Raw genomic sequence first — 71,908 nt, 5'->3', positions numbered from 1 at the left:
GTGGAGTGTCATAGTAGTGAACGAATGTTGGTAAACAAGGTTAATGAGTTTAGCCGGTTAATCTAGGATCGTTGGAGCCCATGATCTGTAGGTCCATTAAGTCCCTCTAGTAGCTCATATCGAACTAAACCTTAGAACAGTGTGACGAGTGAGTTCGAAGTGTTTGAATTCAAATTAAAGAATACACGCTAAATATATACAATGTATTTTAATCGCATTTTGTTTTAATTATGAATTGAACAAAAAAAAAAAAAAAGAATTGGAAATATTTAAATAAGATTTAAATATTTTAATTATGAATAGTGATTCATAATGTGTGCCAATTGGGATTGACCTCTATTTAATGTTAAATATTAATTATTAATTAATCATTTAACATTATTTTGATTTGAAATTAATTATTTAAATTAATTGTTGAATTAAAATAAAGAAAGTCAAAATGTTCACTCCACCTAATGAAAAAATCTAGGTTTGAGTGAGTGGAATATTGAGTGTCAATATATGGTTTAACCAAACTTGCATGTTTGCCACATAATCCCACAAATTCGAGTGAAATTTTAAGTGTCAAAATTTGGTAATCTCAGATTTGCATTAACATGCAAATATGACTCTGTAAATAGAGTGATCAAGGTACATTGAAATTCTTCTCGAAAAACTTTGAGAAAATCTCTCAAAACTCTCTCTTTACATATACTAAATTTCTATCAAGTTTAGTCACTCATCGATTCCACAATTCCGTTCTAAGACCGGAAAATAGTAGGGAGGACACTAGTGGTGGTTCGAAACCAGTTCGTGAGGAAAAAAGAATTTGAACTACAAAAGGTTAGTATTCAAATTCATTGAGTTTTAATGCTTTTAAATATGCTAGCTAATTTACTATAATTGATGTACTTAGAGTTCCAAAGATCCAAATTGCTTCCACACGTGTTATAATAACATCATCACCTTTGGCATTCAAATATCACTCTTGTTGAATCAAAACTTATTTGACCAAACACACCGCCTATACATTCATGTTCAATCATGTGCGACACAACAACGTTGAATCTCATCGTCATCTTGATTCCCAAAAACAGGACCCTTGCTTCGTGATGCAATCTCATGTCTCGAGATAGCTCGCCTATCTGTGTATGTTTAATTACATTTGTTGGGATAGTTTGGCCGAGTGGTCTAAGGCGCCAGATTTAGGCTCTGGTTCAAAAGGGTGTGGGTTCAAATCCCACAGCTACCATTTTAGTTTAATCTTTTGTAAAGCCTCAAGACAGATAGTTACGTTTTGTCATCTCAATTTTAAAACGCGTCTACTATCGAGAGAGTCTAGCCCTACGCCGCCTATGCATGCATGTTTAATCGTGTGCGACACAACAACGTTGAATCTCATCGTCATCTCGGTTCCCAACATCAAGACCCTTGCATCTTGATTTAATCTCATGTCTCGAGATAGCTCGACCTGTTCAAACACATTTGTTGGGATAGTTTGGCTGAGTGGTCTATGGTGCTAGATTTTGCCTTTGTTGTTCCTAGACCACAACCTACATTCTCAAAGTGAGGTTGTGAAGTTCACCCCCACTTAACTTAGTAATCGTCCTCAATGACTTTCTCAAGGACACATAACCTTCTGTACATTAGGCAGCGGTCAATCTCGCTTCTTAAGAGCGAAGACTATCCCCAGACTAACACGAGTTCTTCCAGCATGTTTTGTCCTAACTCACATGCATCCTACAAATATTTTTAGGAGGTCATCCAACATAGAATTGTTTCAATTCCTAGAGTACGTGAGGATGCTGTTTACCCATAAGATCTCCCGGAGTACGTGGCTAGGGCATCTCATCTAGGTGAAGGAAACATAAGGTTCGAATGAGACATTCTACTAAAAACATGGTGTAGGGCATCCCACCTAGAAGAGGAAAATGTGAGTCTCAAGAAGCACAACGTGGTTGAAGATCTCGGGTCACTTTAGGAATGAATAGAGTATTACACTTAAAAAATATTCCTTTGCGATATGGTCACGTTATCAAAAGAAAATCAGTGTTGGACTTTGTAAGACACAAGTCCATATCAATGGTACACTCTGTTGACACCAAAGGATATATCAGGACGTGTCAGAGACAAATATTGGAGAGCACCAACGACACTCTGATAGCGAGTAGTATCCTCACGCGAGAGCTTTTCACCACAATCCAATCTGTCGAATAGCCCAACCACGAGAAATAGCAAGAGATAATAAGAGATGAGGAACTAAGTGTCATGTCTTATTTTTTAGAAGTGCCTAAAATTCATCATTCAGTGTCTGACGCCAGAGGGGATGCTCCATAGCAGTAATATGTGAAGTAGGTTCAGAGGCAGAAGACCGAACCACAGAATATGTTACTGTTCCATTTGTATGCACCTTGGGTTGATTGATATTGTGCTTTAATCGAGTACTATACGAATGAGTAGTAGGTGCAGGATCCACAACTGAGGGGAAAGTCGTACCAGCCGCTGCGAGGGGAGCAACCGGTGCCACAGAAGTCGGTCGACCAGCGGCCGAGGATCCGACTAGGCATTGTGCAATATCATCTGCTGGCGGAGGATTCGAGGCCCCAATCATTGGCGAAACAACCAATGTCGACTCGCGCGGCAGCGACGCAGAGAATTGCGCGGCACTCTCGAAGCTGATGTGGGCACTAGATTTTTGCATCCAAAGAGTTCGTAGGTACAGATATATGCATATGATCATTCTCCAAATTAGTACTATTGTTACCCAAATGCAAGTTGTACAAACCAAGGGCATTATGCGTCGACTGCAAGGTTGAGGAATTACTGGGTGGGGCTCTCTTGAACGGAAAAACATTCTCATCAAATATGACGTCTCTAGAAATATAGACATGACGAGAATCGGTGTCAAGACACTTATACCTTATGTAAAGAACACTAGCCTAGAAAGACACATTCCTTGGATCGAAAAGAGGGCTTTTGTTTGTTATATGTCTCTCGAGCCTTGTTCTCCGCGGTCATTCTCGCAGCCCTTGCCTTTCTCACTATCAAATCTACACCTGACTTGTTGAACCAAGCTAAGGTCACTAATGAATCTACATATCCTAGGGACGAGAAATTCTTCGTTGGTGGTAAGTTAACCGTGAATGGACTCTAACTCTAATGGCTGAGCTAGGTATGTATGCTTACCAATCTTGTCCCGAGCGCGCGGGAGACTGCCTCCTGTACCGATGTTAATTGAATGAATGGACACCAGAACAAGTTCGTGCTCCGAATCTATAAAGAGCTGCGTGCCTGAGTCCTTCCCCAAAAAGGATTGTTCCTTGTTGGTACGAGCTTTTCTTGTTCTCTTCTACCCTGGGATTGAATTGTTTTCCTAATGTTGTAAGGGACTCCCAAGCACATTCATTCTCTACCCTGTCTACTAAGAAAGAGAAGTTAGTGAGAAGATTCGCTTAATTGAATTGATCGTAGATGTATTGGGAATCTTCCTTGAATTGAGAGGAAGTAGGAGCATCGTGTTAAGACAAGGGCGGTGGGTAGGTAAAGACAGGGTGGGTTTACAATCAAAGCTCCAACTGTCTGTCATGCCGGGTAAACCACTAGGGTATGAATTTGGATCTAGGACCGGTAGCGGGCNCGCTCAACATGAGCATGGAACTGCAAAAGTATACTAGAAACTTCTATACAATCATGCATCAAATAGATCCACAAAAAATTACTAAAATCATCAACGAAATTGATAATATTTAAAGCCTCCAACAAATGGAGGTGTAGGACCCCAAACATCCGAAAAAATCAGTTCCAAAGGTGACGAAGACCTATGAAAAGAACTAGTGTATGGTAACTATTGACTTTTTGCTAACTGACACGCATTACAAACTGGACAAGGTGACTCACTAGCACATGAAATATTATTGAGACGCAAAATTAACTTTAGTAATTGAGATGAAGGATGTCCAAGACGTGCATGCCATTGGGCGTGAGTAGTAGATCTGCTCACTAAGGCGTGCTTGAGATCATCGACATCAGATGACTTAATAGGATAGAGACCAGACTCACACCTTCGGTCTAGAAGAGGAGGCCTCCAATGACCCGTTGACCTTGATCATACCATCGATCATAGGTCGGATTAGAGACCAGGTCAGTAGCAGCAGCGGTTGAGGAAGGGACCAGTTTGGCAGGTGCGGCAATGGTGCCATCGAGGTAGCCCATAAGCTTCGTACTCCGTAGGTAGGGGAGGAGCTGGGCGCGCCATATGATGAAGTTGTTTTTTGGTGAGATTGATTGTGACAACGGGGTGGAGAGGGATTGGACCAACGGTCGACGCCATGGTAGATGAGATCATGTTGGAGATGGTGGATGGGGAGGAAGAAGAAGATATGATAAACATTGTTAATGAATAAACCTTTGCTCTGATACCATGTTAGGCTGAATGATACTGTGACCTATATGGGTCACGTCCTCGTGTATAATGAGGATTACATGGTGGGCCTTGATCTATGATAACAAACTAGGAAATTCTCTTTGATTCATGGTAAGAAACGAGTAAATCATTAGATTCTCCTTGTTCATGTTAACAAACCAGAAAATCATTAGATTCTCTTACTAGATAGATATGACCTATTCTGCTTTTTAAAACGTTACAAATTTGTTTTTTTTTTTTTTTTTAAATTTTTTTTTAGTATCTTCAAATTTTTGCACTCTAATCTCTAATTCCAGAAATTCTATAAAAATTTCATAAATTCTATAAAAATTGGAAAGGCTATTTTCCCCTTTTATCATTAATATTTTTGCTTATACACATCATTTTAACTACTTTATATAGATATTATGTGATACCTTAAAACTATCGGGTATTATAACTCTTGTTGCCCATTCATGTTTCGAGTATGCTTAGAAGTCAGGTCATGAACTAGGTCTTGTTAGTTGACCAGTACAATAGGTTGTGAGAATATTTTGTTGTCGATAGCTCTCAATTTTCTCTCGATTGTTGGATTAAGCTTCTTAAGGTCAGTGAACATACTATTTACTATTGGATACCTAAAAATTTTATAGGATGAATTACTGATAATTAAAAATAAAATAGACTATTTAATTGTGTATATTTTAAAATTTCATAACCAAAAAACTAAGAGATGTAATTAGAAAAGATTAGACATGAAGGACTCAAAGGATGTCGTGTTTTGTGGTGTTTTAAAACAACATATGGGTAATTCTAAATTTAAAATATTTATTTGTACAAATTTGATCATAAATCCTTTACTCAGCAGCCTCTAATGTATTATTATTATTTTTATTTTATTATAAAAATTTGAAAAGGGGTTGTTTTCGTATTTATTTAAATATGTGGGGCCAAATTGTAAATAGCCATCCAACTTGGGTAACTTCTCCATCACCCAAGATTTGTTCAACAAATACAAACCCTATGTTTCCAACTTCAATTATATTATAAGTATTTCTAAATTTGATGCTTATAAATACAAACCATGCCCATCCCATTTCTCTCCACACCCATTTCCTTATATTTTTCAACTTTTACGATCCAATCCAAATGGGTCTCGTAAAGATTTCCTTCTCTCTCTTTTGTGTCTTCTGTATCACTATCCTTCCTTCGTCTCTCGCTCAAGACTCCCCTCAAGACTATGTTGATGCTCACAATATTGCTCGTTCTCAAGTGAGCGCTGTCCAAGTTGGCATCAAACCCATCCAGTGGGATGAAGAACTTGCAAACTACGCTACCCAATATGCCAATGAACGTAGCAACGACTGTCAATTGTTGCACTCTAATGGGCCTTATGGCGAGAATCTTGCAATGCATTCTAGTGGAATGACAGGCATTGAAGCAGTTCAAATGTGGGTGGATGAGCAACAATTCTACGATTATGCCTCCAACACCTGCACGGAAGGAAAAATGTGCGGCCACTACACTCAAGTGGTGTGGCAAAACACAACAAAAGTTGGATGTGCAAAAGTGAGGTGCAACAATGGCGGTACATTCATCACCTGCAACTATGACCCACCAGGCAATGTCATTGGCGAGTGGCCATATTAAACGACCCTTCAATTTAAAGAATAAACTATAAAGCGTGCAAGTTTTATATTATGTTTATGACATCATGTTCACAATTTTAAATGAGTTAAGGGATTTTATGAAGAAAAGATACCTAAAATATTTTTATAATATGAAAAAGTGAATATGCTAAAAACATAATAAAGAGATAAGAAATAAGATTTATCTTAGGGACACGATTTCATATGTAATTTAAATTTTATTTTATGTTTTTAAATTCATTCTTAGGAAACCTACAACAACAAAGTATTTAATAAATCTAAAACTCAAACCTAGACCTACACCTAGACCCAGTTCGTTTATTTGGTTATTTTAACCTTATTTAACTTTTGAGGAAATTGATCGGTTCAAGAATCTTAACTTACTGTGTGTGTTTTTCTTTTTTTCATATTTTCTTAATTCATATTGAGCTTAATGTTCATATTAAAATACAAACGATTCCTAAAATATTTCTTAAAAAAAAATCTAAGCTAGCTACTTACCTCGTCGTCGATGTTTGAGACCTCTGGTCTCAAGATTTCGATATCGGAATTATTTCAAATTTTCTCTAATAGTGTAACAACTCAAGTCCACCACTAGCCAATATTGTCATGTAATAACCCTAAAAAAGTTAGATAAAAAAGAAGGGAAACTTTGTCCCACATTGCTAAAGCCGGGGGGGGNGGTCCTCCACTTCATTTTATCATTTCAATTGAACGGTTTGAGCCAGTCAGAGGGCACACTTTCCGAAGGCTCAAGACCAACATTTTGGTTGATTCGGTTTGGGTCTGATACCCTCAGACCCTTTACTACTAGTTTCAATTCTTCATAAGCATTTAAGGTTAGTACGACTATTTTTTAGCTAGTTTAAATTTTTGAAGTAAATTTAAATTATTTATGCAAAACTAGGTGAGCCAATTCCCATATGACCCTAAAGTAAATGTAAGTATTTTCTTAAATATAATCATGTCATAAGTACTAGGAGTACAATACAAGGAAGTTTTATTGATAGCATGACCATAGGGAGTACTTAAATTCTTAAAATTCTTCGTCTTACGGGGAATATACTACTTTTTCACTGATAACTGTCTAAATGTAGAGTTATATCAAGTCTTTTTGTAGTTAATATTGCACTCTTATTCACCATTTTCTCATTTATTCCCCATTTATTCTACTTAGTGAGCATGAAATCGTTTATTGCAGTCCAACATGAAAAAAATATGATTTTGTATAAATCGATCTTAATTGTATATTTAATTGAGTTATGTGGTAAAATTTCAGACATTTATGCTAAACCATGTGGGAGTAGCAAATTTGGAAACAAATGGGAGAGGACATGGAAATTTTAAATCCATGTCAGCAGTCCAAGTGGGCCATTGACTACCAATGAGGAACGTCTTATGTGGACAACTTATTCCTTTTCAGCCCTAAAGAGGAACTCATGCTCAATATGAAAGGAAAAGGAAGACCAAGAGAAGGAGCCACATTTTTTGGGGAGAAAATCGAATTACACAGCAGCTTCTGCTGCAGTGAACTGCTGTGAAACCAGAGAAGAAGAAGAAAACCCTAATCCAGCAGCTGTTGACAGCAGAAGGAAAAGAAGACCAACAAGGATTGATTAGGGCAAAGAGGTGGACGTGAGAGCTCAAGAGAAGGGAACTTCCATTGACAAACGGCAACAAACCGGGATAACTCTTTATTTCCTTATTCTCTTTCCTTATTCCATCAATTTTATATGATGAAGATGCAGATTTCTCTGTTTAATTCAGTTTGTATGGAGAGCTAAACTTAATAGGGGAGGCAAGAGAGTTTTATATAGTTTAAGTATGTTGACGGTATAATTTTAGTTTATTAAAGAGTTGTTGTTAATGATTTACATGTATGTTTAATTAGCTACTTTACATACATAGTTGTTCTCTTATTCGGGAGAAGAGAGGGAGCAATGAAATCCTCTTTAATACTTTAGTTCCATAGCAAAGAGACTTGAAGGGTAATAGAAGGGTTAGGAATAATTCTTCTCATAGAGCCTTGTTAATAGAAATTACAACGATTATGGAAATAATCACCATTCATGACCCTCGGAAGTGGGCTTGAGAATCTATTAAAAGGAACTAAAATCTACCACAAAACTCAACAACTTATCTATTTAATCTCTCTTAGCCGAACCTTCCTCATTATAGTTGATTTTCTCATCATTTTCTGTTTTTGACAGCAGTGGCACTCTGTTTTAGTTTTGTTTAAATAGTTAAAATCTCCAACACCCATTTGAATGTTACCCAAAAACTCACTTAAATTTCCAGCGATAAAATTAACCGAAAAGATAGGTTCCCTGTGGATTCGATAATTTACTTATTACTTGCTACTTGTGATAGTGTATACTTGCACTTATTCTTGTGAATTTTACGTCATTTTATTATATACATCCACAAGCGATCATTCACTAAACAATGGTTCAAGCCCCTAGCATGGTCCAATGGTCATGAAGTTTACTAGTCCATTGAAAGTCAGGATTTAGGTTCATCTATAAAATTTCATGTCATTCAAGGTTATTAAGGTCGTGAACCCTAGATAGTATGCCTTAGGGGTATTATAGTCATTTTACACCTTTACTTGGTTTACCTATTTAACCTTATCCGATTACCACCAAATTTCATATATAACCTTAATATGTTATAACATACTTGACATTAAAATTTCGTGAGTAGTGGAGTTCATTTAGTGGATTATTTTTATGCTACTTAATTCTGAAGTGAATTGCTCGTTCATGTTCGTAACTCACGGTTCTTGTAATACTGAAAGTAAGGTCAAATTAACTCAAGTAAGTTTAAGTTGCCCACGTAAGGTCTAAAGAATCCAAGAAAAAGAATTATGGGATTCAAGCAAACAAGAGCCCTATGCAAGTACTTTCGATGCCATAACAAATAATATAGGGATATAAAACCTTTGGAAAAGAATCAGAAAGGAAAAATAAGCATAAAGGGTAAAAATGTAATTTTCTCTAATTTTTAAGGAATTTCCTTTTTTTTTTTTCTTATCTTATTTGAGAAGGAATTTCAAGGGGTTTAATAAGGAAAAATGGCACCAAAAAAAAAATTAAAAAAAACAATAATAAAATATTCAGAAAATGACAATCAACCGAAACACCCTTGATCTTCAACGAAATTACGAAAATGCCATGAATCAGAAAATGAGATTCGTGGTCGGGTACTTACATCTCGCATAAAATCTATCGTATCTTCCGTATCTTCGTTCTCCACCGTTGATTCTTTGCCAAATCTAAGTATGTTCTAAAGGAGACACATCTCATCATATCCAACGGTGAGAATTCAAAATAGAGGCCAAATGTCTGCTGATTCGAGAAGATATTTCTAACAAAAATTCTAGAAAACTCAAACTCAGTGCACTATGTTTCTAGAGGTTTTAACATTGGTTTAAGCCCCCTTTAGAAAGTCTAAAGTTCGGGATTTCATTTGGAGCAAGAATCGAACTTAGTCGAGCCTTCAATCACGAGTTATAGCCTCTAAGATTTTTGGTTTCTTACTCTTAGGTTTCTTTCGAATTCGAGAGCCATAGTCCATTGTTTCCTTTCAAACTTGTTCTTACACCTTCTAAATAAAATTACCCACAAGTTTGATAAAGAAATTGTGTGTTGAGTGAGCCTCAAACACCGAGCTCAAATTCAGACCACCATTGAAGGTTAGAGGTTGAAACATGAAAATCCAATTCTAGTCCACACGTAAATTCGTCAAGAGAAACCTATCTCATTCGATTTCTACACCTCCAAGGAAAATTTTCAATGAAGACCACAAAGTTTAACAAGTCTTGGAGCGTGCCCAAGTGAAGAAAATCGTTTTCGGGCAAGATTTGGGGAAAGGATCGAATTCTTACTAACAATCCATTTTCTTTAAAATTGATCCTTTCTTTAGCTTAAAAGAATTAAGACAAGTATTTTTACGAAGAAATTGAGAACTATACGTCCTAGATTAGGCTGCCCAAGAAAACAACACAACATGGGTAAGTTGCAAATCAAGGAACAATTCCAAAAATCAAGACGACATGCTTAAAGACGTTCTTTCCAAATAAAAATTAAAGTTTGAATACCTTGGACCTGATAAAAACAACTTCGAATAATAAAGTAGTTAAAACACGCTATGGGTCTATATGACACCTGCTCCAAAACCACGTCGATCCTCGACGTGCATAATCTTCTCCTTTAAAAACAAGAGAAAACTTGAAAGAGTACAAAAACTCAGTAAGTAACCTACTTGTAGGCTCTTAATCGAATCCTTAGGTTTTGCTAGGGTACCATACTTTTTCTGGTCATGTTCTTGTTCTTGTCCTTAGAACTTAAGTTCTTAGGTTATTTTCTTGAGTTCTAGGTTCTTTTCATGATCTAGCCCAAGGACCATGGTCCTTGGATCTGAGGGCTGAACCTTGGTTTTTATCTAAAGACTTTACTCATAAGGTTTTCGGTTCTTAATCTTGGAAATATGGATCTTTGTCTGTGTTCTAATTCTTATTCTTGTTCGGGACCTTCGTCTTGTTTTTAGTTTTTGTTTTGTTCTCGTTCCTTAAGTCACTCCTCCTTGCCAAAATTGGCTCCTTCACTCACTGTGGCGACTCTTTCAATTTTAACACCATCTTCTTCCGTTGCTCTGGGGGACGTGGCTCCCTCTCCATCTATTAGAACTTCACCACGTGCTATGGCGTCGGCAACTTCTCCACCGACTGTGCCTACTGTTCCATCACCGGCCTCCACTCCTAGTAATGGTGGTATTGTGAACAGGATCGTTTTCTATGGATCTATCATTGTAGCTTATCACTCACTCAAGATGGTCTCTTTATTAGTCAGTTAAAATATGCTCAAGATATTCTTACTCGTGCTCATTTTCTCGATAGCAAATCAGTCCACAAGGCAAAAATCTCACTCCATCTTCGCCCCTCTCTTTCTTGCTTCATCTAAAATACAATCCAGAGTCCGCACTCTCAGTTACTACCCTCTTCTTCCTCTATTGCTCTGAGTGCCACCACGTCCACCTTTCATTCTTCATAACTACCATCGAACCCTCTCTCTTTGCCTCTTGCCCTTTCTCATAATAGAGTCATCGCCCTAATTTTGAAGCCTCTACCTTGAGTCTCTATCTCACAACCCAGGTTGTTTCTCAACGCCTAACTGATGACGGTTCACCTTTCTCTGATTCTACTCTCTATCGACCTCTCTTTATATTTTTCAAATATTAACTTTGTAAATTTTATCTTTACTTAAAAAAAAAATTGAGAAATATAAAGTATTAAACATATTCAATAGTAATCTCTCAAACGGGATCAAATCGGTATTAACCCACAAAGCATGGACATGCAACATGTGATACCTAAAAAAAATTGTGACAAACATCAACTCGTTCAATAATCGAAGTCGAGTTGAGCCTGTTATAGTGCCTCGTGATCATGATATTAAATGTTTTTATTTTAATTTTTTTGGAGAAGCTAATAAAACGAGTTTTAGAAAAGAAGAGAATATTTGTGTGAATTTAGTAAGGAAAGGGCGATGAAAGTGGAGGATGGAAATAGGTAAAAGCATTGAAATTGTGAAGTTGGGGGGAGAAGGTGTTGGCTATGAACCCGCCGTTTTCTTCTCCGTTTTCTTCTCCGTTTTCTTCTCCGTTTTCTTCTCCGTTATCTCCTCCGCTTCTTCTCTCCAAACTCTTTTCCCCTATTTTCCTCCATTTACCTTTCTATCCAACGATTATACCTAATCAATCCAATTTTTTCTTTTTTCTTTTTTATTTTATTATTANCATTTAAAATATATATATATTTTTTAATTTTTTCTTTAAATAAATCTTCAAGAAATTATCATATCTATATTTTCGTAACAGTACGATCTCAACATAATATTTATGATGTCAATTTAAATGAAAAGATGTTCCATGTTGGCCATGAAAAATAACGTTCNATCAATCCAATTTTTTCTTTTTTCTTTTTTATTTTATTATTATTTCATTTTTCAAAAATTATTTATTTATTCCTTTAAAATATATATTTTTTTTAATTTTTTCTTTAAATAAATCTTCAAGAAATTATCGTATCTATATTTTCGTAACNAGTTACTACCCTCTTCTTCCTCTATTGCTCTGAGTGCCACCACGTCCACCTTTCATTCTTCATAACTACCATCGAACCCTCTCTCTTTGCCTCTTGCCCTTTCTCATAATAGAGTCATCGCCCTAATTTTGAAGCCTCTACCTTGAGTCTCTATCTCACAACCCAGGTTGTTTCTCAACGCCTAACTGATGACGGTTCACCTTTCTCTGATTCTACTCTCTATCGACCTCTCTTTATATTTTTCAAATATTAACTTTGTAAATTTTATCTTTACTTAAAAAAAAAATTGAGAAATATAAAGTATTAAACATATTCAATAGTAATCTCTCAAACGGGATCAAATCGGTATTAACCCACAAAGCATGGACATGCAACATGTGATACCTAAAAAAAATTGTGACAAACATCAACTCGTTCAATAATCGAAGTCGAGTTGAGCCTGTTATAGTGCCTCGTGATCATGATATTAAATGTTTTTATTTTAATTTTTTTGGAGAAGCTAATAAAACGAGTTTTAGAAAAGAAGAGAATATTTGTGTGAATTTAGTAAGGAAAGGGCGATGAAAGTGGAGGATGGAAATAGGTAAAAGCATTGAAATTGTGAAGTTGGGGGGAGAAGGTGTTGGCTATGAACCCGCCGTTTTCTTCTCCGTTTTCTTCTCCGTTTTCTTCTCCGTTTTCTTCTCCGTTATCTCCTCCGCTTCTTCTCTCCAAACTCTTTTCCCCTATTTTCCTCCATTTACCTTTCTATCCAACGATTATACCTAATCAATCCAATTTTTTCTTTTTTCTTTTTTATTTTATTATTATTTCATTTTTCAAAAATTATTTATTTATTCCTTTAAAATATATATTTTTTTTAATTTTTTCTTTAAATAAATCTTCAAGAAATTATCGTATCTATATTTTCGTAACAGTATGATCTCAACATTTTGGTTGACTTCAAAAAAAATTTAATCCTTTATCTTATGCCAATTATTAATTTATTAATATTTATGATGTCAATTTAATTTGTCGACTATTTAAAATGAAAAGATGTTCCATGTTGGCCATGAAAAATAACGTTCATTTTTTTGACCTAATTTCCAAACTTTCTTCTCCCTATATAAACCTCTCAAATTCATCCAAGTTGTAGAATACAACGCAATCTCAATGGACCCTCGAACAACCTCGTTTCTTCTCTCACTACTACTCATCATCTTCTTCAATTCACCCTTTGCTGCTTCCGAGACATTCAACGTCGTCAATTTCGGAGCCAAACCCGACGCCAAAACAGACTCGTCCAAGGCCTTCCAAGCAGCATGGGCGCGTGCTTGTACCTCTTCTACGTCCGCATCCATTTACGTCCCAAATGGAAGATTCTACCTCCGCCATGCAACTTTCAATGGGCCATGCATAAACGACGCCATCGACATACACATCGATGGCACTCTCGTGGCTCCGTCGGACTTCCATGTTAATGCCAACTCTCCAAATTGGATCATTTTTCACCTTGTTAATGGAGTTTCCATCTTTGGTGGTACTCTTGATGGTCAAGGAGCTGGCTTGTGGGCTTGCAAACGTACTGCCAAAACCTGCCCTCGTGGAGCCACGGTATACTCATTCTTTAGAGCTGTAATTAAATTCCTTTATTTTTTTAAAAAGCTTATAAGTATCATATACTTTGTTTTGTGTATGTGCAGTCGTTGGAATTTACCAATTCCAAAAACATTATGATAAGTGGATTAACCTCATTAAATAGCCACATTTTTCACATAGTAGTCAATGAATGCCACGATGTGAAAATGGAAGGACTAAAGGTCTCCGCTTCTGGTAATAGTCCCAACACGGATGGTATTCACGTAGGCCTATCATCTCATGTCACCATTCTCAATTCAGATATCAGCACCGGTGACGATTGCATCTCAATAGGCCCCGGCACCTCCAACTTGTGGATTGAGAATGTTGCTTGTGGCCCTGGCCATGGAATTAGGTACTTGTTAAGTTTTTTTTTACTTGAAAAACAAAACCAATTGACGAGGAGAGAAGTAGCCTATGTATCTTAAAAAGATTGCTAGATCTCTTTTAACACTCACTATTTTATTGGATGATGCAGCATCGGGAGTTTAGGAAAGGCGTTGAAGGAGGATGGAGTTCAAAACGTGACAGTAAAATCTTGTAGATTTATGAACACTCAAAATGGAGTGAGAATAAAAAGTTGGGGAAGGCCAAGCAGTGGGTTTGCAAGAAACATTCGTTTTCAACATCTCAAGATGACTAATGTCAAGAATCCCATCATAATCGATCAAAATTACTGTCCTCACAATAAAGATTGTCCGGGCCAGGTACATTTCAATATTTGTATGCATTAAAAGAAAAACATTATGTTTAAACATAAAATTTCATTTTTGGTTCTTCTAATTGAATAGGCTTCGGGAATTAAAGTTAGTGATGTGACATATCAAGACATTCGTGGGACAACAGCCACTAAATTCGCCATGACATTCGATTGTAGTCCAAAGTTTCCATGCGTAGGAATAAGGTTGGAAGATGTAAAGCTGAGTTACAAGAATGGAGCAGCCAAAGCTTTGTGTAGTCACGTTAGAGGAATCGTTACTGGTTGTTAGTGACAACAGAGAAATTTGGTAGAACTCTTTGTATTATTAGAAAATGAAGCTAAATTGTTTTTCTACATCTTCCACCCAAAATATGTATCTAGAGGCAAATCGGGACATTCCCCACTACCATTTATGATTTAAAAACCATACACCTAATTAAACACAATTCATGTATGTACCCAATACACGTAACTAAGAATGCATGTAATAAATGTTATCAAGGTAATTGCTAAGGTGCTTTCTTCAGTTGAGTATTAACCATTGGCTAGCGCTCATCTCCAACTTTGTTTCCAGCCTTTCATTTTCTTATATCCCGTATGCCATACCTCTAATCCTACAAAACTAGGAAAGCCTAAGGAGAAATTAGTCTTGTACGAGACATTACAATACAAAAGAAAAAGTCTCAGAGAATCCTAAGCCTTTGCTAGCTGTCAAATTCAAATAGTACAAGGGGAGTCAATAAATTAGCAGCTTTACCTCCAGAAATAGGAGAAGGGAAAGAAAAGAGAAGAGACCGAGTTCAATCAAGCGAAGCAGGAAATCCGTCATAGGGGAGTCAGAAGTAGTAGTCTTGGATGCATCTGCTTCGAAAGAGGAGTTTACTGCTTGAGGACTTAGTCAGTTTTTTACACCGACCTTTCCTTTGTATACGAAAGTCACTCAGAGTCCCGGCTTCGAACACATTAATAAGTTAATAAGGAGGAGACCCTTCGAATGCAAATCCATACAAGGAATGGCTTCTCACTTTCCATCCATGAACTCTGACTAGTTCACATTTATGAATGCTAGGCCTTTTAGAAGGTTTTGCGTTATTTAGGCACATCCAACCAATCAATCCCCCTTCCCGGAAATCGGGGAGAGGAAAGCAAAGAGAGTTCAACCAGCCCACAAGATTAATGAGACTTTACAGTGAAAGAAAGAGAAAATGAATTAGCTACTGAACCGATAAGACTGGAAGGAGGTAAAGCAATTCCATTGCCTTCCCCTGAACTCCTCCTATTTCTTTCTTCCCTTCGCTACTGAGCCAGAAGCTAAAGAAGACGAAGACAAGATGAATGAGAGGAAAGAGACTGAACGAACCGATATGACCTTGCCTGAACTTTACAGTCGAGTAAATGAATTAGCTATTGAACCCTCACCTCTTTCTTTCTCTTCGTTTACTGGATTTCATTCATTTACTCTCGGGTCAAGGAATATCTTCTTCTTCTTCTTTCATTCTCTTCTTCAATCAAACATTGTTCAGTCTCATTCATCTTTTCTGATATTTATTCATCTATGATATGGTTATGGTTTATATGGTATGGTTCCTACAGGGCTGAATCCCCCTTTCAGCTATTTACCTTATTCATTCAATCTGGAACCTACCTATCTATTTCTTCTTCGTCAGGTTGTTAGGAAGTAGTCAAGACGAAAGCGAACCCCTGGACTATTCATTCATTCTTCTTTCCTGGATAAACCACTCCAAAGTGATAATGTCTCAAAACGAAGAGGCCATATGGAAACAAGCCGTAAAACTTCCAAGAGAAAGAAGATTGACCCAATAAAAGATAAAATCTATTAGAAGTGATTGTGAACTGATATGACCTTATCTTGTTCATTTACTCTTTCTCCCTGACTGAACTGTAAACTCCTTCATGTCGGGTGATTGAATAGGCTTTGATTACCTCCCGAACAGCTAAGATTCCCAGTTTACAGTGAAAGAAAGAAAAGAATAAATAGGTGAATGAGTTTTACCTTGTTCAAGAATAGTTCAGGTAATAGAATAAATAGGCTACGGAGGGAACTCGAATTAAGGAGAAAGAGAAGAAAGAGCCAGAGCTAAGATTCCCTTGACCGATAGATATTAGCTGACCTGACCCTGATTGAGGAGTAAACATATGGCTCTCTCTAATTCGGAAGTAATCGGGTCATATCGGGGCAGGGTCAGTAGCTAATTCATGGACTCTCCGGTGAAGTAGCTCATCAACTCCAAATGCTGGTTCAACTCCTGCTTGATCAGATGCAAAAGTTGTATATTCGGGTTCCCCAGGATTTCAACAACCTTGATGCCCAAAGTTTGAGATTGACCATCTGTTTCTTCCGGGAATATCGGGGAAGGAGTAAACAGACTGATAGGTTCAGGAGCGAAGCAACTTGACCAAGAGGGAGAGGAGCGAAGCAATGAGACCATATGTTTACTGTTCAATCAAGAATCAATAGGAGAAAGAATCAATCAATAGGTTCAGGCAAGAGAAGGAATCTTTCTTCACTATTGAGTAAAAGAGTCTCATTCACCGATATGACCTGACCTTCCCATATTGAACTGAATTAGAGATGCTATAATATACTCTTTCCCATAACTTCTCATACCAGACCAACCCACTAAAATGCAAATAGAAATAAGAAATTTGGTCAATATCACAAAGAATAAAGAGATACATGCAACGAGATCTAGTATGAGTTGACGATCAGAACGTATATGGATAGAATTTATAAGAAAAAAGAGGAGTCAAATCTGGTTAATCAATGATAGTCGAGGGGCGAAGCCATGAGAATGAACCTTCATATACATGTAGCTATTCCTACATGTACGCATGTATCTATACAAATAACACTTCAACACCGTCCCTTCCCTTAAACTGAGTTTTGATGAAATCAACTTAGGACTTTACTTTGTCTTCTTGAACCATATATTGAATTATGTACGTCCCCATATTTCTTCTAAGCTTCTCGAACAATGGTTGTTTCAAGGGCTTTGTGAATAGGTCCGCAAATCACTTCGTCATAAAATTGAGCTCAATACCTTCGTTACACAAATCACGCAAGAAATGAAACTGAACATCGATGTGCTTACTCTCCTCCCCTGCAACACAGGATTTTCAGACAACTTGATAGATGACATATTATCACACAATAGATAACGGTCAATGAATCTCATCTTTTCGAAATGAGAATCAATGCGACTGTACCATGCTTTCGAAGCTTGCTTCAAACCAGATAGAGCTTTCTTCAACCCATACACTTTATCCTCTTTTCCTTTTTATACAAAATTATCTAGTTGCTCCACATATACCTCTTCTCCTTGTAAGGACTTCACATCATATTGATAAATCAGCTACAATTTATGTGCTGCACTTAGAATTATAAGCTTTATAGTATCTCGACATACAACGGGTGCAAATACCTCCTTAAATACCTCCTTATAATCACCCCTATACTTCTGCTTGTATCCTTTTGCAACTAGCGTGTCTTGTACTTATATACTTTACCATGTTCAACTTGGTTTTGAAGACTCATTTTACTCCAATTTTTTTCTTGCCCTTTGGGAAAATAAGCCAGTTCTCAAGTCTTATTCTTCATTATAGATCTCATTTCATTATCCAAGGATTCTCTCCGTTTCTTCTTATTTACCGCTTCTTAATATCCATGGATTCTCTCCCGTCTTAGTAGTGTACGCGTCTGTACTATCACGAACGAATAGGGGTATTCCCAAATGCATGAATACACAATAATGCATAAGGTCTCAAAATTTTTCCATTTTTATTATTATTTAATACAACCCCACTAGCATCTTACTTTATATCATATCATTTTGTCATATCATTTCTCATATCGTTTATCATATTATTTATCACAGCTTTCATGCGTATGTCGGAGTTGAATTTCATGTTAGTTCGTCGTCTTGCATGTCAATCATATCATTTCATATCACAAATATATCATATCAAAACGTTTCCATATTTTCATACATAAATATTCACATTATACACATATCATATCATATCATATATCATAACAATCACATAGTATATTCCAGGCGTGCCTTCAACATATCATATCATAGCTATATCAATTCATCAAACATATTTTACCATAATATATATCATATCATCCTCATATTATAGTATAATATATATAACTATATACATCGTCCCCATATCCTAACCATTTCGTACACATTTCGTAGTCCTATCATTCCATACGCATATCTTGGTGGTATCATTTCATGAACATACGTTAGTCATATCGCTTCCCAACAATCTATCATAACCATATCATCATTTCTTATACATAACTTTATCGTATCGTCTTATCAATCTATCATAACCATAACATGTTTTATACATAACCTTCGTATCTTTTTATCAGCCTATGATAACCATAATATTTTTTATATGTAACATTATCGTACCATTTTATCAACCTATCATAACCATAGCGTTTCCTATATGCATCCTTATTGTATTTATCAACCTATCATAACCATAACTTTTTCTGTACATAACCTTATCGTATTGTTTTATCAATCTATCATAACCCTAACATTTTCTATACCTAACCTTATTATGTCGTTTTATCAACCTATCGTAACGTAACATTTTCTATACATAACCTTATTGTATCGTTACATTACATTTATCGTATCCTTCTCGTATCTTATATCAAACATATCATTTAACACATGATGTCATAACAATTATCATACCATTCATATATCATAATATATACCTATTATGTCATAGTCATAACGATTCATAAACAATTCACACAAATCAAATATACATGACACGTGTAGAACCACGGGGCACACGTCACCATCAAATATAATCATACTGATAGTAAGGCCACTTATCTGATTAGCTTAGGTTGGTGTCACCGATTTATTCTTAATAAAAATTCCATTTTATTTTTTGTATCCAAGTCAACCTATATAAACACAGGATCAATTTGAAGTTCAATTCTCTAAATTTTACAATGGTCCATGTGTTAGATTTCATGCGAGCATTAGAGACTTTGTATAAGTGTTGGAATGTTATATATATATATATATATATATATATATATATATATATATATAATTCTATTTTCATTCAAGTTCTCATTTTCTATTATTATTGTTTTATGGAAGATATTATTACTATTATATGAACGAATTTGATAGAGTTTTTTTGCTCTCATATTTCCTCTGTTTTATCTTTTAATTATGTTCACCAAATCTTCTCTTTCTCGATGTATCTATCGGGTTAAATTTTCCCTTTTCCTCTGTATATTTACTATGTTTTATCTTTTAATTCTGGGTATCTACCAGGTTAAATTTCCCCTTTTTCTCCATGTATTTACTATGTTTTATCTTTTAATTCTGACTTCTATATTATGTTGACCAAATCTTTCCTTTTACTCTCTCTATTTATTCCATTAAATTTTTCCTTTTTTCTTATTGCCAAAACTCTGTATTTCCTTCTCTCTTTTTCTTAATTTTAATTGTGTTAGCACTTTAATTTTGTTGACAAATATTCTTAGTCCATGTGTTAGCAATTTAACTAATATCTTATTCATTCTAATGTGATTTCTTCTCCACAATTGGATAAAGGAAAAAGAGATCTGATTCTAAATAATTAGATAAAAGAAAAAGAAATGGACTTGTAAGTGATTTCTTGTAACATGGAAAATACTAACTGAAAATTTAAATAATTGGATAAAGGAAAAGGAGAGTTGAGATATGACATACCATAATAACAAAGTGAAATCTGTAAACATGCCTCCTTAAAAAGTTTATAGTTGTACAGTGAGCTCCTGTCGAGCTGAAGTGTCAGCCTCACCCACAGCTATGACAATATTAAATTGTCATGTCTACGTTGCAAGTCTTGGTGGCCAGTCCAAGATGAACGAACAACAGAAATAGGTATGAAAGTGAGATAGCCCATAGATAGTGTGCATGAGTTTTTTGTATTCGTCTGAAGCACGTTTATTTTCCAACAAGTCAATTAGCAAGTCGTCTAGACTCCGCTTCCACAAGAGTTGGTACCACGAAGAGGAATCTCGTGGTTGGCTTGTGAGCCACACCCTGTGAGTGTACCGTTATGTGTCACTCAAAGAGTATGTAGATTGGCCAAGATAAATGTCGAAGTTAAGTTGAGGCAAGTTCACTCAAATACTGACCAAGAAAAGAGTCATAGAGTAGTGCCACATGACAAAAGAGAAGTCAAAAGCATCACTTGAACTTTTTCTCAAGCTGAAAGAGAGGCATCAATAAGATAAGCATTATGACAAAAGAGAAGTCAGGTGCTTAGTGAATTTATACTTGTCTGAAACACAATCAGTTCCAGCTAGTCAAGTCATTAGTAGTCTAGAGTTTGGATCGTAATCGGGAAGATTCTGAGATTAAGCCGAAGAGAATGTCACAATCTACGATGTAATTGTGCCCCGAAAAAGTCATCAAGGATGATGACTAATTTAAGTGGGGTCACACCCATACTATGAAGAGAGTAAGAGTGTGACCCTCACGTCGAGTCAAGCAAAGCAACGACCGTCAAGAGGCACTCATCTTACCACGAGAGAGCCAATATAGAAGAATATCCTGATGCAATCGAGGAAGACGGTGCCAAAGGGAATGAACTCTTTATCCATATAACGGAAGTATTGGAAACTATTTTGTTTTTATTAAGAAATTAAAAAACAAAAAAAAAAACAATAAATATGTGTGCAAGAAGTCTACCTTTGTACAAACCTTAGCTTGCCAAACTTTTTGAGTATTCAAACATAGAAGTTCTTCCACATTTCGCAAGATCTTTCACATTTCGCAAGATCTTTCTTACCCTCAAGAGGAGCCCATCTAGCAACTCGAGAGTCAATATAGAATAATGCCCTGATGCGATCGAGGAAGACGATGCTGAAGGGAATGAACTCTTTATCCATATAACAAAAGTATTAGGAACCGTTTTGATTTTATTATGAATTAAAAGAAAACAATAAATATGAGATTAAAAAGTCTACCTCTGTAAAAACCTTAGCTTGCAACACTCTTTGAAGTATTATACGGTAGAAGTTCTTCCACATTTCGCAAGATCTTCCTTACCTTCAAGAGGCACCTATACAGCCACGCGAGGGCCAATATAAAAGAATGCCCTGATGCGACCGAGGAAGATGGTGCTGAAAGGAAAGAACTCTTTACTCATATAACAAGAGCCTTAGGAACCATTTTAACTTTATTAAGAATTAAAATAAAACAATACATATGAGAGTAAGAAGTCTAATTTTGTAAAAAACTTAGCTTGCAGGACTAATTGAAGTATTCCAACGTAGAAGTTCTTCCACATCCCGCTAGATTTTTCTTTCCCTCAAGAGGTGCTCATCTGACCACGCGAGAGCCAATAATAAAAAAAATTTCCTGATGCAACTGAGGAAGATGGTGCTAAAGGGAATGAACTCTTTATCCATATAATGGAAGCATTGGGAACCATTTTGCAAGACTCTTCGAAGTATTCCAACATAGAAGTTATTCCACATTTTGCAAGATCTTCCTTACTATGACTCGAACACAAGATCAAGGTTTGTGGAAGCCTCTTAAAAGAAAATCCCAAAGATATTGAATAACGAGAGTTTTAAGAGAATTTCAAAGACGGAGAGTTTTATTCTATAGAGAAAGTGTGAGAGATTAGTGTCCTCTTACTCAACCTACGGTCTTATTTACGGTGACTTTTGAAGAATTTTTGTCAAATAATATATTTAAATATATTATGATATAATTTTAATCGTATTTAAATGTTATAAAATATCATAATATATATTTAACTAATTTGAATTTCATTCGAAATTTAAATATATTTTTATTTTATGTATTTATATATTAAAGTTTTAATGTATCAAATATAATAAATATATTTTTCTCTTTTAATATATCTAATATATTAAATATTAATTTAAACCTTCGAATTAATATGTATATTTTCTATTTATATTTAACATATCTAATATATTAAATATTAATTTCAACCCTTCAAATTAAATATATTTTATTTATTTATTTAATATATCTAATATATTAAATATTAATTTAAACATCTGAAAGTAAATCTATTTACTCCTTTACCTTTAATATTTCTAACATATTAAATACTTCAATTTTTTCTTTCAATTAAATGGAATCTTTTAGGGTTACTATTAGTTAGTGATACAAAATTAAATAATTAATCTCATTAATTAATCAATTTTCATTCATTAACTAGAGTTCTTATGCACTATATAACAAGTTATGTCCATTGATGTAATCATTTTAAGCAAGTTGATCCTTCACAAGTCGTTCATAATTACAGATGGGTCAAAAGTTCGTCTTACCCCTGGAATTACATCTTTCACCTTGAGTACTACTAATTTTCTAATGAACAATTTGTTTATAATACAATCATAAACTAAGTCCCTCTCGGGCCAATGAGAGGGTGGAGCCCCATTGTTCAAACCTTGAAATCACTTCTGAAGAGAACAACTCATCTACTTTTCTTATAGGAAAAGAAATGAATTTCATCTCATGATATTATGTTTCCAACTCCCTATTTGGTCAAGTCCTCAAAATGGTAAGCATATTGAATCGGCTTCGAGAGTTATTCTCACCCATGTAAATTAAAGGATAAGCCCTCTCAGGCAGGAGTTCATAACTCACTCAGAATTAAGATGGAGTCGCATATGATAATCATGTGAAATATTAATCTTATCAATTAACGGATTTATAAAGAGAGATTAAATATTATTTGGTCAAGTCTTATATAAACTCATTATATAGGATACCCCACTCACATGTCTCTACATGAACGATTTAGATCAAATCATTTGTAACAATTATAAAGTGAGACGTATCAATAGTGTTACTATGATAAGCACCCAACTTTATCCATATAATATAAACCCTTTAGGTTATTACTCGAACACGATTACCTTGTATGTCAACCACATCATCTTCAAGATTACATTAATAACCTTGGATGTTCATAGCATTGATAATATTAAATGGTAAATAACATAATAAAAATTATTATTAAAATTAAATAATTAATTACTAAGCTTTATGACATAAATCCCAACAGATGCATCATCCAACACAACATATAATGTGTGCATTGAAGATAAAACGAGACATAAGCAAGATACAGACAATGAGTAGACATGAACGTCACCGATAAGCTTGTTGAAGGGACAAGTAAGCCTCGGGCCTTAACCTTGAAAGCTGGGATTTCGAAGGGAATTTGTGCATTCGGTTCTAGAGTCAAGTCTGTCCATATGAAATATGAAAGCTCACCAAATTTGATGTCAATCACACACTAAATGGACGCTCAACGACACCGTATGGCCATTCACCAAAATCATGTCTAGACCCGCCAGTTTAGAAATGCCTCAAAATTTACTATAGGGGGAGGCGTGGTGTCAGCTCTCCACCACAACTGAGTCCTGCGGCCTAAGCAAGCTACCATGTGGCAACTGCATGTGTCACAATAAGGAAAAGCGTTTTGAGACGAGTGTCTCGAGCGACTCCCTTTAAAATTTATCTTTCAAGGACAGTACCTGGCTGCACGGGTGTGCCGGTATTGATCCCTAGCCCGAGTGTCGGAGGTTATATTTTGCACCCACTATCTGATATGCTATCCATAAATGACATGGCATGGGCACGGGAGGGTCAATGCCTCGATTGAACCCAGATGGATGAATGTTTGGAATGTCCCAAGATTATGAACAACATGTGGACTCGTTCTTGATGGCATGACTGAGTGAGTTGCGAGGGCCAACGACATCCTATGGCTCGAGATGACATCAAAACATATGGGTCATGTTGATTGGGAACCAAGATAATGTTGGATGCAACATTGCAATGAAAGACTTTAGCCCCGAGTAGGGGCAAAATCGAGTCGAATGACTTGGCCTAGTGTAAAGGCAAGTCGGTGTGTCGCAGATGATTAAACATGCACGCGCAGGCAGCATGTGTGGGCAAACAAGCTTAGATTCTGCACAAATGATGTTCGTGTGTCGCAGATGATTAAACATGCACACGCAGGCAGCATGTGTGGGCAAACAAGCTTAGATTCTGCACAAATGATGTTCGGTTGGCAAAGACAAACCTCACCTGAGGTTCAACAAAACTACAAAGCCCAACAAAAAAGTGAATATGGGACATGAATTTCCCTTAAAGCTGGTCACGAGCCTAAGGTTCAACAAAACCACAAAGCCCAACAAAAAAGTGAATATGGGACATGAATTTCCCTTAAAGCTGGTCACGAGCGTGTCAAGATCACATCACACGGTTGAAAAAGTATGACCTTGATACCATGCAATAGGTTCAAAAGATTCCGTCCAACTTTAGTCAATCTGGTTAAATAGAATAGTCTATCGAGGTTGTTTCATGTTCATGGTCATATTGTGTGTGAATGGTTAGGAGTCTCCAAACAAGACCTCTACTTCATAAACCCGATTGAAGCAATACACACGATTGAAGCAATACACAAGACAACACAAGTAGACTTAGTAGTTGGCATATAGGGTCACTTCCTAAAAAAAAGACTCCAAAAACTCAAGTGAAAACACATAGCCGTAGCCTCAAGTACAAGACCATCTCTTAGTAAAAATGGTTCAAAATAAAATTCATATATATATAATCTTTGAGAAGCTGAGGTGTTCGTTAGTCATTTTGATTTGAGATCACACAAAAAATCATGTTGAGGCGAAAGAAAATCAATGTCTTCAAAACTATCTACAGTTCAAGCCCTTCCTAAAACTAGTTGAATGGAAAGCAATTACACAACACATTAAAAGAAGGTGGAGTTTTACAGGTGATTAGATTTTCAGAAGTGCAAATCGAAACGCTTTTGGTTCAGTAATTCTGGGTCTCTTCATCATAAAGCATAAATGAAGTGAACAATAATTCTGACTGCACGAATTCACGAAAACGAATTTGGTTTTAGCCTTTGTTCTTCTAGAAGCATTAGTTCGGAGCGCCAATTTTCGAGTTTCGATAACTTGTTCATCTGCTCTGGCTTCATATCTTGCAGTGGTGTTTTCTGCAATTGAGCTTCTGCAATTCGAATCTGCAAACCAAAACAAGAGAGCAAAGAAAATGATCAAAGAGTTGTATCACATAGACAAACTAAACAAAACTTAGAGATCTTAAGAAAAAGAAACTCAAATCTTCAGCTGTCAAGTGCAACCAATAATTCATCACAAGATGAGTACTAATTTCGCAAGAACAGATGAATTGCTTGAACTTATACTTGCATAAAGTAAGAATACTCCCCACTCACTCCCCACTCCCAGATAACATAGTTTATGAAGAAGTGAACAAGACAGACATTATAGGCTTTTGAATCCTTCCACTAGATGCTACCTACGCTGGGACTGGGAGTGTCCTTAAGGTTTAAAAGAACTTTGCAGATTCTTCATGGCATTTGATTACATAAACAAAAGTGCATGTGTAAATCTAAACACAACGTGCTTTTAGAGGAAGCACTTTTCTTTTAAAGGAATCAGAGTTTTTCATTTAACGGCTTAGCAAAAGCTTAATTTCAGCATCTCCAGAAACAACAAACCACCACCAGAATCATCTACAAGAACCATCTGAAAAGTTATCCTCAATCCAAACGCATCCATAGTCGGGCTGTAATTAGTTAGGCTGTTATATATTTACTGTACTGTTCTCTCTGTAATGCTAGGAGCTAATATAGCTAGATAGAGATGAGAGATGGTGCGAGAATCTAGAGTAGAAGGGAGTAGAAGGGCGTTTGGACTAAATCAAGATGTGTCAAAGATAGTTTTTGTCGGCTTCAGTTATGAGGTAAGGAAGACCTAATGAAGAAAACCGTCTGTCAAAGATACCAACCCTATTGCAAAAAGAACAACTAATGAGCTCCTCCTACACCATATGCATGCATCCTCAAGACAGCCAAACTGACGATAAATACATCCAAAAATTTATTCCAAAGTTTCATGTCAAAGTGATAGCTCCAAAGCACGTGATTCACATCTTCTTATCGAAACTGTAGAAGAATATCTTTAGATAAAGTCTAATGTTTATCCTCCCCAAAATAACAAACCAAGCAAAAGACCTAACCAACGAGATTTTGGCCTTCCTAAGCAAGGTGAAGAAATCAAAATCAAGGCAATTGTGGATGACTGCACATGAGATTCTTAGCTAATGTAGTTTACAAACAACTAGTTAGGACTTAAACCATAAATCTGATATAACTCAAATTTTTTAACATCATAACTTAATTAACTAGATCATGTACATCTACTCCGGACAATATGCAAGACCAGCAAGGAGTATCCATGGGAAAAATGTTGTTCAAAGTTAATATCATAACTTTACTATGATCATGTACATCTACTCCAGACAATATGCAAGACCAGCAAGGAGTACCCATGGGGAAAATGTAGTTCAAAGTTTAGATCATAACCATACTAACAAGATGCCTTTATTTCTAGAATTAGCAGTGTGATGAAAACTATTCTTTAGATGCATACTATTAAACCTAACACCACACTTTATAAGGAAATCAAGATATTAAAAAAAATTAATATAATTCAAGTCAACATATATATGCATGGAATGAATTGACAAATTTTCATGAGACTTTGAAGCAAAGATGATTTGTAATATTCTACCAACGCAAATGTGTCTTCACCTTTTTTTTAATTGCTCTAATTCTCTTATCGATGTCATTGGAAGGAAACTGTAGATTATCAATTGGCTCAGAAGGGTTTTCAATTTTCGGATTTGTAGAAACAGAAAGTTCATTCATCTGGGAACTTAATGACTGGACAGGTTCCAACCCATTATCTACGTATGATTCCTTTGCTTCAGTGATCTCTCCAATAACCACTTGTTCCAAAACTTTATCCTTTTCATCAGCTGCCTGCAGAAAAAGGACAGTGAAGAAAAGACATGGTTGTTCGTTAGAAATTAAATAAATGGTTATCGGTAAACTCTAGAGCATGGTCAAGTACTAAACTGGTACAATAGAAAAGAATATAAAAAATATAAACTCAACCCACGAAATTTTCTAGTTATAAGATGTCTTTCTGAAAATAACAAGGTTTAGTTGCATATGGTTCAATCCAAAGATGTATATACAATACTTCTAATTAATTATTCATGTAGTAGGATTAACGCTTGGTTAATGGTTAATTAGATATACGCTTGGTTAATGGTTAATTAGATATATGCTTGGTTAATTCCTTTTAGTATCTTTTTAGCCTTTTAATACTTTGTTTCATTACCACCTTGATTCATAATAAAGATTTGAGATAGACTGCTTGAAGAAAACGCTCTTTTAGTCACTGAGGCTACACGAGCTACATGAACTACTCTGAAGGTAAAGCATGCAGATTTTGATAAAAGTGACCTTAGCCCCCCAAATGATATTGGGTGAATATATTCACAACCATGATTGAAAATATATAAGAAACAGATATGTCATAGTAAAAAATAAATTATAGATATGCACCCCCCACCTCTTCTTTTCCCTTTCATACTCCACCATTTCCTCCACTTCCCCATCCAAAAATGATTTTTCAAGTATTTCGAGACTTCCCACATGTAAAACTACTTGCCATATTTACGAAGTACTAGTTGTGAAGGAAAGTATTGTTAACTCTCCTCGCAAGTGTTGCAAAGAAATTGGAGGAAATAGCCCTCTTGTTTGGGATGATTATTCGCTAGGATTATAAGAAAAATTATTCAAATGAAGTTTTGAGCTTGTATGGACAAAAAGTCAATGATTGAACGCTTTAGCAAGATTTAGTGGATGTGACTTGGAAGTCAAAGTAACATGGAATTAATTAAATGATTGATCTAGTTGAAAAAATAAAGCAAGTCTATCTTGAAGAAAGTGGGAACGTTGGAATTAAGGTTGAATGAAGTATTTGAGATTTTCCAACATTAGTATCAACACGAGAGGTTGATTTCAATAAAGAGCCTAAGTCATGAACCCGCTTCCAATTCTTAAGACTCTAGATAGAATAGTTTAGCAGAGTTGAGGCAGCTCAAGTTACGGACACATAAGATTAGGTTTGGGCTTCCCTGACCTGGGTGTTTTCCAAAGAACACATTAGTTTTATTCATTAGGATGCAAGAATTGTCCCATGCAGTGGCATATTGATTATAAAAAAACTATTAAAATAGTGAGGAATAACATGTGTTCTTTTTTTGTAACAAATGTTTTTCTCAAGTATAAGAGTCAAGGAGGACAATATTTCAAAGATTTCTTTCAAGTTTGAGCATGATAGTTATGAGTTACTACTTGGACTCATTAATGCTTCATAACTTATGTAATTCTCATGAACCAGATCTTCAAGGAGGTTTCTAGACTTGTTTTTTAGTAGTGTTCATATCAATAGGAGCTAATCAAAGACAAAAAGAACAACAAGATGAGCCCTTAAACTAGTTTTAAGGGCCTTACATATGTTTAATACCAAACCTTCCAAGTATGATTCTTGGTTAGACAAAGTTATTTCTCTCAAACATCAAATATTAAGGAATGTAGCATATGAACTTTGTTAAAGTAAAAACAGTTTGTAGTTGGCCTAGACACGTATGGTGACAGAAATTCATAGGTTTCATAGATTTGGCGAGATGATTTAAAAGGAAAATGAAAACTGCGAGTAGAGCTTTCTAAAGTTAAAGAATTGATTAACCTCGGCCCTAGTATTAAGATATGCTAGAGGATATAAGAAGGTTAGTAAATTTTAATGATGCTATGGGGAAATAACTAGCTAGAATACTAAGGAAACATGAAAAGGTAGTGTTCTACCTTATATTCGCAAAGGAAACTTGCACTTAGTTATTTATGCACAATTTGTAAATTCTGGATTGGCCAAGTTCTTAAGAGTGGCAGGTCAAATGGATTTTCATTCTTGCTAATGGGTAGTTGATGTTTCACCCTAAAGGGAACTGTGCACCCAGAGGGTTATTCCTCAAGTAAGAGTTGTTAAAGGATATGTCCAAACCACTATTTAGTGAATCCAAATGGTACCGAGAGGTTCAACATTCCGAGGGGCAGAGGCATATTACAAAATGGAAGAACAAATATTGCAGTAGGTTAGTAAGTACTTGATATCAACGAGTGAAAGTTATGTGACAATGGCTTGTTGGTTTATTACAATCCTTAAGCAGTCTTGGTTGAGAATGGGAGGTTGTGTCATAGAATTCCTTTTAGGTTTACCTAAGATAGTGAAAGGTTACACTGTCATTTGAGTAGTGGGTGGCTTCACTCATAAATTTACTCTTGCTAGTAGTAAGGCCTCAGATTATAAACGGTTTGAATTCCAAGTTACAACTTATGGAAATTGCTTATAACCATAGTTATCAAACAACTATTGATATGACACTATTTTAGCCTGATACGTAAAGACCTGCGCACTAGAGAGATAATATTCTCAAGGTACTTCAGCAAAACCACCAACATAGGCAACATAGAAACAAAAGGACAAAATGATGGAAAATACCTCGAGTTATTCCTCGTTTAAGGCACTTTCAAGGACGAACTTTTTTTTTTAGATGTGTATACTGTTATAGTAAATATATAAATGCACACACCTCACTTTCTCTTCCCCTTTTGTATTCCACTATTTCCTTCACTTCCCCCCATTTTCTCTACTTTCCCCTTTTCCTCCACTTCCCTCCATTTCGTCCACTTTCTCTTCTCTTTTCTCCTATAAATAACCTCCCAAACCTACCATTTCCATCATCCCAACTCATCTCTCTCCTTATTTCTCCATCTGCAGACCATCCTTTTTTTTTATCTCTAGCCAACACCAATTTGGAGAATAAGAAGAAGAAAGAAATGAAGAAAAAAGAAGAAAGAAAGAAAGAAAGAAAGAAAAGAGAGAAAGCAAGTTTGGAGTTAGTTTTGAAATCGAACCTCTTAACAAACCTCAACTTCAAACCCAAAAGTTTTGAAATCGAACCTCTTAACAAACCTCAACTTCAAACCCAAACCTCAGCTTCAGAACTAGACCTTGACAAACAGGATCAAACTAACATTGACTCAGGAAATTCAGTGATTTTTGGCTTAGGTCAACATGTAAGTGAGCATAAAAATTGAAAGCCTTTGAGTTAGGTTGGACGAATTGTATGCTATGTATGATTAACACGTAACTTATGGCTTATTTACGTGTTACTACTGGTGATATAATATGCTTATGAACGGTTTGTGATGCATGTAATTATAGTCTATGATTCATTGATGTTAAGATACTATGATCACGTTATGCATTATGAGACATTTGAGGAACCATGTATAATAAGTATGAATGATATGTCATGTACATGTATGCATGTCTCATAAGGAAATTATGTCATGAAATGTACAGAAGTGTCATGTGCATCATGACCATGTATCATGATTTTTTTTTTTTTTTTTTTAATTATAAGAGACAATTTCATTGATGAGTGAAATTTACAAGAGGGATGTATAATCCATGATGTTTACAAAAGACCTTCCCAATTTATAATCATGACCATGTATCATGATTATGAAACCTCATGCACGTTGTATGTCACAAACACAGGTTGCTACCCAATATGTTATAAACGAATGCACACACCATTACATAATATGTGCTCTTTTCTTTTCATTGATATTCTAAGAGTCGGAAAAAAGACTATGGCCTGGGCTATAGGCAAAAAGAAACCTGATATTCAATTAATGTTAGTACAGACTAGTGTAAGCTATTTGCAAAAAGACCTATGGCTTGGGCTTACATGCTAAATCTTAGCATAAAGTTGAAAACATCATCTACCGGACTCATACTTCATGGGATGGGGGAAAAGAAAAGAAAGTGAGATGAAAAATCTTTTCTGCTCTCTGGACAATTAAAATAAGCATAAAATTGGCATCATAAATTTGAGTTATTTTCCTCAGCATTTGGGAATCAAAAATAAATTTGTTTCAATAACAGGCAGCATATCAGTTGATCATGTTATATTACCCAGGGAAAAAAACCAAAAATGAACTCACACTAAACCTCCTCAAATAAATTCTCACAATATTTAAACAGTCATCAGAATCCATTCCCAAAGGGGTAGGTAAACAAACCTGCAGCCGCTTCTCCTTCTTTCTCTCATTACGCTTAGCTGACTTGGTCTTTGACTTTACAACTGATGGAGGATCATAACCAGGAGGTTCATCATGGGATGCCATCTCCTTTTTCCACTGCAGAGACAAAACAATCCCCATGAATGCCACGAACATGACTTCTAGGGTACACTAATATGGGAATTAAACTTATAGCAGAAATAAAATAGAAAACAGTCATTGCCTTACACTCTAAGTCATACAATTTTCCAGAACTTGTAAAAACTTCTTTCATTTCATTTGTCTGGAATGTACTCTTTTGTTCCTTTAATGAGAAAACTAACTTCCATCGAGTAAAAATGAAAGAAAACAAGAGCATCCAAAAAAATAAGCCCACAAAAGGTAGTCCAACTAGAGAAAGGGGCTGAATCAAGAAGAATGAGACATAACAAGTAATTACAAAAAGAATCAAATATTGAACCTAATGAGGGACGTTACGACGTTAGAGACCCTCTCAAATCCTCTAAAAATCCTATTGTTCCTCTCCCTCAATGACCCCACAAAAGAGCAGAAACCCGACACTAATTTTAAGTAAAGAAAATTAATGATTTATGGAGCAACCTAGGCACTAAGCCCAATGAGGGTGCCTCACCTCACTTCAACACACTGATTGTGTGTCGAACTGTGGATGATGCAAGGATTTAAGTGAGTCCTGGATGATCCTATCGAGGGTCCTGATAAACAAGAGGCAGCTCAAGAAACATGATTGTAGATGTGAGCAATATTGAATCAACAAGAGGCATGTACAGTCTTTATATTTCCTTTCCATCAAAGATATAAGAAATTTATTACATAAATGCTTATATCCTCCATCAATTACTTGAAAAAGGCACGTGTATATACAAAGCTCAACAGTTAAGCCGGTCAATCTCTACTCCCTCTAATCCAATCATAGGTTCAAATCCTCGAAAAGGGCCTTTAATTTCGATTATCTCATTGTTTTTACAATACATATTCTATGTTCATATTGTGTTCTTCATCAAATGAAATGATCGCGTATTTCACTGAGCTTCGTCCATAATACAGTGATTTAGATAGCAGCCACATCACTAACTGGCAGCTGCTCAAAGGATGATTTCATTTCCCTAGCAAGAGTTTGAGGAGCGAGGCAAACGAAGAACAGAGCAAGCAAACTAAAACTCAATAGAAATGGAGAATGGGAAAAAAGAGAAGGATGGAAAAAGGATAATAGCGATGAGGCATACATACCAGAGCCCCTTTGGATTGGTAAATGGCGACTTCATCCTGCGGAACATAGCCAGCCCTAATCCGAAGGGGTTTTCGAAGAGTACCATCGGGACGCCTTGTTGGCGCCAGAATCCTTTCTCCTTCTTTTAGGGTTTTGCTCAGCTCCGCCATTTGCTTCAGCTGATCTTCTCCTCCACCTCCTCCACCTCCTCCTCCACCTCCTCCTCCACCACCACAACTGCTCTCCATCGTGTAAAAGGCAATTAATTACGATACTGCCAGAACTCAGCTTCGGATTCAAACAAATTTCTTCTGCCTTTCGATGTCAATTATTCGAAACGGGACCAAGTCGTGTCCCACCCAATTCTTTTTGTTTTCCTCGTTCTTTATTTTTTCAAATTACCATTGATGTTCATATAAACTAACTTGTATCACTCAAAGTTGGTTGAATTTTTAAAAAATTAAAATTGATTTGTAGGATATATATTTTTCTTCTTGAAATTTAAATTAAAATCTAATCTAATTCTACCTTAATATTTAATATTTGAGTTCTATAAAATTTTAATTGTGAAGCTAATATTTAATATTTGAATTATTTGTTTAATATTATTGCTATTTATAACTCTTTTTCGTCATTTATTTTTTATTTCATTTTTTTCTCGATAATTTTTTTTTTATTATCAATTATTTTCAAATAATTTATAACGGGAGTATGAGAAAAAACCAAAAAATGACCATAAATTGAAATTTATGGTATTCTAGGTTAGAAGTGAGATAAATTAATTGTATTTAATTTTTTAAACATAATAGGTATAATTAATTCTTCCATTTAATTATTATACTAATCATGAGAAAAAAAATTATATAGTTTTATTAAATTAATTTAATTGAAGACTAAAATCGACTCAAAAACTTAAAATGAATAAAAAATTAAATAGAATGTTAGTGGGTTAAATTTATTTTAATAATTTTATTAATAAAATAAATTAACTAACCACCCATTAATTATCTAAATTAACTAACGTAATAAAATTATTGGAATTAACCGCATAATCAAACAAAAATATTAATCACGGCATACAAACATACAAAGATGATATGATATCTAATTCTCAAGTATCATATTCATAGATATCATGTTTATAAACATCTTATTTCCAGACATCTTAAATAAACACCTTCAACCCAACAACTCTTAATAGATATAAAAAATCGTGATCAAATATTAGAGAGAAAAATGAGTCAATCTGAGCTTTAAATTCAAGAGAAAAAAGCAATGCAAGACAATGTTTGGAAGCTAAGAAAAATGTAACATAAACCATGTCTAAACAAATTGGTGTGTCATTTCGTTTGTCTAATAATGACTTTGTAAAGAACCAATGTCTAGAAGATACATTAATTTTGAGATATGATTACAAGTAAATTTCAACCACCAAATGAGGTTAATGATGAAGAGGAGGAGGATAAAGGCAATCCGAGAATTATACAATTCACAATATAAATTATACATGGAGGACAGTCTAACCTGCCCACTTTTCCATCTCCCCTTTCCAATGGGGGCAACCAAAACAACTCCACCACAACAACTTGCGTTCCTTTATTTCAAATTTCTTCTACTTTCTCCTCCTTTTTCTTAAGCTATGTATGTACCTGAGAAATGCTTCCTAATCCTATTCCTATGCCTATTCCTATTTCTATTCCTACCCCCTCCTCCCTCCTCCTTCCTGTTTCCGTGCCCCGCCCCCCCAATTTGATCATCCATGCCTACGTCTCCTACCCGAACGCCCCCCCAACTGTATTGTCCCCCCATTGTTGTTCTCATCACTTCCTCCATTATCACTGCCTTCGTTAATGGAGTCAAAGCTACTAAGCGGAGTGGTGTTGGGAATAATACCTGTAGTAGTAGTAGTAGCTCCTTCATTTGATCTGGGAGAGAAAATCCTCTCCGGATGTCTAAGCCGTCTGTTGAGGTCGTCGCCACTTGATGGACCAAAAGCATGTAACAGAAGAAACATATTCACCAAATTGCTATCAAAACCCACTCCAAAGCCCCCATCATCCCTCTCGGCAGCATTTGCATTCAACCCCCCTTCTTCCTCTTCTTCAGATTCAAATCCAATACTATTTCTTTCTATCACATAATCCCCATACACCACAGCTCCAGGTGTTGTTGACCTGATTGTGCTCATCACATCGTTCCTCTCGCGTTCCCGCTCCAGTCTTCTCCATTTTTGTTCGAGTACAGGATCCACCTCCCAAGGCCTTGCAGATGGGTGCTCTGATCTCACGTGTTTCCTTAGTTCCTTGTAATTTCCAACAAACGTGCAGCTATCCTGCATGCAGGTCCTCTTTTTAGTATTCAGATATTCTCTGGCAGGCTCAACCACAGTCCATCCTTTCACCTGTACACGACAGAGGGGGCATGCAAGCTCGGTCACTTCATGTTTTTCACCTAGCAAACTTGGGTCCTGTACACCAGCTGGGTTATCAATTGAGGCGCTTACTGGTCGTGCATTGTTGGATGAAATTACTTTGGTGTAAGCCTTTTTGTACTGATCAAGGCAGTTCGAATAACGTAGGCTCGTACCACACATATAGGGACGGCAACCCTTATCATGAGATGAACAAAGTAAAAGAACAGCATTGTGTGGGTACTCCATGCATATGGAGCATGTTGCATCTTCCCAGTACTTCTTATCCAGAGCGCTGACACAATCCTTTGGGCACAAATCCTCTGGGAAACCCCTCTTAGAAGGGAGTGGATATGGGTTTGACCTGAATTGACGAGAAGCCAACCTGCGTCGTCCCTTGCTCCCTTTGGCCATTTCAAGTTTCAACCTGTAGAGAATATAACCAAAAAATTGCAAGTAACATGAAATCAGCATGCCATTTTATCAGCAAGACTAAGTGGCTTGTAAGACATAAATAATGAACCTCACACTGCAAATTATTTATGCTCCTACAACAAAGGACTAAGTCTTCATTCAAATAATGCACCTCATCCACTTAATTTGATGAACAAATAATAATAATATTTCGCAAGGGATTCAATTCAAGTTCACAAAAAGCATAAACTAATTCCCGCATGTATTGATAAACTCTTCCTACCTCTCGAAGGAGGTCATACAATATAATCCAACAACCAACCATCGAGAGACCAACATTTTTTTAATGTTATGAGGTTCTACAAAGTAAGCTTCCTCTGCACTGCATCTCCCTGTCAATCTATTAGTTTTGTATATCTGAAAGAGATGTTTGACAACAAAATTTTCAATTTCCCTTACTCAAGTCAATGTTAGTGGAAATTATTTTAAATCTTTTATGTACATTGGAGAACGTTCTTCACTTGTTGGTTGATCCTCCTTTTGCACAAAAATCTCAGGTGCTATGGTCTAATACAGTGAAAGCTCTCCTATCTGAAATTTGGTTCAAAAGGAATCAACAAATTTTACACGTCTCTTCCATGGATTGACCGATTTGGTTCAACTCACCTCAAAGCCTCAACATGGTGTCCTCTTTCCGAACTCTTTGCAAATTATTCTATTTAAGATGTATGTATTACTTGGCACACTTTTATATTTCCCTTATAATTTCTTTTGTATTGCTTTTATGCTTTTATGCCTTTTTATTTTCTCTCTCTACCCACTAGGGTTTTCTTGTACTTTTGAGAGCATCTCTTTTAATTATTTCAATGAAAATTTTTGTTTTACTTTAAAAAAAAAAAAAAAAAACAATACAAAGTAGCATATTTTATAATACTATGAACAAGCTAAGAGTCAATATTGTTAGTAGAAAACATCTCTCTTTTTCTTTTTTTTTTTTTCTTTAATGGAAGACCAAGAAGTAAATTCCCAGCTTAAAGGGGCTTGAGAGGTGGTCTGGCCCCTTCCCCCTCCTTCCTTTTCTCCTATTGACCAACGTCCTAAGTTGGATACCACTCGGAGCAAATAATTCTGATCTGGTGCCATTATTAATGGGATATGAATCTCTATTCATCATCTTATGTTTGTGGATGATATCCTAATTTTAAGTGAAGACAAGGAAAAAAAAAAAAAAAAAAAAGNTTAAGATCCTTAAATTGTTCGGAACTGCTTTGGGGTCACCATCAAGAAGACACCTATGTGTAGTATCAATATCGATTGAGACCTTGTTATACCGAAGCAGTTCTTTACAAATACTAAATAAAATGGGGGAGTGACCTATAAAGTATGTAGGAATGCCACTGGGAGGAGATTCGATGAAATTCTCCTTCCAATAATGAAGGTTCCAGAAAACAGAAATAGAAGACCTTAATCTCCAGAGGTAAATTAACTCTTACTATCAATTTAATCCTCTGTAAGATACCCTCTTACTATTTTTCCTTTACCAAGCTTCCACTCTTGTGTTATCATTAGGGAATATTAAGCGACCTACCAGGCATATCATGGATTTGGAACCTCCTCATTGCATTCTCGACAGTGTTGTTAAAAAGTGATAATTATTTTGCCTTATTTTGTTCACAGCTGTTAAACTGTCCTTTCATTTACTAGTACTATTCTCACTTGTAGTGGCTGGAAAAATTGATGCGGTCATAAAGTTAAGGTTTCCATTGGAGTGCCACATAGAGAAGCATCAATACACACGAAAAGAATTAAAAAAATGTTCAGCAATTGGAATTATCCCGTTCAGTTTGCTGTCTCTGTTTAAGGGATGAAGAAAGTCCTTTCTCCATTACCCATATGCTTCCAGGGTTAGAGCTCACTATGGAATAAAGTTGGAATGTCAAGCTTTTTGCCTAGATAAGTCGTAGACTGGATGCTTGAGGCTCTTAATTGGTGGTTCCATAGATAGGCAAGGAAATTCTTTTGTGAAGATGAGCCTCTAGAGCCCTTCCACCCTCTAACTTCTTTAAAGATCTCTCCTATTCTTTTAAAGGAGAATGTTCCACAAAGAAGTCAAGAAGTGGTTTGCCAAATAACTATCCCTATCCTAAGAAATGGATGAACACCTCCAACATAATATAACAAGTTGATTATGAGTCAACTTTTCTTGAGCATCAGCTAGACTTGATTAATCTTCTATTCAAAGAATTGAACTTTATTTCTAGGAGGGCAACCACATCAGGGTTCATTTTGCTAATCGTATCCTTGACCAGAACTCTATTATTGGGAGCTCCAAGGCCTAAAAAATTACAAGATAGAAGCTTCATGGGGAAACATCATGGCTCTGCTTACTCCTAATCTGCTTTGTCTCTTCACCTTTTTTTTTTCTTTTTCGTTTTTTATGAATAAACATCTTTCATAAAGAAAAAAAAAAAAAAAAAAAAAAAAAAAAAAAAAAAAAAAAAAANACACGGGCATCCAAAAAACAAGCACACAAAAAGGAAGCCATCAAAGAAAAGGTCTCCAGTCCTGTAAAATAAGACTTAATGGGCAATTAAAAAAAAAATTGGGCAATTAAAAAAAAATTAATAAATAAATAGATAAAAAAACCCTTCATTACCAAAGCCCAAAGAAAAACTTCACTATTGTCATGGGGACTTCCAGCACTTTATTTTCCCAAGATCTTAATAAGCTAACAAGTTCTCTTGATTTTGAATTTTTTTCCTTTGCCACAACACTGACTTCAGAAGAATTCCCTTTTTAAGGGAATTGACCTGAAGCACAACTTCCATTTTTTAGGGCCCTAGCCAAATTCTTAGAGAAGGGCTAAACTTCCCCCGATTCCTCCTCGCGCACCTGCTTAAGGATCTCTACTAGTAACTTACGAGGACAATAAAGAAGAAATCATTCTCCATCCATTTAACCTCAAAGGGAATAAAGCTACAATAGCTATCATTCACTTTAATTGCGACCCCCATACAACCAATAAGAGCGAAGTTACAATCAGTGTAATCAAAGAAGCTCCAAAAATGTTTCCAATTGTTCTTAAGGTTGATAAACTCCATAAAACAAAAGGGATGCTTCTAAACTTGATTCATCCTTTGTATGACAGGAAATGTCTTTGTAATCATCATGGACTATTCATCCCTTCTGAAAATTTCATACATCAATTTATATTGTTTCTTATTTTATTATTTTTTAAAAAAAAAAATAAAAGACAATCATGCTTCCAAACCTACATGAAGTAATACCATAAACCGCTTAAAAATTGCATTCTAGGATTTTGTTTTGCTATAAAGCAATTTTCAATAACTGGTAAAGATTTGTCTTAAATCATATTAGAGAACCATTGATAGATACATTGAATGAAAGAATAACACGGGTAACAAAAAACCTAACACTGGTAGAATCATTAACGTATGTATTACATGCAAACATACTCTCTTTTTTAAGAGACATATTGGATGCATTTTACAAACGATCCCACCTTATTTTGTCATGTTGATTAGTCCCTTCCATTTGTCCAATAAGCATGTCACAATATTATTCATATAACCACATTTCAATAAATAGGAACATAATTGAAAATCTAAAAGTTAAGGCATTAAATAGAAAATCAAGTATTAGAGACTAAATTTATAATTAACCAAAAAAAAAAAATTGAAGGTTTGTTTAAGAACTATTTTCAAAATAACTTTACGTGCATTAGAACAAAAATTTAGTAAATGGACAGCTGTACTATAAAATTCTCTTTTTCTTATTTTCCTTTACTTTAATCTCACATGTGATTTATTCTTTTCAGAACAAATGAAGTTACTCTTTCTTTCCAAATCACGAATTTTGAAAATTAATTTCAATGTACACAATAATTTAACACGTTTTTTAGATGAAAACAAAAACACAAAATGGCTTTGGATAACAGTTTCACAAGCAAGGTCAAAGATATGAATCTAATTAGCCAAGAAATTTCTTCAAAATCAACAATTATTAATGACAATTGGGAATGGAATTCAGATCAAATATCCACTACCCAGCATTCAACAACGGAAACTAACTAACTTCTTTTGCACAAAGAAAGTAAAGAACCCGATAATCAAGGATAGACAGTAGCATCTTAAAAAACTCCTGGAAACAAATAAATCGCTGTTTAAATGTCAAAACATACAAGAAATGGCATGCCTGCAGTACGAAGCAAAAAATTCTACGAGATCATCAACTGCGAAAGAAAAACATCAAAATCAGAAGCACAACACTCACCAGCTTCAAAAAGTTCAAGGAAATCTAGATCAACGAGAAGTCAGAAGGGAGAGATCGAACTTCGCCTGCAATAGCATTAACACAAAAAAAAAAAAAAAAAAAAAAAAAAAAAAAAAAAAANTCATTTAAAGATTCGTAAAAATAGCAGATAGCTAAGAACAAGAACATGGTTAACGAAGCAATCCGCAAGAATCAAAAGGATGCGAAATTGATTAAACAACTGAACTCGCACATGGCCTTGACTTTAACCATGTGAATCAAACAAACAAACAATAAATTAAAAGAAACATAGATTATAAAGCAGACAAAGCCCTCTAGAGCTAGAAAACAAAAAATAATAATAATAAGAATAAGAATTAGAACAAACATGAAACATACAGCATTTGAACCGATAAGGAAAATTACCGAGAGAGAAAAGGAAAACCAGAAAAGCAGACGCTGAGAACACGGTAGAGCAGGATTGAACGAAAAAGAGAGAGGGCAGCAATGGGGGAGTGAGGAGAGAGTTAGGGTTTAGGAGGAGGACATGGAAGACGGAGGCGAAGAAATCGAAGGAGTTACGAGCAGAACGGAGAAGAAAGGGAAGAAACAAGCTCTTTCTCTCTCTCTCTCTCTCTCTCTCTCCTCATTCCATTACCAAACAAGAGAGAGAAGAAAGCGAATCGTTAGAGTCATTTCCACGCCACCACTTTCTCCTCCTCTCTACAACGCTCGTACATCATGGGAGAAGAAAGAGAGAAGCGCGTGATACCACTCGCCATGTAGCGAGTGGGCATAGAGCTATCACGTGGGCTCTTTTCCACGCCCATGTGAACCCTCAGATTCTCATCCAACGGCGGAAGGGATGGGATCGGAGATTTGATCTGAGGGACGAGGTGAGGTTGCTTGGACGGCTGTTAAGGTGACACGCAACCATAAAGCCCAAATTTTATTCTCACTCAACATATCAATACCTAATACTTTATCCATTTTCTCAATAATTAGATAATATAATGTTATGATATAATAAGAGTATTTATTAGATTTAAAGATGGTTGAGAGCACATGAGTGTGTCCTTCCTAATTAATAAATATGAGTTAAAAAGTGGTTCGATTATCAACTTATTTACTTATTTAGAGTCGTCGTTACTCCATGCATGACATAATTTCTTTATGCTGAAACATTAATTTAAAACAATGTTATGGTCTTGTGCGCTTACAAAAAGATTTCAAAAAAGATTTCAAAGTAAATTAAAATAAAAATCAAGGAAAATATTAAAATAATAATGCCCTACACCATGGTCTTTGATGCGATTTCTAGAGAGAATGAACCATTTATTCATGTATCATTGGTAACCGTTTTGATTTTATTAAGAATTAAAACAAAGCAATAAAGTAATAAATTCAAAAGTAAGAACTCTACCTTGTATGAACCCTGCAAACCTCTTCAAACAAAATTCCAAAGAGATTGGAGAATGAAAGTTTCGAGAATTCTCTAATTTCAGAGGAAGTAGAAGAGATTCATATATTTTTTGTTCAACTGAGAGTATTTATAAGAACTTTCAGAGAATCTTTACCAAATAATATATTTGTATATTTAATATCTTATATAAATTATATTTAAATATGATAAGATAAATTAATATATATTTAATTAATTTATTTAAATATGATCGGGTAACTTAATATATATTTAACTAATTTGAATCTCATTTCAAGTATATTAAACAGAATACATTAATTGATTTAATATTTAGTTATATTAAATGTAATAAATATATTTTTTTAAATATATTTAATATATTAAATATTAATTTAAACCCTTTAAATTAATAAAAAAAATTTCAATTTATATTTAACTTATTTAATATATTAAATATTAATTTGAACTACTACCTTAAATATATTTTCTCTATTTATTTAATATATTAAATATATTAAATATTAATTTAACTTTTTAAATTAAATTTATTTTCTCATAAATATGCACTTCAAATTTTCTTTCTTAATGTTATAGGAGCTTGGCCCATATGAACCTATATAAACTCCAATTATATAAAATTAATTAATTAAAATTTTTAATTAATCAATTTACATTCATTAATTATAGGTCATTCCACTGTCGACCTAGAGTTGTACTCTTATGCACTGTAGGACAAGTTATGTCTATTAATATAACCATTGCAAGTAAGTTGTGAAAGTAGAGTTGCACTCTTATGTACTGCAAGACAAGTTATGTCCATTGCAAGTAAGTTGATCTTTCACGAGTTGTTCATAATTACAGCGGGGTCAAAAGTCCATTTTACCTCTGTAATTACATCTTTCACCCTAAGTACCACTGATTTTCTAATGAACAATTTGTTTATAATCCAATTATAACCCAAGTCCCTCTCGAGCAAATGAGAGGGTGGGACCCCATTGTTCAAGTCCTGAAATCAGTACCGAAGAAAACAACTCATCTACCTTCCTTATATAGAAAGGAGTGAATTTCATCTCCTGATATTTGTTCCCAACTCCCTATTTGAAGTCTCCTTGGTAGGCATATTGAATCGGCTAACAGAGTCATTCTCACCCATGTAAATTAAAGGACAAACCCTCACAGGCAGGAGTTCATAACTCACTCGAGATTAAGATCGAGTCGCATATGATCATCATGTGAAATACTAATCTTCTCAATTAACGGATCTATAAAGAGTGATTAAATATGTCTTGGTCCAGTCTTATACAAACTCATTGTATAGGATACCGCCACTTACATGTCTCCACGTGAACGTTTTGAATCAAATCATTTGTAACGATTACAAAGTGGGTTGTATCAATAGTGTTACTCGGATAAAGCACCCAACCTTATACATATACTATAGACTCTTTAGGTTATTACTTGAACACGATTCTCTTGTATGACAACCACATACTATTCAAGGTTACATTAATAACCTTTGATTTTCATACCATGGATAACAATTAAATTATAAATAAAATAATGAAAGTTATTATTAAAAACTAAATAATCAATTAGGAGGCTTTAGGGTATAAATCCCAACAATGTCGATGTCAACCATATGTAGGTGTCTTGCCTTTACCTGAAATATAAAAAATACTCGACCCCACTATTGGGGTCAGGAAATGCAAACTCATGCAATCATGAATAAGAACCAAAGTGACCCCACTATTGGGGTCAGAAATTGCAAACTCATGCAATCATGAATAAGAACCTATCATTTAAAATAATAGTCTCTTAGGTGGTCTCCACTCCGAACTAATTGGATCTGTAGTACTTCTCTACACACGATCCACATACAAACATGGGCCCACAAGGGGGCTTGCACACCCTCTAGGCCTGTATGGTCAGGTTAGTTGTTTGTAGCTGGACGTTCGGAGGTACAACAACAGTCGTGCATCATGTCAAGCATGATGGTCATCTCATCAAGCAAATTGTAGGAAGTTATATTGAAGGGCGAGAAGTTGATAATAAATACTTGAGTAAATTGTGGGAAGTTTGATGTACTTAACCTCAACAAGACTAGACATCATGTATGTTGTTATTATGATAAGTTACATCCAACGGAGAAACATCTCAATGCAGCAAGAAGGATACTTCAATATGTGAGAGGAACTTTTTATTTGGGAGTATTCTTATTAATAAAAAAAAAAAAAAAAAAAAAAAAAAAAAAAAAAAAAAAAAAAAAAAAAAANAAAAAAAAAAAAAAAAAAAAAAAAAGTGATCGGAAGATGGTTGGCTATACAAATAGCGACTATGCAATTGATATAAATTATCGTAAAAGCACTTCATGAAGTATTTTTATGATGAATTCAAGAGCTATTTGCTGGTCTTTAGAGAAGCACCCTATTGTGACACTCTCATCAACATAAGCAGAATTTGTGGCCTCAGTAGCATGATCATGTCAACCAATATGGTTAAGAAAGATACTTGTGTTGCATGGAAAGAGTAAGCACATCGATATTCGGTTTCATTTCTTGCTTGATTTGTGTACAAAAGATACTATTAATCCCAATTTTTACCGAAATGATGAACAAATCGCATACCTATTCACAAAGCCCTTGAAACAACCATTATTTGAGAAGCTTAGAAAAAATATGCGACAAGATGTGGTTCAAGAAAATAGGTTTTTAGACAACTTTATAGTTGACATATTATCACAATAGATACTATTGAGCTCAATTTTTGCCAACGTCATAAACAAATTGCAGACCTATTCACAAAGCCTTTGAAATAACCATTGTTCAAGAAACTTAGACGAAATATGGGGACGTACATAATTCAATATGTGGTTCAAGAAGACGAATTAAAGTCCTAAGTTGATTTCATCAAAACTCAGTTTAAGGGAGGGTGTTGAAGAACTACTTGTATAGATACATATGTAAGTACATGTAGGAACAGATACATGTACATGAAGGTTCATTAGTTGATAACAACTTATTACATGCATTCTAAGGTACGTGTACTCATACATACATGAATTGTGTTTAATTAGGTGCATGGTTTTTGAATCATAAATGGTAGTCGGGAATGTCCCAAATTACCTATAAATACATGCGTTGAAATTTGGTGAAAGATGTAGAAAAATAATTTAATATCCTAGTAATACAAAGTTCTCTTATCCCAAGAGTTCTACCAAATTTCTCTGTTGTCACTAACAACCAGTAACGGTTCCTCTAACGTGACTACACAAAGCTTTGGCTGCTCCATTCTTGTAACTCAGTTTTACATCTTCCAACCTTATTCCTACGCATGGAAACTTTGGACTACAATCGAATGTCAGGGCGAATTTAGTGGCGGTTGTCCCATGAATGTCTTGATATGTCACATCACTAACTTTAATTCCCGAAGCCTATTCAATTAGAAGAACCAAAAATGAAATTTTATGTTTAAACATAATGTTTTTCTTTTAATGCATACAAATATTGAAATGTACCTGGCCCGGACAATCTTTATTGTGAGGACAGTAATTTTGATCGATTATGATGGGATTCTTGACATTAGTCATCTTGAGATGTTGAAAACGAATGTTTCTTGCAAACCCACTGCTTGGCCTTCCCCAACTTTTTATTCTCACTCCATTTTGAGTGTTCATAAATCTACAAGATTTTACTGTCACGTTTTGAACTCCATCCTCCTTCAACGCCTTTCCTAAACTCCCGATGCTGCATCATCCAATAAAATAGTGAGTGTTAAAAGAGATCTAGCAATCTTTTTAAGATACATAGGCTACTTCTCTCCTCGTCAATTGGTTTTGTTTTTCAAGTAAAAAAAAACTTAACAAGTACCTAATTCCATGGCCAGGGCCACAAGCAACATTCTCAATCCACAAGTTGGAGGTGCCGGGGCCTATTGAGATGCAATCGTCACCGGTGCTGATATCTGAATTGAGAATGGTGACATGAGATGATAGGCCTACGTGAATACCATCCGTGTTGGGACTATTACCAGAAGCGGAGACCTTTAGTCCTTCCATTTTCACATCGTGGCATTCATTGACTACTATGTGAAAAATGTGGCTATTTAATGAGGTTAATCCACTTATCATAATGTTTTTGGAATTGGTAAATTCCAACGACTGCACATACACAAAACAAAGTATATGATACTTATAAGCTTTTTAAAAAAATAAAGGAATTTAATTACAGCTCTAAAGAATGAGTATACCGTGGCTCCACGAGGGCAGGTTTTGGCAGTACGTTTGCAAGCCCACAAGCCAGCTCCTTGACCATCAAGAGTACCACCAAAGATGGAAACTCCATTAACAAGGTGAAAAATGATCCAATTTGGAGAGTTGGCATTAACATGGAAGTCCGACGGAGCCACGAGAGTGCCATCGATGTGTATGTCGATGGCATGGTTTATGCATGGCCCATTGAAAGTTGCATGGCGGAGGTAGAATCTTCCATTTGGGATGTAAATGGATGCGGACGTAGAAGAGGTACAAGCACGCGCCCATGCTGCTTGGAAGGCCTTGGACGAGTCTGTTTTGGCGTCGGGTTTGGCTCCGAAATTGACGACGTTGAATGTCTCGGAAGCAGCAAAGGGTGAATTGAAGAAGATGATGAGTAGTAGTGAGAGAAGAAACGAGGTTGTTCGAGGGTCCATTGAGATTGCGTTGTATTCTACAACTTGGATGAATTTGAGAGGTTTATATAGGGAGAAGAAAGTTTGGAAATTAGGTCAAAAAAATGAACGTTATTTTTCATGGCCAACATGGAACATCTTTTCATTTAAATTGACATCATAAATATTATGTTGAGATCGTACTGTTACGAAAATATAGATATGATAATTTCTTGAAGATTTATTTAAAGAAAAAATTAAAAAATATATATATATTTTAAATGAATAAATAAATAATTTTTGAAAAATGAAATAATAATAAAATAAAATTAAAAAAAAAAAAATTGGATTGGTTAGGTATAATCGTTGGATAGAAAGGTAAATGGAGGAAAATAGGGGAAAAGAGTTTGGAGAGAAGAAGCGGAGGAGATAACGGAGAAGAAAACGGAGAAGAAAACGGAGAAGAAAACGGAGAAGAAAACGGCGGGTTCATAGCCAACACCTTCTCCCCCCAACTTCACAATTTCAATGCTTTTACCTATTTCCATCCTCCACTTTCATCGCCCTTTCCTTACTAAATTCACACAAATATTCTCTTCTTTTCTAAAACTCGTTTTATTAGCTTCTCCAAAAAAAAATTAAAATAAAAACATTTAATATCATGATCACGAGGCACTATAACAGGCTCAACTCGACTTCGATTATTGAACGAGTTGATGTTTGTCACAATTTTTTTTTAGGTATCACATGTTGCATGTCCATGCTTGGTGGGTTAATACCGATTTGATCCCGTTTGAGAGATTACTATTGAATATGTTTAATACTTTATATTTCTCAATTTTTTTTTTTAAGTAAAGATAAAATTTACAAAGTTAATATTTCAAAAATATAAAGAGAGATCGATAGAGAGTAGAATCAGAGAAAGGTGAACCGTCATCAGTTAGGCGTTGAGAAACAACCCTGGGTTGTGAGATAGAGACTCAAGGTAGAGGCTTCAAAATTAGGGCGATGATTTATTATGAGAAAAGAACAAGAGGGAGAGAGAGAGGGTTCGATGGTAGTTATGAAGAATGAAGGGCGGACGTGGTGGCACTCAGAGCAATAGAGGAAGAAGAGGGTAGTAATTGAGAGTGCGGACTCTGGATTGTATTTTAGATGAAGCAAGAAAGAGAGGGGCGAAGATGGAGTGAGATTTTTGCCTTGTGGACTGATTTGCTATCGAGAAAATGAGCACGAGTAAGAATATCTTGAGCATATTTTAACTGACTAATAAAGAGACCATCTTGAGTGAGTGATAAGCTACAATGATAGATCCATAGAAAACGATCCTGTTCACAATACCACCATTGCTAGGAGTGGAGGCCGGTGATGGAACAGTAGGCACAGTCGGTGGAGAAGTTGCCGACGCCATAGCACGTGGTGAAGTTCTAATAGATGGAGAGGGAGCCACGTCCCTCAGAGCAACGGACGAAGATGGTGTTAAAATTGAAAGAGTCGCCACAGTGGGTGAAGGAGCCAATTTTGACAAGGAGGGCGATGACGACTTGCTTGGCGAAGAGGCTAGTGTTGCACCCGAATTTCGAAGGTAGATCTCTGCAGAAGGTCGATGGGCTTGTCAAGATTCTGTATATTTTTTATGAGAACACTGGTGAGAATCTTGAGGTTATGGTTTCTGTGAATGATGAAAGCCCGTTTGGGAAGAAAATGAAAGAGGCTATGTTGGCTAAGGAGAAATCGATTGTGTTGGAGAACGTGAGGTTGTATATACAGAATATGAAGAAAGGTGGGTCTGCGAAGGATGATTTGGAGTTCAAAAACTATCTATAAGAATTCCTTATATTGTACTTAAAGTACTTGTGACATGATTATAATTGAGAAAATACTTACATTTACTATAGGGTGATATGTGATAAGATTCAAATATAATTAGGACTATTAATGAACCATGCACGACCATGCAAGGCAATACCTACATATTCTCATGTCCTTAAGATTTCTAGGTACTATGCTATTACACTCTAAGCGACTATGACCTCTCATAATGTAGTGCATTACGGGCTCTTGATTTCTTTTCCAAGTAGGATGTCCTATGTCACAACCTTACAGTGGTTGTGCCTCCAAGTAAGTCATCGAGGACGATGACTAGTTTAAGTGCAGGAGAATGTCACAACCTAACTATGAAGAAAGTAGGTTATGACCCTCACATTGTGACAAGAGAAGCGGCGACCCTCAAGTGGCTCCCATCGACCATATGAGGGCCTAGATGAGTGTCATAATGCAACCAAAGAGGATGATGCATCTTCTAACACACCACACAGAGTGGGCATTGAAGAGAAGTTGAGGCATAAGCAAGATAGGGGGGAACGAGTTGGAAAGAGTGGCAAAGATTGACTTGTTGAAGGGCAGGGTAGGGCCCTAAACCTTAACCTCAAAAGTCGATGTTCTGGAAGGAATTTGGTCATGCAGTTCTGGAGTTAAATTTGTCCATATAAAATAAGAATACTCGCCAAATTGTGCCAATCGGACACCGGATGAATGCTCCACAAAACCATACACCCGTTTGCCAAAATCACTTCTACTCCAGAAGTATTGGAAATGCGTCAATGTACTATAGGGGGAGGCATGGTGTTAGCTCTCCACCACCCCTAGGCCATGTGTTCTAAGCAAGCTTCCCTGTGGTACATGCGTGTGTCACAGTTAGAGCGACTTCCTTTGAAATAGGTTTTTCAAGGACATTACCGGGCAACATAGATGTGCCAGTATTGAGCCCCAACCCAAGCGTCGGAGGTTGAATTATACACTCGCTATTCGGTACGATATCCGTAATGATATGACATGGGCACAAGAGGGCCAATACCTCGATAGAAATAGGATGGATGAATGTTTAGGATGTCTCGATGAGATGAGCGACACATGGGCTCATTCTTGATGGCATGAATGAGTGAGTTGTGACGGTAGACGACACTCTGAGACTTAGATGGCGTCAAGACATATGAGGCATGTCAATTGAGAACCAAGATGACAAGATTGTGAGTCAATAAGCTTGACTTGGTAAAAATAGTTATTCGCTTGAATAGGTTAAGGGAAATTGTTAGTCTTTAATTAGGAATAAATTCTAGGTTTCCCAACTATAAATACTCCTGAGATGTATGCTATTTTCATAACAAAGAGAATTAATATGCAAAAATCTCTCTCCGGTCCTTCACTCCAGTTATTTGTTTAAACATATTTCAATTGTGGGTAATTTCCAACATTTGGTATTTGAGTTATGATGCCAAAACAATTGTCGTCATCGTTCAAATTTTTCAGAGGAGATGTGACAACGATAAGGAGCCGAATGGAGGAGAGTGTAACACAAAGTACCCGTTACTCACGAAGAGTAACTACACAACATGATTGATAAAGATGCGTGTTAACTTATAGGCAGAAGGCGTGTGGGACGCCGTCGAGCATGGTGACCTTGAGGAGCGTAAGGACAGAATGGCTCTTGCCACCATCTACGAAGTAGTCCCAGACGACGTCCTTCTCATGTTGACAGAGAAGGTCTCGACAAAGGCAGTATGAGAGACGCTGCAAACAATGCATGTTGGTGTGGAACGTGTCAAGGAAGCAAAGGTGTAAACCTTAAAGAGTGAGTTTGAGGCTATCCGCATGAAGGATGGTGAGGCAATAAAAGACTTTTCCATGAAGTTGACGACGATCTTTAGCAGCATCCGCTCACTAGGCAACGTTGTGGAGGAGATGTACATTGTCCAGAAGTTCCTCCGAGCTATTACCCCAAGATTCATGTAGATTGTCACCTCCATCGAGCAATTCAACGACCTAATAAACATGTTGATTGAGGAGATCATTGTTTGTCTTAAGGTCCATGAGGAGAGACTTCGTGGCTACGAAGACAAAGAGGAGGAGAAATACCTCTTACTCGCACATGAGGAGTGGGTCGCATGGACGAAAAAGAAAGATGCAAATGANCGCACATGAGGAGTGGGTCGCATGGACGAAAAAGAAAGATGCAAATGACTCTTCTTTTTCTAGTATGAGGGGACGTGGCAGCCATAACAAAGAAAAAAGAGGTCGTGAATGTGGCCATGGATGTGGTGGCAGAGGACGTCGTGACAATACCTCACAAACCCATTAAAATGCCAACCCTTGGAAGGACAAGAGTATGATCGTGTTAATCTTGTAGAAAATATGGGCAATATGCGGAAGAGTGCCACAACAAGGAGCGCGATGGAGAAAATACCAACATGTTGATTCTCAATGAAGAGAAGGGTATGATGAACCCCTTCATAGATGGAGAAGAAGTGGAGACCAGCATGTGGTACCTAGACAACGGAGTAAGTAATCTTTATGAGAAGTTCACTGGAAACGTGAACCTTTGCGACGAATCAATTGTACCGATCTAAGGTAAAGGATCTATGTTGTTCCAGTGTAAGAACAACGATCAACGTCTATTGACAAAGGTGTATTACATCCCGAGTTTGAAAAGCAATATTGGTAGCCTTAGTCAAATGATAAAAGAAGGTAGCAGAGTCGAAATAGTCATCCATTCCTCAAGGCATATGACATAAATGGAGCCCTGTTGATGAAGGTAAAACGGTCGTGAAACCGCCAGTATAAGATACTATTGAAAGACCATCAACTTCTTCCAAAAGAATCCATTGATGTTGACAACAATAGAGTGAAGAAGAAACTAAGCTTAGATAAAAGCTATGGTTTCCTTAGATTTCGTTGGTTGTTTTTGACTTTTGAAAAAATCTGAATTAACACTTTCCGTTTTATGGAAGAGCTTAATTTTTATTGGCCATTTTGGCCAATTTTGGGTGCAAATTTGTACCCACTACTTTCCAGATTAAATTTGTTATTTTAGTATGTTGGGTTTAATGTCCTCAAATTTTAAACAAAAACATATTCTATTTTTAATAAAGTTATTATTGTTGTTTATTCAGTAAAGATTGTTATTAAATAAAGTGAACTTTACAATCATTAATCTAAATCCAAATCCAATAAACTAAGAACACTCTAGCTATAGTATGATTACTTGAACTAGATGTAGAGATATAAGAGTGGATCAAGTTCAAGTATATAGTCAAAATGATCTATAGTATAAGGATAAAACTGAGTACCTTATTCTGGGGATACTATGGATGCGGCCCACTTTTATATATGATATAAACAATGTGATCACTAAATTGTACATGTGGAGACATGTGAGTGGGGGCGTCCTATGCAATGAGTATTGCATAAGATCGGACCATGAAGAAAACCACTCTCACTTTATAATGTCGTTTACTGTTGAGACTGATTTTCTTTTCATTCGATAACCTAGGTAACTCGGTTTTAATCCTGAGCTAACCATGAACTCCTGTTTATTCGGAATTATCCTTAGATTTGCATGGGTGAGAGTGGCTCTAGTTCGCCGACTCAATAGGCCTCCCATTTCAGGGGTAAGACTGGGTGAATGGCTGGGGACGTGGGGTGCAAGATGGAATTCACTCCTACCCACTTTTAGGGATAGAAGAAAGGTAGTTCCCTTAAGCACTGACTCCAGGTCTTGAACAAGGGGCCCCACCCTCTCATTGGCCTGAGAGGGATTCGGTTTACTGGTTGGACCACAAACCAATTGTTTATTAGAGGATCAGTGAGACATAAGGAACAAGAAGTAACTTCAGGGGTAAAACGGTAAATTGACCCAGCTCTAGTTACGAACAACCTGTGAAGGATCGACTTACTAATCATGGTTATATCAGATGGACAGAAATATATCTATAGTGAGGGGAGTGCAACTACTAGGCTATAGTGGAGTGTCCTAGTAGTTAACGAATGTTGGTTAACCAGGTTAATGAGTTTAATCGGTTAATCTTGAATCGTTGGAGCCCATGATCTATAGGTCCATTAGGTCCCTCTGCTAGCTCATATCGGACTAAACCATAGAACAGTGTGACGAGTGAGTTCGAAGTGTTCGAATTCAAATTAGGGAATATGCGTTACATATATACGATATATTTAACCGCAATTTTATTTTATTTACGAATTAAACGAAAAGAGAGAATCTGAGATATTTAAATAAGATTTAAATATCTTAATCAATTATGTGTCGGAATTGATTGGGATTGGCATTTGAATTAATATTAAATATTAATTAAATAGTTTAATTAATTATTTAATGTTACTTTAATTTGAAATTCATTATTCAAATTAATTGTTGAATTAAAATGAAGAAAGTCAAAATGTTGACTTTCATCTAATTAAAATGAAGAAAGTCAAAATGTTGACTTTCATCTAATGAAAATGAAGAAAGTCAAAATGTTGACTTTCATCTAATTAAAATGAAGAAAGTCAAAATGTTGACTTTCATCTAATTAAAATGAAGAAAGTCAAAATGTTGACTTTCATCTAATTAAAATGAAGAAAGTCAAAATGTTGACTTTCATCTAATTAAAATGAAGAAAGTCAAAATGTTGACTTTCATCTAATTAAAATGAAGAAAGTCAAAATGTTGACTTTCATCTAATGAAAAAATCATGTTAGTGGAATTTTGAGGTGTCAAAATTTGGTTTAACCAAACTTGCATGTTTGCCAAATAAACCCCACAAGTTTGAGTGGAATTTTGAGTGTCAAAATTTGGTTAACTCAAACATGCATGCTTGCCACATAATCTCAAACATTTGAGTGGAATTTTAAGTGTCAAGATTTGGTGATCTCAAGTTTGCATGAACATGCAAACTTGACTCTTTAAATAGAGTGATCATGATACTTGGAAGGGATTCTTCATCTTGATGAAAAACCTCTCACAAGCACTCTCTTTCACGTATACAAAATCCCTCCCAAGTTTAGTCACTCACCGGATTCCACAATCCCGTTCTAAGGCCGGAGAATAGTGGAGAAGACACTAGTGGTGGTTCGAAACCGGTTCGTGAGGAAAAAGAAGTTTGAACTACAAAATGTTAGTATTAAAACTCATTAAGTTTTAATACTTCTGAACACGCTAGTTATTTACTATAATTGATGTTCTAAAAGTGCCTAAGATCCAAATTGCTTCCGCATGTGTTATATTAACACCATCAAAGTATTCAACTGAATGATAAATAATCACACGGTCTTAAGCCAATATTCTCTCTCTTGTTTTCTGATATATTTTTTTCTTCAAAAAAGATTTCCTTCGGCCGATTTTTACTCATCGACGTTTTTCTCTCAATTGCCAGAAGTCAACAAGTGGTATCAAAGCCTGGTTTAAGTCATCGATGGTATATCATTACGGAGGAGCCAACTTTATCAAGAGTCAAGTTGATTAGTTCGAGTGGTTATAGCCAGGTTCGAGTAGAATAAAATGCAAAGCGTGAAAATATACACATCGTGGGGTCCATCCTGGGTAGACTCCACTCACTCCTCCACGCCGCCCGCCGTCGTGTGCCGGCATCTCCAGATGATTTTTCACCAGCTGGAGAGCTAATTCAACTGAAGGAGGAGCAAGTGTTTGCTCAGATCAGCGACCGACGAAGAGGCGAATTCGTCGATGATTTTTTAATGTGGATCACGGGGCTCGCCAACAGCATCACCACTCTCGGTGGGAGAATCAGCGAGACAGAAATCGTGAAGAAGATGCTGCAGGTCGTCCCCGATCACCTCGAGCAAGTCGCAATTTCAATCGAGACATTGCTTGACGTGAACAACCTAACGGTGGAAGAGGTGACCGGAAGAGTTTGACGTCACCAATTTCGATTCTAAATCCATGGAGGTGGAGGTAATCGACGACGGTGTAACTGCTCCTCTGGTGAGCGTCGAACCCAAGGAAGAGCTCCAACTAGGTGTAGCAAAGGTACCAGCTGGCGCTCAGATCGGCGAGAGGGATGAGCAGCATGAGCACCGGTGATGGGTCCTCGACACAGGGGGCAACAAACCATATCACCGGGGCTAGATATGCATTCTCTGAGCTCGACTCTGGGATTCGCAGGACGGTAAAATTCGACGACAGCTCCGTCGTCGAGATCGAAGGGCATGGCACCATCTTGTTCATCAGCAAGGGAGGCGAGCACCGCAAGCAGACCGAATTCACGGAGGTGGAGGTAATTGACGACAGCGTAATTGCTCCTCTGGTGAGCGTCGAACCCGAGGAAGAGCTCCAACTCGGTGTAGCAAAGGCACTAGCTGGCGCTCAAATCGGCGATGGGGACTAGCAGCATGAACACCGACGATGGGTCCTCGACACAGGGGGGCAACAAACCATATGATCGGGGCTAGATCTACCTTCTCTAAGCTCGACTCTAGGGATTCATGGGATGGTGAAATTCGACGACAGCTCCATCGTCGAGATCAAAGGGCGTGGCACCATCCTGTTCATCAGCAAGGGAGATGAGCACCGCAAGCTGACCGGTGTCTACTTCATCCTGAGGCTCAAGGCTAACCTTGTGAGCCTGGATCAACTCGATGAGGCCGGCTGCTTCACTTCCATCGAGCGCGGGCTACTCAAAATCTGCAATGATTGACGATGGCTGCTCACGCAAGTTTGGCGCACGATAAACCGTCTTTACATCCTGGAGTTGAAGGTAGAGCAACCCGTCAGCCTCTCGGCCAAGACTGAAGAGGTATCTTAGAGGTGGCACGCAAGGTACGGGCACTTAAACTTTCTTGCTCTACAAAAATTACAAAAGGAGGAGATGGTGCACGGTTTGCCGGCAATCAAAGGCATGAACAAGCTGTGCGACAGGTGCCTCATCGGTAAACAGAGGCGCACCCTCTTTCTATCTCAGGCATCCTACCGCGCCGGTGAGCCATTGAAGCTCGTGCACGACAATATCTGTGGGCCCATCAAGCCGGCGACCCCAGGCTGCAAAACCCTCTTCCTCCTGCTGGTCGATGACAAAACTCGCTTCATGTAGCTGATCCTGCTGCAAGCGATAATTGAGGTGGCAGAGATGGTTAAGCGCATTCAAGCGTGAGCGAAGGCTGAATACGGGAAGAAGATGCGAGTGTTGCACATAGACCGAGGCAAAAAATTCACCTCGACAAGTTTCGGTAAGTACTGCGACGAGTTCGGCATACAACGGCACCTAACGGCGCCCTACTCCCCCTAACACAACGGAGTGGTGGAGCACCGAAATCAGAGCATCATCGGGACAACGAGGTCATTGCTGATGACAGCCAAGATGCCTGGGAGATTCTGAGGAGAGGCGGTAATGACGACAGTCTACCTCCTCAATTGTTTACCAATGCGAAGCCTCGACAGGAAGACGCCACACGAGGTCTGGTACAATAAGAAGCCAGCGGTACATCATCTCTGAGTGTTCTTGTATACATGAAGGTAGCGCGTCCCCACCTCGCCAATCTCGATCCCAAGGGGCTGAAAGTCATCTTCATCGGATACGAACCCAGGAGCAAGGCGTACAGTCTCTATGATCCTGCAGGGGGGGGCGAGCTCACGTGTCTTGCGATGTCCATCTTCGACGAAAGCACCTTGTGGCAGTGGAACAACGTGATCGAGGCAAACCACAACCCAAATAAATTCAGGAACCGTCACCTTCGCCAGCAGCTGCACCCCCTGAACCAATAGAGTTCGCAACACCACGAACTATGGATTCGACACTGGATGCCGATCACGATGATGAGCTGGTGGCTAGATATCGGAAGATGGATGACCTAGTGGGAGGAGGTGAACCACCTGGACTGGCGGCGCGCGAACTCGAACAAGAGGTGGCCGAACTACATGCCATCAGCGCAGATGAATCGAACACCTTCGCCGAAGCAGAAAGGAACCCGTGCTGGCTAAAGGCAATGGAGGAGGAGATGACATCCATCACCGAGAACCAGACATGGAGTTTGGAGGATATGCCGCCGGGACACCGAGCCATAGGGCTCAAATGGGTCTTCAAACTGAAGCACAACGAAAAAGAAGAAGTTGTGAAACACAAGGCCCGTCTAGTGGCGAAGGGCTACATCTAGAAGCAAGGAGTGGATTTCGAGGAGGTATTCGCGCCGATGGCAAGGCTGGAATCTGTCCGCCTATTGCTTGCAATCGCGGCACATCATTCCTGGGAGGTCCACCACATGGACGTGAAAATCCGCGTTCCTGAACGGAGAGCTGAAGGAGACCGTCTATGTTCGACAACCATCAGGCTTCCTGGACAATGACAACCCTGATAATGTATTGCACCTGCATAAGGCACTCTATGGGCTTCGACAAGCACCACGAGCCTGAAACGCAAAGCTCGACATTACCCTACTGTCGCTGAAGTTCAAGTGTTGTGCCTCTGAGCATGGCATGTACACGCACGGCCACGACGAGCAGCGACTGATCGTGGGAGTGTACATCGACGACCTCATAATCACTGGAGGCGACATGGAAGTCCTTAGAAGGTTCAAGAGGGAGATGTCAAAGAACTTCAAGATGAGCGATCTCGGTGTGCTCAACTACTACCTCGACATCGAAGTGCAACAGAGTACTACTGGCATCACCATCTGCCAAAGTGCGTTTGCGAAAAAGCTACCAAACACAACTGGATTTGCGGACAGTAACCCTACAAGGACGCCAATAGAGGCACGGCTCTAGCTAAGGAAGGTCGGCACTACGACAATAGTCGACACCACAAATTACCGCAGCATTGTCGGGAGCCTGCGCTATATGGTAAACACACGCCCTAACCTTGCTTACTCAATTGGATACGTGAGTAGATTCATGGAAGCACCTAGGGAGGAGCATCTTGTGGCTGTCAAGCTCATCTTGCGTTATGTGGTTGGAACCGGAGGATGAGGTGTGGGATACTGCGAAGGGAAAGGAAAGAAGAAGCTTGAGCTGGTCGGCTACATTGATAGTGACATGGCTGGTGACGTTGATGATCGTAAGAGCACTAGAGGGATGATCTACTTCCTCTCACATGGCGCGATCTGCTGGCGAACAAAACAAAAGGTAGTTGCTTTGTTTTCCTACGTGAGTAGATCCAGTTTTGCACGACCAGAGCAAGCACATAGAAATCAGATTCCACTACATCCGAGGATGTGCAGATCGAGGGCTCATCAAGATTGATTTCATCCAAATAGAGGAACAGCTTGGAGAAATTTTCACCAAGTCCCTGGCGCGGGTAAAATTTGAAGAACTACGCTCAAAGATCGGAGTACAAATAATAAGGTAGATATACCACAGCTTTTAGGAGGAGATTGTTAGATAAAAGCGATGGTTTTCTTAGATTTCATTAGTTGTTTTTGACTTTTGAAAAAATCTGAATTAACACTCCCCGTTTAATGAGAGAGCGTAATTTTTACTGGCTATTTTGGCCAACTTTTGGTGCAAGTTTGTACCCACTGCTTTCCATTTTTAGGATTAAATTTGTTATTTAAAGTATTCAATTGAATGAGAAATAATCATGGGGTCTTAGCAAATATTCTCTCCTTTGTTTTTCAATTTTTTTTTTCTTGGAAGAAGATTTTCTTCGGCCGATTTTTACTCCTCGACGTTTTCCTCTCAATTGCCAAAAGTCAACAACTAATGGGTCAGGAGAAAAAAAAAACCGACAAACATAGCTAAGAAGAAACCAGAGGCTACTATAATCAGTGAAGAGAAGCCTACAAGATGGCGTATTTCATCATATTTGTCATCTTAACCACATAGGCCTAGAGGAAGGCCACCAGGGCGTAAGAAAAGTGGGACATCAAACTTATCCTCTCAACCAAAGAAGGCTAGAGGCATGTCTAAAAAAATGTTGAAAGACAAAGGATTGCCCTACAAGATGAAGAAATCCATGCACTTAAGAGAGATGCATGTTGTGGAATTAAAACTTCTTGTGAAGAATGCAGAGTTGATCAGGGACCCAACAACGTTAATACTACATAGCAACATTCAAATATTCTCACCAAGGTCCTAGCAAGGACTAAGCTTTGCAGACATGCACGAGTTGTTTGAAGTGAAGAATCTCAAGTAAAGTCAAGCTTACGGAGGAGAATGTGAATCAATAAACTTGACTTGGTAAAAAGTAGTTATTGGCTTGAATAAGTTTAGGAAAATTGTTAGTCTTTAATTACGAAGAATTGTTAGTAGTTGCTAACTTGAGGAGAAAGTTTATGAGACTAGTTGTGTTTTCTCCGCTATGAATACTCATGAGATGTATGCTAGTTTCACAACAACAAAAAGAATTAATAAGCATAAGTGCTTAAGTTTCCTCTATTCAAAAAGGTCTCTCCTCTCAAGTTGTTCTTCCACTTCAGTTATTTGTTTCGACATATTTCGATTGTGGGTCATTTCCAACAAAGATGAGATGCAATGTTGTTTTAAGAGACCTGAACCCTAAGTAGAGGCAAGATCGAACTGAATGACTTGGACTAGTGTAGAGGTAAGTTGGTTGTGTCAAAGACGATTGAACATGCACATGCAGGCGAGATGTATGGTCGAGCAAGCTTAGATTCTACACAAGCAATGTTCGATTGTCGAAGACAAACCTCGCTAATTTCCAATAAAGCCACAAAGTCGGACAAAAAATGTAGATGGGGATTGAGTTCTCATTAAGGCTAGTCATGAGTGTGTCAAGATCACAATGTCGCATAATTGAAAAAGTACGACTGTGAAAGTTGGTATCAGAGCCGCACTTTGTGTGTCTAGTCGGACAAGATAGTCAGAGAAATGGACCCAAGAATTGATTAAAGACCTTGCAAGTGTGTGAAGAGTGCCAGAGCAGGCAGGATAGTTGCGGGTCAAAATTAGAATCTGTTGTGGGTTAAAGTCAAGACTACTCGAAATTCATTAGTGTCATGTCGACACCTTATTGTGAGGAGATCTACCCATTAAAGCAAGGACCAAACTCATATTCCAAGGGCTTGGGGTTTCGATGTTGGCAATAGATGAGACAGAAGGCATAGTAGGTCAGGTGTCTTCCAAAGAACCATTCGCGTGAGAGGAATAATGTCAATGGTTGTAAGAAAAGAAGTCGGGGGTCAGTTGAGACATGCATTGGCCAAGCGCCAAGTTGAGCACAATGCAAGTCCTTATGGGGGGATGACCTTGCTATAGAAAGGCATCCAAATTTGAATGGACGAGAGCTCAATCGAATGGGTTGCTCACTCCGTGAATGTGCTCCAAGGTGCAATCACACATCTATTCGTTGAGCCACTGCCTCGTACCAAAGGTGGTAGCTTAACAAGAGTTGTTAAGACAAGTATCCGCTCGAGAAGTGAGCATCAACTAGAAGTGAAGTTGCAAAGCAAGACTAGAGGATTGTCAAGGTAGCGTTGCCACATGATAGTGACCAGTTAATAGTTGGTTGAAGTGTAGCTCCAACACGGGGTTGTGTTACAAGCTTTCAAACATCGCTACTATGAGGGTTAGCGCCACGATGAGAAAATATTGTGGTTGGCTTGCGAGCCTCACCCCATGGGGTGTATGTTGTGTGTGATTCAGAGAATATGACGAGGGTGGCCAGAATGGCCAAAGCTGGGGTACACTCTCCCTAGCCTAGGCAAGGATATGCTAAAACTAGTTAGTTTATCTAGTGAGTCTTGAGTCGAGTCTGCAGAAGGGCGAGAGAGGCCCAAATAAGGGATAGCCCACAACCATAGTGCAGTTATTTTTTCGTGCTTATGTTGTGATTATCGGAGACAGAGGGAAGGTCCTTCAGTGGGATAACTTATAAGTAGTGTGCAGTTTCCCTATTTAGTCTAAAGCACGTATTTCCAGTAGGTTTGTCAACAGCCAGTCCAAAGTTGGATCGTCATCAAGAACAATGTCGAGATTAAGTGGGGAAGAGTGTCACAATCCAAGGAGTATTTGTACCCCCAAGTAAGCCATCGAGGATGATGACTAGTTTAAGTGGGGGAGAATATCACAACCTAACTATTAAGAGAGTAGGTTGTGACCCTCACATTGCGACAAGAAAAGTGGCGACTCTGAAATGGTGCCCATCCGGTAAGGCGAGGGCCTAGACGAGTGCATGATATGACCAAGAAGGATGGTGCATCATCTAACAAACCACACAGGTATGATATCAATCCCTAGCGTAACACATAGTGGTCATTGAAGAAAAATCTACAATCCACGAGAAGGTATGAAATTAATCCCTAACTCAACACTATATGTAACACCCCAAAAAATGAAGGGAAGTAGCTCCAATGAGAATAAGCCACCCATATACGACCCAAAGGACCCAAGGAAAGAAATTAAAGGGTTAAGGAAGGAAAAGAGTTTTAAGCAAGTCATTTCTATACCCTAAGAAATTGGAAGGAGTTATGGCTGTTGGAGAAGGATTGGAAAGGAAATTGGAAGGAGTTATGGCTGTTGGAGAAGGATTGGAAAGGAAAGAGTAAGGACGAAAAAGTCATTTTTCCAATTTTTAAGGAACTTACAAATTTTTAATTCCTTATGTAGAAGGAATTTTAAGATTCTTAAGGAAAAAATGACTAAGGGACGAAGGATTTTAAAAGAGTTATGGATATTTCGAGAAAAAATAATAAAATATCCGAAAAGTGGCAAATTACCAAAATACCCCTAGAAGAATGGATAATTACAGAAATGCCACTCTGATCAGGATCAGAGTATCTACCGTTACCATCTGCAAAAAAAAATCTCTCGAAACTTAAATATCAGCCGTTGGATCACCTCCAAAATTGGATATGATCTAGAACATGCATAGATGATCACATCCAACGGCTAGTATTCAAAACCATGGTCGGTAAGGCTCCGATCGAAGCTAGTACTTTCGACGAATTATCTAGGAAGTTCAATCTTCAAATCATGACGATTCTGGAGCTCTCAACTTCGATTTAAGCTCCTCCTATAAAGTCTGAAGTTGGGGCAACAATATGGAACAAGAATCGAGCAAGGTTGAGCTCCCAATCGAAGGCAATAAGCGTTTAGATTTTGAGTCTCCTACTCTCTGGTTTCTTCTAAATTCGAGTGCAATTGTCTATCATTTCTCTTCCAACTTGTTCCTATAGTTTATAAGCAAGATTACCCACAAGTTCTATGAAAAAGTAGAGTGCTGAAAGTGCCAAAAAACTATTCCCCCAATTTATCCGCCATTGAAGAGTTTCAAGGAAACTTGAGAATCCAATATGAGGATACATGATAATTCGCCAAGCAAGAATGATCCCAATCAGTTTTTGCACCTGCAAGGAATGTTTCCCATAGAAGATCTCGAAAAGAAATAACCTCAGAAACGTGCCCAATTAAAGAAACTTAGTTTTGGGCTCAAATTGGGGGTAAGTGTCATATTCCTATCTACGGTCCCTTTTCTTTCAAATTAAGAATTTCTTTAGCTTCAGAGGAAGAATTTGAGTAACTTTAATGAAGAAATCGAGAGCTGAAACATCGTAGAACAAGCTACACAAGAGAACAAAAAATCTTGTATTTCGGGTGAGTTGCAGGCTGAAAGCGATTTCTTGAAATTGAGGTCCCACACTCAAAGACGTTTCTCCAAACCAATTTCCTTAGCTTGAGGTAAGGATATGGAAGAGGTTCCATGAAGAAATCGGGCCTTGAAAACCCTAGAATTGGTTATCCCATAAGAAATCATATGTTTTAGCTCCGGCGAGAAAACAGATTTTGGACGAACTTTGGAGGCAAATATCTTAGGCTATGATCCACAAGAAGGTATGAAATCGATCCTTAGCAATTCCTTGTAACACCACTTTAAGTTTCCTAAAGAAATCAAGGGAAGAAATGGCATGATCGAAGTTGTGAGCCTGAGTTTCAGACAGCGCCACGATGAAAACGCATGTCTTTTTCCTGTCTAGAGGAAGAAGACGATGACATGGTCAGTTCAACTGAACCGGCCAAATCAACCCAAAATTTGACCTTCCCTCGGTTTTTTTCAATTTTAACCCCCTTCTATATCAGTTCTTAAAAAAAAATTATGGTTCTAGAAACTAGACACAATAACGAGAACGGAAGTCCCGAACATCAATGACATGGTAAGTAGCCACCTTATACTTTTCTTAAGAAATACTTGTAGGAATCGCTTGAATTTTCATAGAAACCCTAAATGAGTATTAATTAAGAATATATGAAAAAAAAAAACTCAAAAACTTTTGAGTTAAGGCCCTGAACTGACAAAATTGCTCGGGATTTAAGTAATGTTAAAAGAACCCACTAGATGAACTCGCGCTGCCTATGAAATTTTAATGCTGAGTATATTATAGCATGTTAAGGTTATATATGAAATTTGGTGGTCATTGGATAAGAATAAGTAGGTAAACCAAGAAACGGTATAAAATGACCATAATGTCCCTAAGGTATTACCTTCGGTTTATGACCTAAATGGCCTCCAAATGCTATGAAACTTTGCTGTAGATCTTATTTTATGATGTTAGATGATTTAATGAAGTTTGGAAGTCATTGAAAAATGTTAGGTAGCGAAATCAAGATATGGGAAAAAACGTTCATCACGATCCATACGACTTTACCTTATAGAATGACTAACGATCCATGAAATAAGAGATTCCCCACATGTACCCTAGTTCGCTAATAAGATTCTACATACATAAGATCACGTTGGACTATTCCGATAAAGAACTTATAAGTTCCAAGCTTGACCCACGACATTATGCATAAAAACCTAGGATTACCAAGAATCCAATAAAACACCTAGGTTAATGCAATATCATGCTTAACAAGTTGGTAGGATCCATGCCCAAAGTAACCATTATCTCCCATCACGAAGTGTACCACAAGGCCTCTATTTCTCTTTAGGTAGGATGTCCTGCTATATTTACCATGAGCAGGATGCCATGATGAACTTATTATTTCCCTCACCTAAATGTGATGCCCTGCATCACGAGACTACACTTATGAACTCATGGGGAGAAATTAAAGGTCACTTTGGAAAAGTTTTCAAGGCCAAAATACGATGCATGACATGACAACCTCTAAGGTTTAGTTCCTGAAAATGAAACAAGTAGTCATATCCTAGCTCAAGGTCTATACATACTCCAAATTACCAACTATTTTCTGTAAGGCCTACTCTAAATGACATGAGGATAAGTTCAAGATTTCAAGCTGATTGGAGCAAGTTTGGAACCTAAACCAAGATGGGACTTGAGAAACGCCTAAAGAAAACACTTCAAGATTCAAGACCTTCTAGAACCCTCTAAGGAATCCATTATGAATCTATGACTTTCTAGAATAACTCATACTAGTTAGTATGATGCGTACATATGATTACCGATGCATGTGACAACTTATGTCTCAAGGAATTATGAACCTTAGAAACTTAGAAGATTGAGAACCAAGAACAATACCAAACAAACTCTATAACTAGCAAGGTAAGAAGAATGCTAGGTACCACTTAAGAATAAGGGACCAAGAGGGACCAAAGTCCTCTGACTCAGAAACTCAAGAATGTTAGGTAATACTCTAATCATATCCAATTATGGACCATACCTCCCAACACGCGGTGGTTTTAGAGGCCATGTTTCCTCTTCTAGGTGGGATGCCCTGCACCATGTTTCCCTTGCAGGATGTCATGTTTGGCCTCATGTTTCCCTCACCTAGATGAAATGCCCTGCACCATGTTCTGGGTATACAAAGATTTCCAGGATGTCGTGTTCATGCATGCACTGATCACGTAACCTTTATGGTCTATGCCATGTTCAAGCATGCATCGATTACGTGACCTTTATGGTCTATGCCATGTTCATGCATGCACCGATCACGTAACCTTTATGGTCTATGTCATGTTCATGCATACATCGATCAGGTGACCTTTATGGTCTATGCCATGATCATGCATGCTTTAATCACGTGACCTTTATGGTCTATCATGGAGAGTAATCTAGGACTATGATGGAACAATAAGAGAGTAAATTACCTTAGACAAGAATCAAGAACCTCCTAAGACCTCACATGGTACATCATCTCATGACTTAGACTACGCTGCTTGAAATGCATGAAGCTTTGAGCGTAGGTATTAAGACTGTATCGCTTGGAACGCATGAAGCCTCAAACACAGTTTGACAAGTTTATGACTAGTACCGTAAATCCCAAGGGGAGTGTCTTAAAGAAAGAATTAAAAAAAAAAAAAACAAGAACCTAGAAAGAACTAAGAACCAGAGAAAGATGAGGACTAGAACATGGATCAAGATCCAAGTTCTAAGTACAAGAACAAAGAACCATAGTACTAAGGTCCGTAGAGAATAATCAAGGTTTTAGAATCCAAGGACCAAGATCCTCAGGATAGAACATGATTAGAACCCACAAGTTAAGAACAAGAACTAGATGACCTAAGTACTTACGATAAAAGCAATAACAAGAAAAGAAAGAGTGTGGTACCCCTAGCATATCAAGGACATCATTAAGAGCCTACAAGTATTCTGCTTACTGATTCTTTGTACTCATTTCTTATTCACCATTTTTTTTAAGTAATAAGGAGCTGGTCGAGGTCGGGAGTGGACTATAGAGCAAGTGCCATAGACAAACCTCACTCGTCATCCTGAACCATTTTGTTTTAAAATGTCTTGTGTTGTTCCTTATTTTGTACTTTAACTGTTGTGTAGTGTTTTAAGTCCTTTGTATAAACTTTGATATAACATAAATATAATGAATGAGTTGTTTTATTTTGTGAAAAATTTACCGGTCTTTTTGAAGTCATCGAGTCAGCCCAGTCCTTACACTATAACACCATCTTTAAGTTTCATGAAGAAATTGAGGAGAGAAACAATTTGAACCGAGCTAGAGAGGTATGTTTTAAGGCGACGATGTAAAGGCCCGCGTGCGTCTTCTTCCTTCTAGAAGAAGAAGACAATGACGTGGGCGGTTCAACTTAACTAGTCCTATCAACCTAAAACTTTACCCTCCCTCAGTTTTTCTCAATATTAACCCCTTTTCAGACGGATTCTCATGAAAAAAAAAAAATTATGGTTCCAGAAACTAGACACTTTAGGAGTCTGTCAAAAAAATTTGGAATAATTCAGATATTGAAATCTCGAGAACAGAGGTCTCAAACATCGACGACGAGGTAAGTAGCCAGCCTAGATTTTTTTTAAGAAATATTTGTAGGAATCGTTTGTATTTTAATATGAACATTAAGCTCAATATGAATTAAGAAAATATGAAAAAAAGAAAAACACACACAGTAAGTTAAGATTCTTGAACCGATCAATTTCCTCAAAAGTTAAATAAGGTTAAAATAACCAAATAAACGAACTGGGTCTAGGTGTAGGTCTAGGTTTGAGTTTTAGATTTATTAAATACTTTGTTGTTGTAGGTTTCCTAAGAATGAATTTAAAAACATAAAATAAAATTTAAATTACATATGAAATCGTGTCCCTAAGATAAATCTTATTTCTTATCTCTTTATTATGTTTTTAGCATATTCACTTTTTCATATTATAAAAATATTTTAGGTATCTTTTCTTCATAAAATCCTTTAACTCATTTAAAATTGTGAACATGATGTCATAAACATAATATAAAACTTGCACGCTTTATAGTTTATTCTTTAAATTGAAGGGTCGTTTAATATGGCCACTCGCCAATGACATTGCCTGGTGGGTCATAGTTGCAGGTGATGAATGTACCGCCATTGTTGCACCTCACTTTTGCACATCCAACTTTTGTTGTGTTTTGCCACACCACTTGAGTGTAGTGGCCGCACATTTTTCCTTCCGTGCAGGTGTTGGAGGCATAATCGTAGAATTGTTGCTCATCCACCCACATTTGAACTGCTTCAATGCCTGTCATTCCACTAGAATGCATTGCAAGATTCTCGCCATAAGGCCCATTAGAGTGCAACAATTGACAGTCGTTGCTACGTTCATTGGCATATTGTGTAGCGTAGTTTGCAAGTTCTTCATCCCACTGGATGGGTTTGATGCCAACTTGGACAGCGCTCACTTGAGAACGAGCAATATTGTGAGCATCAACATAGTCTTGAGGGGAGTCTTGAGCGAGAGACGAAGGAAGGATAGTGATACAGAAGATACAAAAGAGAGACAAGGAAATCTTTACGAGACCCATTTAGATTGGATCGTAAATGTTGAAAAATATTTGGAAATTGGTGTGGAGAGAAATGGGATGGGCATGGTTTGTATTTATAAGCATCAAATTTTGAATATACTTTAATATAATTGAAGTTGGAAACTTAGGGTTTGTATTTGTTGAACAAATCTTGGGTGATGGAGAAGTTACCCAAGTTGGATGGCTATTTACAATTTGGCCCCACATATTTAAATAAATACGAAAACAACCCCTTTTCAAATTTTTTATAATAAAATAAAAATTAAAAAAAAAAATAAAAAGAATACATTGGAGGCTGCTCAAATTTGTACAAATAATTAATTTAAACCCAATTTGTACAAATAAATATTTTAAATTTAGAATTATTATTTTAAAACACCACAAAACACAACCTCCTTTAAATAATCCATTTTTAATTTCAATTCAAACCTTCCTACTAAAAAAAATATTTGAATAGTTCTTGAATTAAACCGAGACTAAAATTGATATGAATAACTAAAACTTAATCTATGAACGGTGTATTTTTCCTACCTCATCTCCAATAGTATTCTTACGAGAACTTGAAGAAAAAAGAATAGTCACAAATTAGCTCAGCAAGAACCTTAAGTTAATATGTAACCATATCCCTCTTCAATTGATGTGGGATTACGTGAGATCTCACAATCTACTTTCTTTACGTGCCAAGTGAGACTAAATGGTTATTTATTAAAGTTGATTGTTACAAATCTTACACGTAGATGAACTGAATCGTTGCAGTGATTTGATATATTATTTTTCTCCATAATTAGACTTGTTGTTCGTAGAGGTGTATACTCAACCCGACAATCTAGGTTGGGTTCATTTTTCTTGAACTTGAACTGATTCGGTTCAATTTCGAGTTCATGAGACAAAACTTTCAAATTGACTCGAGCCAAACAAAAATATATAGTGTTCCCTTGTAATTCTGCCTCACTAAAAGATACATTGTTTTTTATTTTATTATTATTTTGTTTAATTTTTTTTTATAATATTTTATTATTATTATTATTATTTTGTCGATTTTTTTTATATATTATATTTAAAAAATAACTTAATATTTCTTACTTTTAAAAACACATTATTTGTAATTTATAAATAAATTAATTTAATTTAAGAATACATATTAATTATTTATATATACATTTAAGTTATTTTTGAAGCATATTGTTTTTGGGTCGAGTTGGATTAGATTAGCCATCCAATTTGATAAAAAAAAAATTCCCTTAACCCAATCAACGTGATCCGAGAATTGATTTGGTTCAAATTCAATTAGATTTTCCATTTTATAAAACCAAATCGAGCCCATCTAAATTTTTTAAAAGTAATTTTATTTTTTTAAAAAAAGATTACTCAATTAAAATATTTAAATTAAATCGAATCTAAGGAAAGAAACCCATCCCTAGATCCCACATCGGTAAAGAACATTGACAACGACGTAAATATATGTTCATCAGTCACTCCATTTAGTTCTTTCTGCAAAAAGAAGAAGAAGAAGACAAGCTTTTGCCCTACCCCTCTGTATCATCCGCTATTTTTCGGTATTCAATTCATCCATCAACAATTCTATATTGAATTTGTCGTCAACAACGTTTTCGTACTTTTTGTTCTGAATCATCCATCCGAATCAAAACCATTTCATCCTGAATTACTTTCTGGGCATAAGTTGTTCGTGTTTGTTTGCTACTATGTTTGAATTATGCTATTGTGGTTGAATTTCTTTCAGTCTTAGTCACATGATTTTAGAATCATTGGTTGTTTATCTTTTCTTAATCCTCAGCCCAAGCTAAGACGCAATTGTAACGAAATAGAGCGGCTTTGTTTTTTTATACGATTCCTCTGCTCAAGCTTTTCTCGCGTTTTGTCCATGGAAGCCGTTTCCCTTTCTCACACTGGTTTTTCGCTTCCTCTTCATCGCTATGCTATTTTCTGTTTCTTTATCATTTTTTTTCGACGTACGGTTTGTTTGCAAGTTTATGTGTTTCTAATCGATGCAATTCTATTGGATCAAATGTTTAGGCTACCATGAGCTTGGGCTTTCCAGCGCTTCATTTTCTTTGCTGCCGGTAAGCATTTTAGTCAATCTGTTTATCACTTTTGTTCTACTGTACTTGTTTATTTGTGTATATCTGTTGGAAGATTTTAAGTCTGCACTCTGTTGAGCTGGTGATAGAGTTAGGAAAAATATTATTGTAGGTGGCCTGATATGTGTCTCAACATTTTAATCATGAATCAAGTTGGGATCTGTCCTCTCGAATGCTTATTGTAGCTAACCTGATGCAAGATGAGCTCTGGTGGTGCTCGTTTATGTGGAAAAGAATAAATGTCTAAACCATAAAGGACATAAGAATCATGATCTAAATATGTTTTCTCTGTTGGATCTACTAGCATTGAACCTAAACATTTGGGAATGTTTGAGTTGCTTTACGGAATGAAGTGTTATTTGGGTTTAGCACAATTTTTAATTGCACACACTTTATTCAGAAAAAGAGAGATAAAGCAGTCGGGAGATGAGGAATCTCCCCAAAATCCAGGGGGATTTACACGAATAAGGAAAAAAAAATCCCAATTGGTATTGTAAACTAACCATCATAATTTAAAACTCCTTTGGCAGAGAATAACAAGTTGACAGAAAAATCTTTGATTATTTTTTAACCTCATTTTCTTAGTTAGTTATAGTCATGATGGTGTTGAACCAAATGAATTTAGAGAGCCTTAAGTTGTTCACAAAAAAATTGAAGGAGGGCTAAATGGTTGTCTTAGGGAAGCACTAGCAAATGTTGATAGAGATTTCTACAACTCATAACTGCATAAGAGCAATGGGAAGAAAGATGGTTTTGGTCTCTTATAGCTTTTTGGCATGATGCCATCGCCACCAGATGAAAAATAAAGTGAAGCTTGAAAGCATTTTTGAATTCTATCACAATAAATAACCAGTCTTGGGCAAAGGCCCGAAGGAAGAATTTTCTCTTTTTAAGGATTTTAGCTTTCCAAATGAATTTACGTGGACTTGTTTTTTGTATGCGCTTGTACACTCTTTCATTTTTTGCAATGAAAATTTTGGTTTCTTACCCTAAGAAAAAGTCTATGATCCTTCCGTAAAAAGGAAGATTTTATCATCTTGAGAGATTATATGCCATTTTTTTATCAGCCACTCTTCTTCATTTTTTCAACTATTGACAATAGATGTCCAAGGCCTTTTAAACTGAAAGTGCATTTAAGATATGCTAACCATTCACAACAAGCTAAATGATACTTACTAGTAATGATTTTCTTCCGTAATACATGTTTCATCATGAATTTTCAACCCGGTTTAGCTAGGAGGTTGAAAATGTAATTGGCATGGATTTTGGGTGGCCTATTGATGAGGGGGAAAGTTAAAAAAATAAAGGCACTATGGGGTTATGAGTTCAAATGTTTGGTGGTCACCTATGTCAGATACTAACATCCTGCAAATCTTCCTGCTAGAATGGTATAAACTGTGATCATTCTATGATGTTAGATTGGACTTTTCTAGTCTTTCATCAATTGTGAGGTGGATAGTTTTTTTTTTTTTTTTGTGCTTACTTGAGGCTTCCTCTCTTAATCCCAAAAGTGTGACATGGGGAACCTTGTTACAGAAGAGATTAGAAAATGGCTTTCATCCCGGAAGAGAGCATTTCTTTCTCTAAGGAGAGCATTTTTTCCGTCCAATTTTTCTTGTGTGGATCCTGATTTACTTGCTATCCATATCTAGGATCCCTGTTTTAGTTAGCTTAACTCTAGAAAAGTTTATGAGAGACATTTTGTGGGAAGAAGTTGACAAGGGCGGGGATTGGCATTTGGTTTATTAGGAAAATAGTGTCGAGGCCAGTGGGACCAGGGAGCATAAGTAATTTGAGACTGTGTAAGAAGGCCTTGTTGGATAAGCTTGATGCCGCTTTATTGGGAATAGTGTGAATACTTACTTTTGGGAGGATATTAGGCTGGATCATAGTCCTTTGTGTATCTTCTTCCCACGTTTGTATTATTTATCCTTCATGGGATATCATTTTGGCTTCCATCCTTCCCAGCTTTGGTAATTTGTCCTCAAATCTTTCTTGGCTTTCAATATTCCTTGTTAGATAGGGAGATACTAGAGGTCTCCACTCTTCTCTCTTTGCTAGGGGATTTTTTTTTTGTTAGTCCAGGGCGAGCAATCCTCCGTGGGTTTTTTCTTGTAAATTTTTTTTCCTCCCCTTGCGTGATCCTCTTCCCGTAGATCCCTTTTTTCTCGCTTTGGTAGCTGAAATCCCCATGACAGGTTTTACTTGTGACGGTTAGTTATTGGATCATACTAGAGGCAGTTTACTTTTTTGTTATGCCCACTATGGTGTAGGAACGCCATTGACATTCTAGTTCGTATCTTTTGAGGATGTTAGTTTGCTTGTTTGATTTGCAATTGTATTTTCAGAGTTGGGGTTGCTTGGCATGTAGTTGAGTGAGGCACGTGGTCTGCCCTTGTGTAATATAAGGGGTAGATCGACTTGAAAGGAATAGTAGGAATTTGGAAAGATTGAGAGATCTTGAGAAAAGGATTGACATTTGGCTAGAATTAACGCTTCTCTATGGGATTCAATTACCAAGGAGTTGTATAATTATTTTGTTGGTCTTATTTTGGATTGAAGCACTTTTTTATATGGTCTATTGGACTTACTCTTTTTGTTTGGCTATCTTTCTGTATACCTTTTGTTTTCTTTCGTATTTTTTTCTTAATGAAAGCTCTAGTTGTTATATAGGGAAAAAAAAAAATTATATTACGAGCTTCTCAACCATTAGATATTGTAGGATCAAGTTGTTGTCCTTTGAGTTTGTTGAGTTGTGCCTAAGCTAATTTGAATACTTGTGATAACAAAAAATATAAAGTAGGGGAAAGTTTTCTGTGTTTGAGGCCACCTATATCAAGACCTGTTTTACATGAATGGCTAAAAATTTATTGCCCAGTTGACAAGGTTACGACCACCTTCATTTCTAGATCCTATCCACAATGTTAAGCTTCAATATCTTGGTCGTCTTTGAAAGACATTGAAGGTAGTAAATTGGAATACTAGAGAAAACTGCATTTGAATGGATTACTTTCCCTCTTTTATTAAACAAAGCATTCCTCCACTTGCACAGTTTTTTTAAAGAGATTCTCTCTGTTAATGGTTTTAGAGATGTCCACGGAGCGAGAACGGGGAAGCCTTTCCATCTCCATCCCCACCCCCTATTTTATTCTCCATTCCCGTGAAATTCTCCATTTATTTTTGTGGGATCAGAGTGGAGATTCTCCATGGGGAATGTGCATCGATTAGGTGCCCCACGGGAAATTTTCTCCATTTTTCTATTATATTTCTAAATGATTCTTCCGAAGAAAGTTTTTAATACATAATTTTCATTTTACAATATAATTTTTGTTAAAAAATGTAAACAAAAATCTAATATAATGTTTACAAACAAAAATATAATATAATGTTCTACCAACATAATTTCTAAATAATCAACAATCTTCCACACACAAAAAGCTTCAACCTAATCCTTAACTTAACCATAGTCTCAAAACCTTAAATGTTATAATATATAAGTAATATATTTATAAGAAGCCCCAAACTTCATTGTTTTGACCCCAGTTTCATGAACTTTGGGTTTATTAGCCAAAATAAAATTTCATGAATTTGGGTTTATTAGCCAAAATAAAGTATAATGAGCTGAAATCAAATAATGACCCATTTGTAGAAAGTCATGGAAGTGTAATTGTAAGACAAAGAAAACTAGTTTATTATAATTTGTAATAGAATATGTGTGTGTGTGTGTGAATTGGGAGGAAATGACATTATACAGGGTTCGAACATAGAATCTCTTGCAATCATATCATGTTAAATCACCAATCAGCCCAAACCCAAAAGTCTTAGCTGATGGGTTATGTTAAATTTAATTATATCATTACTTTGACACAAACTATGCTCACTCCATAGTACATTTGGCTGCACGGATGGTAGCAACCGTTTTAGAG

At 36.8% G+C, this 71,908-nt stretch overlaps 7 protein-coding genes and 1 non-coding gene across 14 annotated transcripts in view; 4 read left to right on the top strand and 4 right to left on the bottom strand.

Annotated features, from left to right (window-relative positions):
* Positions 1-1,151: 1,151 nt before the first annotated feature.
* On the top strand, positions 1,152-1,231 carry TRNAL-UAG. Its single transcript has one exon. It is a non-coding gene; the product is annotated as a tRNA-Leu (tRNA).
* A 4,299-nt stretch (positions 1,232-5,530) lies between these two features.
* LOC111776283 (pathogenesis-related protein 1-like) lies at positions 5,531-6,085 on the top strand. The gene has a single exon (XM_023655697.1). The coding sequence runs from the start codon at positions 5,531-5,533 to the stop codon at positions 6,029-6,031; it is 501 nt and encodes a 166-aa protein (XP_023511465.1). The 3' UTR covers positions 6,032-6,085.
* Positions 6,086-13,285: 7,200 nt separating this feature from the next.
* On the top strand, positions 13,286-14,805 carry LOC111776385 (polygalacturonase-like). The gene is made up of 4 exons (XM_023655820.1): positions 13,286-13,726; positions 13,816-14,105; positions 14,229-14,457; positions 14,542-14,805. Exons 1-4 carry the CDS (start codon positions 13,286-13,288, stop codon positions 14,737-14,739), a joined length of 1,158 nt encoding a protein of 385 aa, XP_023511588.1. The 3' UTR covers positions 14,740-14,805.
* Positions 14,806-25,122: 10,317 nt separating this feature from the next.
* Positions 25,123-33,181, bottom strand: LOC111811430 (partner of Y14 and mago-like). Of its 2 annotated transcripts, XM_023698270.1 has the most exons (5): positions 33,029-33,181; positions 32,811-32,998; positions 31,563-31,679; positions 27,150-27,380; positions 25,123-25,556 (listed from the first exon to the last, which is right to left on the bottom strand). In XM_023698270.1, the coding sequence occupies exons 1-5, from the start codon at positions 33,036-33,038 to the stop codon at positions 25,410-25,412; spliced, it is 693 nt and encodes a 230-aa protein (XP_023554038.1). In that variant the 5' UTR covers positions 33,039-33,181; the 3' UTR covers positions 25,123-25,409. The 2 variants fall into 2 exon arrangements, with proteins under 2 accessions (XP_023554038.1, XP_023554039.1); XM_023698271.1 differs by lacking the exon at positions 33,029-33,181 and having other exon boundaries at positions 32,811-33,004.
* Positions 33,182-34,078: 897 nt separating this feature from the next.
* LOC111811428 lies at positions 34,079-40,623 on the bottom strand. Its single transcript, XM_023698269.1, has 3 exons — positions 40,313-40,623; positions 39,908-39,972; positions 34,079-35,627 (listed from the first exon to the last, which is right to left on the bottom strand). The coding sequence occupies exon 3, from the start codon at positions 35,612-35,614 to the stop codon at positions 34,544-34,546; it is 1,071 nt and encodes a 356-aa protein (XP_023554037.1). The 5' UTR covers positions 35,615-35,627; positions 39,908-39,972; positions 40,313-40,623; the 3' UTR covers positions 34,079-34,543.
* Positions 40,624-44,259: 3,636 nt separating this feature from the next.
* Positions 44,260-45,995, bottom strand: LOC111776384 (polygalacturonase-like). The gene is made up of 4 exons (XM_023655819.1): positions 45,555-45,995; positions 45,176-45,465; positions 44,824-45,052; positions 44,260-44,739 (listed from the first exon to the last, which is right to left on the bottom strand). The coding sequence occupies exons 1-4, from the start codon at positions 45,993-45,995 to the stop codon at positions 44,542-44,544; spliced, it is 1,158 nt and encodes a 385-aa protein (XP_023511587.1). The 3' UTR covers positions 44,260-44,541.
* Positions 45,996-65,258: 19,263 nt separating this feature from the next.
* On the bottom strand, positions 65,259-65,883 carry LOC111776307 (pathogenesis-related protein 1-like). The gene has a single exon (XM_023655730.1). The coding sequence runs from the start codon at positions 65,881-65,883 to the stop codon at positions 65,383-65,385; it is 501 nt and encodes a 166-aa protein (XP_023511498.1). The 3' UTR covers positions 65,259-65,382.
* Positions 65,884-67,337: 1,454 nt separating this feature from the next.
* Positions 67,338-71,908, top strand: part of LOC111811926 (1-acyl-sn-glycerol-3-phosphate acyltransferase 1, chloroplastic-like) — an 8,418-nt gene continuing 3,847 nt past the window's right edge. The window contains exons 1-3 of one of the 6 annotated variants that reach the window (XM_023698991.1): positions 67,338-67,439; positions 67,679-67,819; positions 67,917-67,964. In XM_023698991.1, the coding sequence (XP_023554759.1) occupies positions 67,766-67,819; positions 67,917-67,964 (102 nt within the window). In that variant the 5' untranslated portion in view covers positions 67,338-67,439; positions 67,679-67,765. Of the gene's footprint in view, positions 67,567-67,678; positions 67,821-67,888; positions 67,965-71,870 lie in introns of those variants that run through there. The other 5 variants (XM_023698993.1, XM_023698992.1, XM_023698990.1 and 2 more) reach the window with 5 other exon arrangements.

Source organism: Cucurbita pepo, chromosome LG15 (assembly GCF_002806865.2).
Source record: "Cucurbita pepo subsp. pepo cultivar mu-cu-16 chromosome LG15, ASM280686v2, whole genome shotgun sequence".
NCBI lineage: Eukaryota > Viridiplantae > Streptophyta > Magnoliopsida > Cucurbitales > Cucurbitaceae > Cucurbita > Cucurbita pepo.
This window is presented reverse-complemented; position numbering and strand designations above follow the sequence as displayed.

Coding starts and splice junctions, on each gene's coding strand:
- LOC111776283 (XM_023655697.1), top strand. CDS start 5,531: ATGGGTCTCGTAAAGATTTCCTTCTCTCTCTTTTGTGTCTTCTGTATC.
- LOC111776385 (XM_023655820.1), top strand. CDS start 13,286: ATGGACCCTCGAACAACCTCGTTTCTTCTCTCACTACTACTCATCATC. Junction 14,106..14,228: donor GGCCCTGGCCATGGAATTAG/GTACTTGTTAAG, acceptor TGGATGATGCAG/CATCGGGAGTTTAGGAAAGG. Junction 14,458..14,541: donor ATAAAGATTGTCCGGGCCAG/GTACATTTCAAT, acceptor CTAATTGAATAG/GCTTCGGGAATTAAAGTTAG.
- LOC111811430 (XM_023698270.1), bottom strand. Junction 31,680..32,810: donor ACCAATCCAAAGGGGCTCTG/GTATGTATGCCT, acceptor TTGTCTCTGCAG/TGGAAAAAGGAGATGGCATC. Junction 25,557..27,149: donor TTAGAGCAATTAAAAAAAAG/GTGAAGACACAT, acceptor TTTGGTTTGCAG/ATTCGAATTGCAGAAGCTCA.
- LOC111811428 (XM_023698269.1), bottom strand. CDS start 35,614: ATGGCCAAAGGGAGCAAGGGACGACGCAGGTTGGCTTCTCGTCAATTC.
- LOC111776384 (XM_023655819.1), bottom strand. CDS start 45,995: ATGGACCCTCGAACAACCTCGTTTCTTCTCTCACTACTACTCATCATC. Junction 45,466..45,554: donor CCTGCCCTCGTGGAGCCACG/GTATACTCATTC, acceptor GTGTATGTGCAG/TCGTTGGAATTTACCAATTC. Junction 45,053..45,175: donor GGCCCTGGCCATGGAATTAG/GTACTTGTTAAG, acceptor TGGATGATGCAG/CATCGGGAGTTTAGGAAAGG.
- LOC111776307 (XM_023655730.1), bottom strand. CDS start 65,883: ATGGGTCTCGTAAAGATTTCCTTGTCTCTCTTTTGTATCTTCTGTATC.